This window comes from Moschus berezovskii, chromosome 25 (genome assembly GCF_049115385.1).
Source record: "Moschus berezovskii isolate FMDL1 chromosome 25, NW_MosBer_1.0, whole genome shotgun sequence".
In the NCBI taxonomy this organism is placed as follows: Eukaryota; Metazoa; Chordata; class Mammalia; order Artiodactyla; family Moschidae; genus Moschus; species Moschus berezovskii.
The window spans coordinates 43,667,871-43,739,959 of NC_142484.1; the positions used below are offsets into that span (position 1 = coordinate 43,667,871).

The 72,089-nt window shown below is 40.7% G+C and overlaps 2 protein-coding genes and 1 pseudogene across 2 annotated transcripts; 2 read left to right on the plus strand and 1 right to left on the minus strand.

Annotated features, from left to right (window-relative positions):
• Window positions 1-15,700: 15,700 nt before the first annotated feature.
• Window positions 15,701-16,930, plus strand: LOC129548383 (upstream-binding factor 1-like protein 1). Its single transcript, XM_055414906.2, has one exon. The coding sequence runs from the start codon at window positions 15,707-15,709 to the stop codon at window positions 16,928-16,930; it is 1,224 nt and encodes a 407-aa protein (XP_055270881.2). The 5' UTR covers window positions 15,701-15,706.
• Window positions 16,931-25,799: 8,869 nt separating this feature from the next.
• LOC148773904 (tripartite motif-containing protein 77 pseudogene) lies at window positions 25,800-37,827 on the minus strand (annotated as a pseudogene).
• Window positions 37,828-67,524: 29,697 nt separating this feature from the next.
• LOC148773905 (tripartite motif-containing protein 77-like) lies at window positions 67,525-71,584 on the plus strand. Its single transcript, XM_088832271.1, has 4 exons — window positions 67,525-67,608; window positions 68,081-68,103; window positions 68,948-69,045; window positions 71,091-71,584. The coding sequence occupies exons 1-4, from the start codon at window positions 67,525-67,527 to the stop codon at window positions 71,582-71,584; spliced, it is 699 nt and encodes a 232-aa protein (XP_088688397.1).
• The last annotated feature ends 505 nt before the right edge of the window (window positions 71,585-72,089 follow it).

A 72,089-nucleotide genomic window follows, 5' to 3' on the forward strand; every position in this document is an offset into this window, starting at 1 on the left:
GTGGAGAAGCTCTACACAGTCAGCTAAAACAAGACCGGGAGCTGACTGTGGCTCAGATCATGAACTCCTTATTGCCAAATTCAGACTTAAATTGAAGAAAGTGAGGAAAACCTGTAAACTGTTCAGGTATGACCTAAATCAAATCCCTTGTGATTATACAGTGAGAGTGACAAATAGATTTAAGGGACTAGATCTGATAGAGTGCCTGATGAACTCTGGACGGAGGTTCGTGACATTGTACAGGAGACAGGGATCAAGACCATCCCCAAGCAAAAGAAATGTAAAAAAGCAAAATGGCTATCTGAGGAGGCCTTACAAATATCTGTGAAAAGAAGAGAAGCAAAAAGCAAAGGAGAAAAGGAAAGATATTCCCATTTGAATGCAGAGTTCCAAAGAATAACAAGGAGAGATTTAAAAAAGCCTTCCTCAGTGATGAATGCAAAGAATTAGAGGAAAACAACAGAATGGGAAAAACTAGAGATCTCTTCAAGAAAATTAGAGATACCAAGGGAACATTTCATGCAAAGATGGGATCAAAAAAAGACAGAAATTGTGTGTACCTGAAAGAAACAGAAGATATTAGGAAGAGATGGCAAGAATACACAGAAGGATTGTACAAAAAAGATCTTCACAACCCAGATAGTCACGATGGTGTGATCACTCACCTAGAGCCAGACATCCTGGAATATGAAGTCAAGTGGGCCTTAGGAAGCATCACTACAAACAAAGCTAGTGGAGGTGATGGAATTCCAGTTGTGCTATTTCAAATCCTGAAAGATGATATTGTGAAAGTGCTGCACTCAGTTCAGTTCAGTTCAGTTCAGTCGCTCAGTCGTGTCCGACTCTCCGCGACCCCATGAGTCACAGCACGCCAGGCCTCCCTGTCCATCACCAACTCCCGGAGTACACTCAAACCCATGTCCACAGAGTCGGTGATCCCATCCAGCCATCTCATTCTCGGTCGTCCCCTTCTCCTCCCGCCCCCAACCCTTCCCAGCATCAGAGTCTTTTCCAGTGAGTCAACCAGTCACATGAGGTGGCCAAAGTACTGCAGTTTCAGCTTTAGCATCAGTCCCTCCAAAGAACATCCAGGATTGATCTCCTTTAGAATGGACTGGTTGGATCTCCTTGCAGTATAAGGGACTCTCAAGAGTCTTCTCCAACACCACTGTTCAAAAGCATCGATTCTTCGGCGATCAGCCTTCTTCACAGTCCAACTCTCACATCCAGCTAATTTGGAATACTCAGCAGTGGCCACAGGACTGGAAAAGGTCAGTCTTCATTCCAATCCCAAAGAAAGGCAATGCCAAAGAATGCTCAAACTACCACACAATTGCACTCATCTCACATGCTAGTAAAGTAATCTCAAAATTCCCCAAGCCAGGCTTCCACAATACGTGAACTGTGAACATCCAGATGTTCAAGCTGGTTTTAGAAAAGGCAGAGGAACCAGAGATCCTATTACCAATATCCACTGAATCATTGAAAAAGCAAGAGAGTTCCAGAAAAACATCTATTTCTGCTTTATTGACTATGCCAAAGCACTTGACTGTGTGGATCACAGTAAACTGTGGAAAATTCTGAAAGAGATGGGAATACAAGACCGCCTGACCTGCCTCTTGAGAAACCTGTATGCAGGTCAGGAAGCAACAGTTAGAACTGGACATGGAACAACAGATGGGTTCCACATAGGGAATGTAGTCCATCAAGGCTGTATGTGGTCACCCTGCTTATTTAACTTATATGCAGAGTACATCATGAGAAATGCTGGGCTGGAGGAAGCACAAGCTAGAATCAAGATTGCCAGGAGAAATATCAATAACCTCAGATATGCAGATGACACCACCCTTATGGCAGAAAGTGAAGAGGAACTCAAAAGCCTCTTGATGAAAGTGAAAGAGGAGAGTGAAAAAGTTGGCTTGAAGCTCAACATTCAGAAAACTAAGATCATGACATCTGGTTCCATCACTTCATGGCAAATAGATGGGGAACCAGTGGAAACAGTGAGAGACTTTATTTTTCCGGGCTCCAAAAGAAGTGTAGATGGTGATTGCAGCCATGAAGTTAAAGACTTTTACTCCTTGGAAGGAAGGTTATGACCAACCTAGACAGCATATTAAAAAGCAGAGATATTACTTTGCTGACAAAGGTCTGTCTAGTCAAGGCTATGGTTTTTCCAGTAGTCATGCATGGATGTGAGTTGGACTACATAGAAATCTGAGTGCTGAACAATTGATGCTTTTGAACTGTGGTGTTGGAGAAGACTCTTGAGAGTCCCTTGGACTGCAAGGAGATCCAACCAGTCCATCCTAAAGGAGACCAATCCTGGGTGTTCATTGGAAGGTTTAATATTGAAGCTGAAACTCCAAACTTTGGCCATCTGATGCAAAGAGCTGACTCATTTGAAAAGACCCTGATGCTGGGAAAGATTTAGCACAGGAGAAGAAAGGGATGATAGAGGATGAGATGGTTCGATGGCATCACTGACTCAATGGACTTGAGCTTGGTTGGGCTCTGGGTGTTTATGTTGGACAGGAAGGCCCTGCGTGCTTCAGCTCATGTGGTCCCAAAAAGTCGGACACAACTGAGCAACTAAACTGAACTGAACTGATGATTGTGGAAACTGGCTGAACACGTATGAGAACAGAGAGTGATTACTCAAGGAGGGACACTGCAAGCAAGCTGGACGCTAACTTCTTCAGGACAAAGATGTTATCCACAGGCTGCTGAGGCAATGGGAGTCATGTAGATTCACTTGCTGTTTGGGGTTTTATTCAAGGAGCCTCCAACCTTCCTTCAAAGGCCTCCTATTGATTTCATCAGGTGTACCTGGTAGTCCCCCTAGTTGAATTTACACTGCAAAATCCCTTCACAGCAGCACCTGGTCTAATATTTGCTTGAATAGCTGTAAGAGATGTGTGTCCCAGGAAGTGGTCAGTGTGTTCTGAAATCCCTGCAATTTACCCTAGCCAGTCTGACACACCACACATTCATGGCAAGGTCACATGCTATTTAGCATAAAAAGTATAAAAACATAAATATTCTCTCATTTTTAGGTGTACTACAAATAATTGCCTACCCAAAAAATGACCTGAATATGAACTCTGTTTCTCAATAAATGTGGGATTCAGTAAACACTTTTAATTGCAATAAATAATAATATGGAAGTGCTAACTATGATAATAACTGAAATCTTGGTATCTTAAATCACCTTATGTAAACTTAACTGACATCATGGACTTTCAATCTTTAATTTTATATTATTCAGTGTTTGAAGCCTTTTTTTTTCTGCTGCTGATCCTTGTTCTCAGTGAGATGTTTTTGTCTCAAAATGTTAATAAACAAGTCAGCTTACACACACACAAACATATATTAGCCTAAATCATTATTTAAAAAGTACCTTCTTTTCTTTAAAGGAAGAAAGACAGTCTATTCAAAAAACGGTTCTGGGAGAACAGGACAGCTTCACGTGAAAACCTGAAACAGAACATTCTGTAACATCACTGTTGTTCTTCAGGAACTAAATGTTAGCTCTTTGAACCCATAAACTGGAGCATGGCAGGCTCCGCTCTCCTTCAGAGTTTCCTATCTCCCAGAGTTTGCTCAAATTCATGTCCATTGAGTTGGTGATGCTATCTAACCACCTTTTCTGCTGCTCTCTTGTCCTTTCGCTTTCAATCTTTCCCAGCATCAAATTATTTTCAGATGAGTTGGCTCTTTGCATCAGGTGACCAGTGTATTGGAACTTTATCTTCAGCATCAGTCCTTGAATGAATATTCAGGGTTTACTACCTTTAGATGGACCGGTTTGATACAAACAGACAAACTCAAATGGATTAAAGATCTAAAAGTAAGACTATATATTATAAAACTCTTAGATGAAAACATAGGCAGAACTCTTTGCATAAATCATAGCAATATATTTTTCCAGTCTTCTCCTAAAGGAAATTAAAGCAAAATAAACACATGAAACCTAATTAAACACAAAAGGTTTTCCACAGCAAAGGAAACTATAAACAAAACAAATAGAAAGCCCACAGAATGGAAGAAAATATTTGAAAATGATAGAAGCAACAAGGGATTTGTCTTCAAAAATATATTAAGAGCTCACATGGTTCAAAATTAAAAACAATGATTATAAAATAAGCAGATGACTTAAATAGACATTTCTTCAAAGAGACATACAAATGGCCAAGCATCACATGAAAAGTCTCTAAACATCAAATGATTACAGGAGAAAAACACATCACAACTACAATGAGGTATAACCTCATACCAATCAGAATGGTGATCATCAAACTTACTCCAAGCAGTAAATTCTAGAGAGGATATGGAGGAAAGGGAATCTGCCTACACTGTTGATGGGGATGTACATCGGTAAGGCCACTGTGAAGAACACTTAAAATTCCTTAAGAAACTAAAGGTGGAGCTTCCATATTATCCAGCAATCCCATTCCTGGACGTATATTCAGAAAAATGTGGTTAAGAAGGAAAAATGAGCCCAAACATTCATTGACAAACTGTTTACGATTGTCACAACCTGGAAGGAACCTAAATGTCCATGGACAGATGAATGGATAAAAAAGATGTATTGCATGTATAAAATGGAATATTACTCAACCATTAAGAAGAACCAAAAATGCCACTTGCAGCAACATGCACGGACCTAAAGACTGTCATACTGAGTGAAGTAAGTCAGAAAAAGAAAGATCAGTATCATATGATATTGGAATCTAAAAAAAATGGTACAAATAGAATTATTTGCAAAATAGAGTCACAGATGTAAAAAAGATAACTTACTAAAAATGTCTTAGGAGATAGGAAGGGTGGAGAGATTAATTAGGAGATTGGGATTGACATATACACATTACTATGTACGAAATACACAATGCTATATACATCTCACTATGGTGTACACCTGAAACTAACACAATATTATAAATCAATGATACTTCAAAAATTTTTTTTCTTTTTATTGATTTATTTTTTATTGGAGGCTAATTATTTTACAATATTATATTGGTTGGTTTTGCCATACATTGACATGTATCTGCCCAGGGTGTACATGAGTTACCTCTCCTGAACCCCCCTCCCACCTCCCTCCTCCCTTTATCTTCCCTTTGGGTCATCCCCGCACACCAGCCCTGAGCATCCTGTAACATGCATCGACCCTGAACTGGTGATTCGTTTCACATATGACAACATACATGTTTCAATGCCATTCTCCCAATCATCCCACCCTCACCCTCTCCCACAGAGTCCCAAAGACTGTTCTATACATCTGTGTTTCTTTAGCTGTCTCGTATACAGGGTTATCATTTGCATCTTTCTAAATTCCATATATATGTGTTAGTATACTATATTGGTGTTTTTCTTTCAGTCTTACTTCACTCTGTATAATAGGCTCCAGTTTCATCCACCTCATTAGAACTGATTCAAATGTATTCTTTTTAATGGCTGAGTAATACTCCATTGTGTATATGTACCAAAGCTTTCTTATTCATTCGTCTGCAGATGGACATCTAGGTTGCTTCCATGTCCTGGCTATTATAAACAGTGCTGCAATGAACATTGGAGTACATGTGTCTCTTTCAATTCTGGTTTCCTCGGTGTGTATGCCCAGGAGTGCGATTGCTGGATCATATGGCAGTTCTATATCCAGTTTTATGAGGAATCTCCACACTGTTCTCCATACTGGCTGTACTAGTTTGCATTCCCACCAACAGTGTAAGAGGGTTCCCTTCTCTCCACACCCTCTCCAGCATTTATTGCATGTAGACTTTTGGATAGCAGCCATTCTGACTGGTGTGAAATGGTATCTCATTGTGGTTTTGATTTGCCTCTCTGATTATGAGGGATGTTGAGCATTTTTTCATGTGTTTGTTAGCCATCTTTATGTCTTCTTTGGAGAAATGTCTGTTTAGTTCTTTGGCCCATTTTTTGATTGGGTCATTTATTTTTCTGGAATTGAGCTGTAGGAGCTGCTTGTATATTTTGGAGATTAATCCTTTATCAGTTGTTTCATTTGCTATTATTTTCTCCCATTCTGAAGGCTGTCTTTTCACCTTGCCTATTGTTTCCTTTGCTGTGCAGAATAGTAAATTAATTTTTTTTTTAATTTAAAAAAATTAAAATAAGTAAATAAATTTTCCTGTCTAGTATCTTTCCCTGAGTAGAGCATCATGGCCCTCTTTGATAAATTGGAAAATGTTTTGAGGAATAAAATGTGAATACAGTCAAAATAAAGAAAATCTTAAGAGATGATTGCCCAAACTTCACAGACAATATCACATCTGTTTAACAGATTGTCCGTGATTCTTTTTGTCTACCCTGTAGTGTACGACTATGCCATAATCATTAATTTCACAACCTAGTATTAATATTTCAAATGTGCATACATATTGAATAATAGAATGATAAAGTATGAGATGACATTCAGGGAACGACTAAAAGGCCAGAGTCTAAGAGAATAACCACCAACAGCTATAGTGTGTGCAGTGTGTGCAGTTATAGACAGAGAGAACGCAATAGTCTGTAATCAAAACCAAAACAGAACAAAAAAAAAAAGCAAAAGCAAATCCTCAGAGGGAAGACTTTCATGGAAAACTGAATGAAAAGCATGAAATTTAAGAGAATTTTAGTTCTCAAGAGGTTGAGAACATCCATGAAACAGCAGAGGCAAGAGTAGTAAGTAGTATTATTAGGGAGCTTGACTACTCTAGGTTGAAAAATGGAATGTGAGGAACTCTTTCTGACAAAATATCAAGAAAGTTATGCAGGCAAAAGAGAAAGATTACCAAAAACAATGGGTAGACATCAGTTCAGTTCAGTTCAGTCCCTCAGTCGTGTCCAACTCTTTGCGACCCCATGAATCACAGCACGCCAGGTCTCCCTGTCCATCACCAACTCCCGGAGTTCACTCAAACTCATGTCCACAGAGTCGGTGTTGCCATCCAGCCATCTCATTCTTTGTCGTCCCCTTCTCCTCCTGCCCCCAATCCCTCCCAGCATCAGAGTCTTTTCCAGTGAGTCAATTCTTCGAATAAGGTGGCCAAAGTATTGGAGTTTCAGCTTTAGCATCAGTCCTTTCAATGAACACCCAGGACTGATCTTTAGAATGGACATAGGTCCCTGTAATTGGGACTACAATAAAATTTTATAAAGGGAGATGTGAATTCATAATTCAGGAGTTCAATTATCTTTCCAAACAGAACTTCAAGAATTAGGAATGTGCAGTCAACCTCTGACTTTTTACCTGAGATTGGATTATGACAATTGAATTAAGTAGGTTTCAAAAGGTTTGCGTTCAACTGCTGTCCTCTGACTGCATTTACAGCTCTTGAAAAATTGAATCACGTGCACCTATACCTTTTCACAGGGTTGATAACCCTATCACTTGGAGGAGTTGGGCATGACCTTTGGAGAACATATAAAGCCAGCAGGGAGCCAAGCTTATCTTCTCTAGAGCCCAGAGCTGTTGAGTTTGGAATTGACTGGACTGTAGAGATCTTTGAAAGTTTTTGCCACCAGGAGGTTTCCACCTAAACCCTGAACTGAATTTAACAGAGTTACTTACTTACTGAACAAGAGAGAGATTTCTGTAACCGTACTGAGGTGAGTTCCCATCCAGGTATGATGAATTTGTGCTATGTTCAGTTGAAAATGAAACTTTAATGGTAATCATGGACACAAAAATTAAGTTTTTCTCTTATTAATTTGTAATATTAAGTCATTTAATCATTCTTATTTCATTACATTATATATTCCTAGGTGTTTTTAGGTCTTAAAAGAATGGGAATCCGTGTTTGTGAAAAGAGCAGAGGGGACTTTGGGAGAGAGCCAAGACTCTGGAAAAGCTGTAGAGGGACAAGACAAAAATTGTAATAGCTAATACTTTTAATTTTATGTGCTTGGAAGACATTTTTGTTCTTTTAAATTACTGAAATTAAAGAAAGAGATTTCTTTTTATTTGAATTTAGGTAAGTTGTAATATTTGCAACTCAAAATAGTTGCAGCTAACTTAGGTCTAGAATATGTTCCAGAATCTGAGTTGCTTCTGTGGAGTTGGGAGACTTTTCTCATCCAAGAAAAGATGAGTCCCACAGATTTAGCAGATGTAGCAGGGAGATCACTGGACTTGGAACATCGTCTGCCCAGAGCATGCTGAGGCAAATATTTCTATTTCTTAAAGAGCAGTGACTCCCTTTAATTTCTGGGTAACTGAAAGAACAACTGCACGTCTGCACTGGGTCCTGTCCTGTGGGAATTGTTTGGCATAAAGTGAAACAGGCAGCAAAGAACAGCAGAATCTGGAGAGTTCTCCTGAGAAGCAGCTGTTCTGACGTCCAGTGTTTCCTGTGTCCTGTGCATTAAGGCCGGTCCTTGCAAATTAAATATTAAAAATACTAACAATGGGTCTTTCATTTGTAACAGACTGAAATGCAGCCAACATTTTTTCCCAAGAATTAAAGGTACTGACAGAAAGAAAGAAATCATTAGCTAGGAAGAGTAAGAGAGACACACCATAAAACTTACCCCATCGGTGAACATAATACCCAACTAATGATTTTTCTTTGTTTTGCGAAACCTCACTTTCTTAGTATTAGCACCCAGGAAAGCGGAAATATTTGGATGAGTATTTGAATAAAAAGATTTTCTCGACAGTATTTTATTGGCATACATGAGTGTGTGAGTGTATGTGTATGACTCTGAGGGGTGTGTGTGGAAGAAAATAAGAAATGGCTTAAATACTGCCCATAATATTTGATTGAATCAATAATATTTTGTGATACGCCTCTCAAAAAATTGATTCCTTTTAAATGTTTCCTTCTACAAGAAAAAAGTTAAAGATGAATGATTCTCCTTTGTGGTTACTATAATCCATTTATAGTATTTGTAATCGAATTCTGCTGATGAAATGATGGAAATATAAATTTACACTAAAATCTCTTCTGTATTTCAGAAGGGGATAGGCAGAAGTTTATTTCCCCTTAGCATCAAATGAAGAAACATAGGGGAAAGTAGCTGTATAAGTAGCACACATAATTTCCATAGAGTCATGTGAGAAGGGAGAAGAGGTAGAGTTCAGTGCTGAAGTGTCTATATTTTCCTCAGAGGAGTAACATGTACATCCTTGCTAGAGTCAAGATCTTATCATTTGAGATTATTGATTAATATTCTTTCTGTGTGCATGCCTGCATGCTTCATTCCTCTCTGACTCTTTGTGACCCCATGGACCTTAGCCCGCCAGGCTCCTCTCTCCATGGGATCGTCCAGGCAAGAACACTGGAGTGGGTTGCCATGCCCTCCTGCAGGGGATCTTCCTACCCAAGAATGGAACCTGAGTCTCTGACATCACCTGCATTGGCAGGTGGATTCTTTAGGGTCACTAGCACCACCTGGGAAGGCCAATATTTTATTTACTGGGTTAAAAATTTCATAGTACACGTTTCAGTGCATGAAAGAAGTTAGGATAGCACTAAATGATTGAATTGGGAGTTGGGCTTCCCTAGTAGTTCAGAAGGTAAAGCATCTGCCTGCAATGCAGGAGACCAGGGTTTGACCCCTGGGTCCGGACAATCCCTTGCAGAAGGAAATGACAGCCCACTCCAGTATTTTTGCCTGGAGAATCCCATGCACAGAAAAGCCTGGTGGGCTACAATCCATTTGGCCACAAATAGTCGGACACGATTGAGTGACTAACACACACACACACACACACACACACACGTTTCAAATTATTGTTAGAGGCCAGAGTCTCATAGCCTGGCTGCCTCATGTTTGGGTGCTAAGTGCTGTACTTGAAGCACAGAAGAGAGGGTGGTGAAAATGAAGGGCTAGCCACTGTCCACGGTGGTCACCATGTTTATCAGTTTCCTAGGGCTCCCACAGCACATGAACCCACATGGGGTGGCTTAAAACCACTGTATTCTGACAGATCTAGAGGCTGGAAATCAAGCTGTTGGCAGGGCCATACTTCCTCCAAAGGCTCTAAAGGGATTCGTCTGTCTCTTTCAGTGTCTGGTGGCTCTAGGAATTCTTAAATTACGACAGATTAATTTCTGCCTCTTCATATGATGTTTCTTGCTACTCTAATACACCCCTCTATTTTCTCTCATCAGGACTCCAGTCAGCAGATTTCGGATCCGCTCTCTACCCTGAATGGTCTCATCCTGACATCCTCCAGGTGATTACATCAGCAAAGACTTTATTTCTAAAATAGGTCATATTTAAAGGTACTGGTTGTTGAGATTCCGACATGATTTGGGAGGGGGTAAGGGGGACATTGATTTCACTACCTCATCCAACAGAATGAAAGATTATTGCCCTCAAATCTGAGGTCTCCTGTTTTGCTGGGGGAAGTAAAAATCTCATTTTTTTTTTCTTGCTTTGCTTTGTAGGTAGTTATATGCAGTATGGAGAGAAACTGTTAAGGTAAGATTTCAGGTTTGCCAAATTTGGCCAATGAATTCCTTAGAATATTTTTCTAGTACTACAATTACTGGGTCAGAGGCAAACATATTTTTTAAGAATTTTAATGCATATTATGAAAATATCCTCTGTTAATCTCACACAAACATATCAAAATATGTGAAGGCATATGTTTTTACTGACATTAAACTGGATATAACCCTTCTTAAAGATTTGCCAAATTAATAGTTGAATAATGTTTATTACTTCATAATAATAATTTAATTATTAATTTACTTGCTTTGTACTTAATATATTGGAAGTTATTTATTTTCAATAATACAGAATCTGCTAAAATTTAGTTTCAGTTTAATATTATAAGCAGAAAAATGCAACATCTATTTAACATTTATTGATTCCCTTAATTAATTTTTATAATAGCCTATTAAAACTAGTTAGAACTGTATACCTCTGAACAATATTTATATGAAGGTTATGAATGTGATGGGTTATCTAATAAAAATAGTGGCATTTTCAGGAGCAGTTCATTCTCATTACCAAAATATTATAAAACATATATAGAGAGATAAAACTTTTTTAAAAAAGCAAAGAAGGTTACTGCCACGAACATTTCCAAGAATTTTAACATTTCCCACATATATTTCTGTACATGATTTAAGTTTTGCCTGTGTACACCAACAAGTAAAAACATATATTGAAAATTAAGCCATATCTTTTCACTGTTTTTTAAAGAAAATATTTCATTGATTCCATTTTTCCAGTCATATTCTAGTGTTTGTCACTTAATCACTAGGTGGAAAGTATATGTATAATTAAATTGAAAATAGACGAAACCAGTTTAAAAAAATCATGAAGTCTGATATTGTCAAGCATTCTTTGATCTAATAAATAATCATATCATGCTAGATATACTTTAGACCACCTCAGGTTTAATCCAATTGCTTTCAACAATGCCCATGGATTTTAAAAAATGAATTGCTCAAAAAAAATGAACTGCTCATATTTAATCACCATATAATCAGAATTGAATTAGCCAAGGAAGACAGAATTTGGAGCTTCTGTTTCTCTAGTTCCAAAATTCTCCTCAATAATTATTCATATTTTCATGTATGCTATATGGTGGTAGGAACTGATTAGAACTGAGGGGATTAAAAAGTCCATTCTAAACATCACCTGTTAGTAGATCCTAGATCATGTGAAAAAAAGGTCAGAAAATATCACAAGATGGAGAGATGCATATTCAACTACCTTATTCAAGTAGAGTAAAATATGGAGGGAACTGGAGTGGATTGTGAGACCCTCAATATGAGAGCAGAAGGGATATTTATTATAAAAATCAGTGGTGAGAATGAACCTGGAGGACTTTGGCAGTGGATGTTAATGGAGATGAGGAAGGCATGATGCTAATCAGAGCTGAATGGGTTTATCCGAGGGAACTGTAGTAACCTAATCAAAGGAGGGACTTCAAGGATCCTGATAGTCAGGCATCTCAAAAGCAATGTTTCTTTTCTCCTGTTCAGAGATGCTCTGAGTTGTCTGAACCCTGGGAAACTCTGAAAGTTATAGGTGCTGACCTATCCAGAGAACAGAACTCCTAACCTGATTGGATGTATTCTCCTACTGGAATTGATGAGACCAATTCTGCAATCTTATGGTGAGTAAAGAGTTCTGAGTAGTGGAATTCTTGCTTCTTTATATAGATAGATAAATTTTAACACTCAGCAGACTTCAGCATTTCTGAAGCAGATGAAATACTCCCAGCTAATAAAAAAAAAAATTGTAATTGCTTTCAGTTCACTCTGGAGCTAGAGAATTAAATCTTCCAATGTTTGAAATTTGTAAATGAAAATGAATGATTCTGCTAACTCATGGTTTCCATGGTGTAAAACTAAGATGTGAATTTTGGGATGGGAAATCCTATACAGATAGTTTTTACATTTGGCATGATGCCTAAAACTTGATTGAGAAACTGTTGTAGAATGTGAAGAGTAATATTTCTTCAGGAAATGGTGGGGCTCGTTCTTTGAAATGTCCAATGAAAACCCAGATACTGGTGATGACTCTCAAAACAAGATTGGTGACACCAAATACGAAAAAGCAGAGAAAATTCTTCACTCAGTCTGATATAGAAACATAAATCTTGATTAATTTCAGTTCTTTATTTTGAAGCACAGTATAATAGACAGCACTATTATTTTTAAGTATTTATTTTTAAAATTCATTTATTTATTTGTATGTTCTGGTTCTTAGTTGGAGATTTGTAGGATACTTAGGTGAGGCATGCAAACACTTAGTCACCAACCATGAACCACTAGTCTTGGCAGGTGAGCACTTTGCTGTGGCCTGTGGGATCTAGCTCCCTGAGGGGGATGGAACCCTGACGTCTGCACTGGGAGCACGGAGTCTGAGCCACTGGACCACCAGGGAAGGGCCAGCACTCTTTTGCATTTTAGCTTGGAATCTACATAATTCCAAATGTGAAAAAACTTTACGAGTATCAGTTCAGTTCAGTTGCTCAGTCCTGTCTGACTCTCTGTGACCCCATGGACTGCAGCACACCAGGCTTCCCTGAGGATCACCAACTCCCGGAGCCTACTCAAACTCATGTTCTTCACATCAGTGACGCCATCCAACCATCTCATCCTCTGTCGTCCCCTTCTCCTCCCTGCCCCAATCTTTCCCAGCATCAGCATCTTTTCCAATGAGTCGGTTCTTCGCATCAGGTGGCCAAGTATTGGAGTTTCAGCTTCAGCATCAGTCCTTCCAGTGAATATTCAGGACTGATTTCCTTTAGGATTGACTGGTTGGATCTCCTTGAAGTCCAAAGGACTCTCAAGAGTCTTCTCTAGCACCACAGTTTGAAAGTATCAATTTTTCAACACTCAGCCTTCTTTAGGGTCCAACTCTCACATCCATACATGACCACTGGAAAAACCATGGCTTTGACTATATGGAGTTCTGTCAGCAAAATGATGTGTCTGCTTTTTTAGTATGCTGTCTAGATTTGTCATAGGTTTTCTTCTGAGGAGCAAGCTTCTTTTAATTTTGTGGCTGCTGTCACCATCCACAGTGATTTTGGAGCCCAAGAAAATAAGCTGTATTGAGGCATTACTTTGCCAACCACGGTCCGTCTAGTCAAGGCTATGGTTTTTCCCGTGGTCATGTATGGATGTGAGAGTTGGACTGTGAAGAAAGCTGATTGCCGAAGAACTGATGCTTTTGAACTGTGGTGTTGGAGAAGACTCTTGAGAGTCCCTTATACTGCAAGGAGATCCAACCAGTCCATTCTAAAGGAGATCAATCCTGGGTGTTCATTGGAAGGACTGATGCTAAAGCTGAAACTGCAATACTTTGGCCATCTCATGCAACGAGTTGACTCACTGGAAAAGACTCTGATGCTGGGAAAGGTTGGGGGCGGGAGGAGAAGGGGACGACCGAGAATGAACTGCCTGGATGGCATCACCGACTCTGTGGACATGAGTTTGAGTGAACTCCAGGAGTTGGTGATGGACAGGGAGGCCTGGCGTGCTGTGATTCATGGGGTCGCAAAGAGTAGAACATGACTGAGTGACTGAACTGAACTGAATACAATAACTATTGATGTTATCTGAAAAGAAATATTTAGCCCTTCAAGTCTTTGACTCTTACATAAACACGTTTACACTTGTCTTCATCTTCGATGGCACTTCTGTTGTTCGATGAATCATATCAATTATTATCTCAATTGCACATTCAGTCCATGGCCACCTGGATGCTTCTTTCTGTACTTATAGCTGATTCACAAAAGAAGGTAGCTATTCCCTGGAATCCAATGGAGTGTTACTATTTGAGAGATTATATTCACGTTAAATCTGAGCAGAGTACATAGAGTTCCCATATATATCCTGCCTCCTCAAAACAAAGGCACGCACACAGTTTCCCCAATATCACAGAATGTATCAGAGTGGTGTATTTATTACAGTTGAGGAACCTACACTGATACTTCATTGTCACCCAAAGTTCCTGATTATTTTACATTCGTGTTCATTCTTGGTGTTGTTTATTCTATTAGTTTTACACTGACATATAGTGACAGGTACTGCCCTGGTGTAATATACGAAAGTGCAATATGCCCTAAAAATCTTTTGTGATCACCTGTTCATCAGTCCTCCAACCTTAACTGCTGGAAACCAAGGATCATTTCACTCTCTCTATATTCTCTTTTTCTAGAATGTCTTAGAGTTGGACTCATGAAGTGTGTATCCTTTTCAGATTAACTTCTCTCACTTAGTGATATGCATTCAACTGTACTCTATGTCTCTTGCTAGCTTTCTCCCTCGTTTCTTTTTAGCAGTGAGTGCTATTCCATGGCCTGGATGTACCAGAGTTTCTTTATCCATTCATCTACCTAAAGACATCTTTGTTGCTTTCAAGTTTTGTAGTTATGAGCAAAGCTTCTAGAAGTATCCAGCTGCAGTTTTTCTAAATGGATTCAACTGATTTTGGCAAATGTGAAAGAACATGGTTATGGAATTTCATGGTAGGAGGATATTTAGTTTTGTACCAAACCACCATGTTGTCGTTCAGAAAGTGTTAGTCATTTAGTCATGTTCCACCCTTTGTGACCCCATAGACTATAACCCACCAGGTCCCTCTGTCCATGAAATTCTCCAGGCAGGATCACTGGAGAGGGTTGCCATTCCCTTGCCTGTCTTTCAGAAGGCCTATACTATTTTGAATTCCCTTCATCAATGAATCAAAGTTCTGATTCTCCCCATCCTCTCAGGATGTGGTGAGGGTCATCTTTGGGATTTTGACCGTTCTTATCCATGTGCTGTGGTACACCATTGCTGTTTTCAAGTCCTTTGCTTTTCACGCACTTACTTTTATTAAGTCCCTTCATTTTCTCTTATTCTTTGTCCCTTGAGTGAGTAGCCAGTCTTTTATTTTGCTCATTTGTATGTAAATCACTCTCTGGTGAAATTGATTGGAAGGCAGAGTAAACGGGGTCTGAAGATACTTAACTCTACAAATGAAGCTTCATAATGTTCAACATGAATCTCAATTCAGACTAAGCCAGTTTTCATTTACGTTCTTAATGGCAAATAAAATGATAGAAGAGACATATCCCAAGTGGGATGTGCTTCTCTCATATGTCACATAGGAGGGTAACTTTCTTTTTCTTTCTTCACAGAACCATCACACTCACCTGCTGAATCTTGAGTGTGCAGATGCTGGAGACTCTGCTGAGATGTCTGAACTGCTGGGACCAGATAAGTGTCCTGAAGACCTAGAAATGGTGCTGCCTAAAAGTCAAGATGACTGGTCCAAAGAAGACATTGTGCAGTTACTGGAAAGTATGGAGAAAAGCATTCCATCCAATGACAGGCACACATTCAAAACGACCCAGTCAGTGATGGACTGGGAAAAAGTAGCTTTTAAAGATTTTTCTGGGGAAAAATGCAAACTCAAATGGTTAGAGATTTCTTATAACTTGAGAAAGTTTCGTACTTTGAAAGAATTAATCCTAGAAGCTAAGGAAAATGTTAACAATCCTTCCAAAAACAGAAACCACAGGAAACATCCTGATTTACCCAAGAAGCCCCTGACAGCTTACCTCCGCTTTTTTAAAGAGATGAGACTTCAGTACCTCCAAAAACACCCCAAGATGAGCAACCAGGAGCTGACTAAGGTTCTGTCTGAGGAATACAGGAAGCTTCCAGAACAGCTCAAGCTAAAATACTATCAAGATTTCCAGAAAGAGAAACAGGAGTTTCAGGAGAAAATGGCTCTGTTCAGAGAACAGCACCCTGAACTAGTCCAGAACTCCAAGAAACCTGATGTCCCCAAAAGAAGTCAAAGCAAAGTGCCAAAGAAGTTTCAGGAAAATGTTCAAAAAATGAAGTCTCCCCCAGAAAACAATTTACCCATGAAGTGGAAATTCCATGGAGAGCCCAAGAAGCCCCCGATGAATGGCTATCACAAGTTCCACCAGGATCTCTGGTCAAGCAGGGAGCTGAAAGTGGTGCCCCCGAGGGAGCGCATGGTGGAGATCAGTAGACGCTGGCAGCGGGTCCCCCAGGACCAGAAGGAGCTTTATAAGAAGCAGGCGGAGGGACTGCAGACACAGTACAAGGTGGACCTTGATCTCTGGCTCAGGACTCTGTCTCCTGAAGAATATGCTGCTTACAGAGAGGCGACCTGTGCTAAGCGTAAGAACATGAGCGTGATGGGGGGCCCGAACTCCAAGATTAGAAGGATGGGTCTACAGTCCCCATCATCAGGCAATCTGCAAGGAAGGCTTAGAGGGGACCACCAGCTTCAGGCTGCAGAGTCAGAATCATCAGACATGACTGGAGAACATTCTCCTGCTTCAGGGAGATCAGAAGAAAATGAGGAAGAGGAGGAAGGCAACTCCTCAGCCCCCAGCAGTGAGGATGAAGATGGAGATTCTGATCTGGAGGACCGCAGCTCCAGCTCATCGTCCTCAGGGGACTCCTCTGACTCGGATTCCGACTGAGTTTAGTTCACAACCTGAAGGGACAGAACTTTCAGCAAAAGTCCATGGGCTCTTCTCTCTATGCCTTTTCATTGCCTTCCTTCTTTCCCTCCCTCTTCATACAAAGTGGGACCTGCTGGAAAGAAGGCATCTTGTGCTGTAATTTCTGGCCTCTCCATCTACCCCAAGTTCACTCCGAGAGAAAGTCAATGCAATGATGCCTCGTGGAATAAACCCTGAGCTGACTGGGCTGCGAGGTACCCTGGACTAGACTGAGCTCCCTGAACTGGAAAGGTTTGCTCTCCTCACCCTCTGCCTGCCAGACACGTGGGGGGCTCCACGGGTCTGTGAGCCCCTTCTCTGTGACCTTGTCCTTCAGGACTCAGGCAGTGAGTTAGGAAGGGAAGATCTGATTGACCCGAAGTAGGAGATTTGCCTTAAAGAAAACTGTCAGGCCCTGCTGTCTCTGGCCCTTCTCTCTGAAGTGAAGAGCTGGCCCTTCCTTATCTTGGAAGCGAGGATGGGCATGAGGGCAGAAGCATTTCTCTCTATTTATTTATCCTTTGAGCCGTCAGTGAGATTTTTCTTACTGATTTCAAAAATTAGAAATTAAAATTTAAAATTGCTCCATTTGAGTTAGCTTTTCCTTAAAACCAGCATCATTTGACTCAATGGCACTAATTATCCAGGCCAAATCTAAATTTCTTCTGGTTTCTGCCCCAACCCATTCTTCACGCTGAAGATTATATCATGTTTTTACCATAGACTTGGTTATTTTGCATTATGTTATGTGATTGTATTAAACAGGTGTTTTGTATAAGCATTTTAGTCCATAGGTTACTAAACTGTTTCTGGGATTTTTATGTAGTAGAATGACATTGCTTTTAATATTTTGGTTTATTTATATAATTGAAAATATGTGTAAACCATCATCATCTCATTAAACTTTTCTAAATATTCTTGGCTGAAAATTAAATATATACATCTTTGGCTCTCATGCACTATTAGTATCACAGAAGTAGTTGTGTTCTTATATATGAAAAGGGATGAGTTTTGAGAGTTCATCTTACTCCTTGATGCTTTAGGGAAATATTTTATTCTTTATAAATGTACAGGCAGGGAACCTACTGTACAGCATATGGAACTCTGCCCAGTGTCATGTGGTCACGTGGATGGAAGGGAGGTTTGAGAAGAATGGACACACGAGTCTGCGGGGCTGAGTCCCTTTGCTGCTCACCTGAAACTATCACAATATTGCTATGATTACTTATTTATTTATTTGGCTGCACTAGGTCTTCATTGCCGACCAAAGGCTTTCTCTAGCCAAGGAAGTGGGGCTCCTCTTCCTTGCAGTGTGCGGGCTTCTCACTGGGGTGGTGTTTCTTGTTGCAGACAAGGGCTCCAGCTCATTGGCTCAGCAGCTGTGGCACATGGGCTTAGTTGCCCTATGGCCTGTGGGATCTTCCCAGACCTGGGATCGAACCCGTGTTCCCTGCACTGGCAGGGGGACTCAACCACTATATCACCAGAAAAGGCTTACCACATTGCTATTCAGCTATATGCCAATACAAAATGAAAAGTTTTAAAAACAGATGCAGAAAAATACAAATTCTAGATTAACATAAGTTCAAAGTCTGAATTTTCTAATAGAAAAAGATGGCGTTTGTTAAAATTATAAATCTGAATTTGTTGCCTCATCTATCCATTCATGAACTGGGAATAAAACTGCAATCATAAAAGATCTAATTTAAGATTAGATTTAGTGCTTCTAAAATGACTGACCCACAGTTCATTCACACCACAAAATGTTAAGTGGATTTCTTTCCTCATGGCAAATCTAAACATATCTTTTGATTGAAAAACTCACAGAGAAGAGAGGGAGGCACTGCTCACTGATGGCCAGACAGCTTCTCCGTTTCTGGTCTCCCCTTTCCTTGTCTGCAGCTTCTCTCTCAATGAAGGGCAGGAGTTCTTTAACTCTCAGTCCTGGAGCCCTTCCTAGTTATTTTTCCCCCTCTCTCGAGGAGCGTAGCTCCCTGGTTCCCCTGGGGGTGCAGGCCCTGGAGGTGAGGGGCACAGACTCTGAGTGTAAAGAACAGCTCTGGGACCCCTGCAGCCCCCGCCGCCCCCTCCTGCACATCCTCCAAAGGGGACTCTGGGCTGAGCAGAGCCTCATCCCTGCTTTCCCAGATGTGCCAGGTACACGAGCCAGTCTGGGGCCTCAGGGAAAAGCTCCATCTCTGGACAAAACCACATTGGGCTGTCAGAGTTTCAGTGCCTACAGAGGCAGAGACAAGAACACAGAACCCAGTGTTGCCCCCTCAAAGGTCTGCAGGGTCCCTTCCTGCCCTGAAGGAAGGTCCCAGTGGGCAGCTACCCTTTGAGTCCAGGGCCAAGTCTACTGGGGCCCCGCACCACTGTGGGCAGATAGGCCTTGGGCGGGAAGGAGATCGCCTCCCTCCTGGGTCCAGTCCCTTCAGAAGCTGCCAGGACTCCTTGGTACCACAGGGTTTTCTGCACCCTGGGGAATTTTGTGAGCTCCTGGAGAACCACGATTTTTAAGACCTAAACTTCCTCCATTGAAATGCAAGGAGATCAAACCAGTCCATCCTAAAGGAAATCAGTCCTGAATATTCACTGGAAAGGCTAATGCTGAAGCTGAAGCTCCAGTACATTGGCTACCTGATTCAAACAGACAACTCACTGGAAAAGTCCCTGGTGCTGGGAAAGATTGAAGGCAGGAGAAGAAGGCAGTGACAGAGGACGAGACGGTGGATGGCATCACCAACAAACAAATTTAACTACCAAGAAGTTTTTAGGGGAAATTTTTTTAACTGTAAGGTTCAGTTCAGTTCAGTTCAGTCGTTCAGGCGTGTCCCTATCATAATTTATATTTGCATTTAACTTGTAATTCAAATGTCCTGAATTAATTCATAGTTCTCTGTGACTCTGGGGCTTCCCTGGTGGCTCAGAGGTAAAGAATCCGTCTGCAGTGCAGGAATCACAGGAGGCACACATTTGATTACTGGGTCTGTAAGATCCCCTGCAGGAGGGCAAAGCAACCCACTGCAGCATTCTCACATGGAGATTCCCATGGACAGAGGAGCCTGCTGGGCTACAGTCCATGGGATTGCAAAGAGTCGGACAGGACTGACTTGACTGAGTATCACGTGATTCACTGAGCAATTGACATATTTGAGAATGATTCCAGGTCTTAAAGAGCCCTTCTTTCAGAGTCTTCTCTCATTATTCAAAAACTCAACAATAGGCTTGAATCCCATTATCATTTCACCAGCTTTCAGGTAGATTTGTTCATATTATCATGGTAGAAATATGACTCTAAATATTTAAATTGAAGATTGGTAAAGAGGTTAAGACTGACAATACAGAACCATTATTGAAAGACCCCAATGTGTGGTTGCACCAATGGACCAAAGTCATCTTGAAAGTGTTTGAGCCTGCCCATCCATCCAGTGATGGCTCCTGGACCAAGTTTTGGGTTCATAAGCTGGCACATGGGCAGCAGCACTGACTTATCCCTGCAAAAAGACTCCTGTGAGTTTCTCTTTTGTGTGCCACGGCCTCTGTCAATGTATTTACAAATGACAGACAGTCACTTGAAAAGTTTTCATCAAAACTTTATCTCATATTGCATTATACATGCACAAACATCAGATAAATTTGCATCATTCTTAGAGAACCTTTCTAATTTTTCTCTTGTCTGATTCCACTGTCCTGACTCTCAGAGGTGCTTGCCTCTCTCACTTACCCCTGAAATAGAGCAGGACCCTATGCTCCTTCCTTTCTCCACCCCCAACGTCCTCAGCCTGTCTCTTTTCTGTAGAAAAACTTTAGTCATAGAATAAATGTAATCTAAGAAGTGAGAAAACCCAGATACAAAGGAAAAGCAGTCAAACAAGATAAAATAATAATAGTTTAGTCATTTAGCAAAGCCAAGAACTTTTAATTCCTCTCCAAAGACTATGCATAATATTCTGAGCCATATGCTTTGACCTGTTTTGTAGAAACTGAAAGCCCCACCTGATGGAAGAAGTTAGCTGCATGAGAACCAGACTGTCCATGGTGTAAGTGGCACAATTCCAAGAACTTGCCTCAGAGAAACTGGAAAAATATAGATGACTCTAGACTTGAAAGTTAACTGTACTTAAAACAATCAAATGATGCTAGTCAGACAACCTCTTGACCAATTTCAAGGACTGTCGGAACTGACTGTGCCGTTTCTGCGTGGAGCCTTTTCCTTTCTCCTACACAACCTAAACTCCCCATTTAAAAATCCTCACCCTCAAATTATTAGTGGGGAGTGGGAAATTGGACATGTGGACCCTCTCTGACAATTGCTGGTCTCCAAAGTAAAGCGGACTTTCCTTTAGACCAACCTTATCTTTGGAGTAACTTTCAAGCAGTGGGCAGCCAGACCTGCTTTCAGTTGATGCTACCTGGAGGAAATGAGCCTGGACACCAGAAGAAATCTGTGACTTTGAATCTTAGAAACATAGGCAGCAGTTTACCCTTGACTCCTTCAAGACATACTCCTGAATCACAGGAAGAGAGGAAAAAGCAAGACTAACTTCCAATAAAGGGACATGGAATCATATTCACTAGAATGAGCATTGGGGTACATGTGTCTTTCCAGGTTAGCCTTTTTGTTTTCCTCAATAAATACTCAGAAAAGGATTTGCTGGATCATGTGGTATTTATGATTCCTATTAGAGCACGTGGTTCAGTTCAGTTCAGTTCAGTCGCTCAGTCGTGTCTGACTCTTTGTGACCCCATGAATCACAGCACTCCAGGCCTCCCTGTCCATCACCAACTCCCGGAGTTCACTCAAACTCATGTTCATTGAGTCGGTGATGCCATCCAGCCACCTCATTCTCTGTCGTCCCCTTCTCCTCCCACCCCCAACCCCTCCCAGAATCAGAGTCTTTCCAGTGAGTCAACTCTTCGCATGAGGTGACCAAAGTATTGGAATTTCAGCTTCAGCATCAGTCCTTCCAATGAACACCCAGGATTGATCTCCTTTAGAATGGACTGGTTGGATCTCCTTGCAGTCCAAGGGACTCTCAAGAGTCTTCTCCAGCACCACAGTTCAAAAGCATCAATTCTTCGGCGATTAGCTTTCTTCACAGTCCAACTTTCACATCCATACATGACCACGGGAAAAACCATAGCCTTGACTAGACGGACCTTGGTTGGCAAAGTAATGTCTCTGCTTTTTAATATGCTATCTAGGTTGGTCATAATTTTCCTTCCAAGGAGTAAGCATCTTTTAATTTTATGGCTGCAATCAGCATCCGCAGTGATTTTGGAGCCTCAAAAAATAAAGTCTGACACTGTTTCCACTGTTTCCCCATCTATTTCCCATGAAGTGATGGGATCAGATGCCATGATCTTAGTTTTCTGAATGTTGAGCTTTAAGCCAACTTTTTCACTCTCCTCTTTCACTTTCATCAAGAGGCCTTTGAGTTCCTCTTCACTTTCTGCCATAAGGGTGGTGTCATCTGCATATCTGAGGTGATTGATATTTCTCCTGGCAATCTTGATTTCAGCTTGTGCTTCTTCCAGCCCAGTGTTCCTCATGATATATTCTGCATAGAAGTTAAATAAGCAGGGTGACAATGTGTAATCTTGACCTACTCCTTTTCCTATTTGGAACCAGTCTGTTGTTCCATGTCCAGTTCTAACTGTTGCTTCCTGATCTGCATACAGGTTTCTCAAGAGGCAGGTCAGATGGTCTGGTATTCCCATCTCTTTCAGAATTTTCCACCATTTATTGTGATCCACACAGTCAAAGGCTTTGGCATAGTCAATAAAGCAGAAATAGATGATCTTTTTCCATGATCCAGAGGATGTTGTCAATTTGATCTCTGGTTCCTCTGCCTTTTCTAAAACCAGCTTGAACATCTGGAAGTTCACGGTTCACGTATTGCCTGGATTGGAGAATTTTGAGCATGACTTTACTAGCATGTGAGATGAGTGCAATTGTGTGGTAGTTTGAGCGTTCTTTGGCATTGCCTTTCTTTGGGATTGGAATGAAAACTGACCTTTTCCAGTCCTGTGGCCACTGCTGAGTTTTCCAAATTTGCTGGCATATTGAGTGCAGCACTTTCACAGCATCACCTTTCAGGATTTGAAATAGCTCAACTGGAATTCCATCAGCTCCACTGGCTTTGTTCGTAGTGATGCTTTCTAAAACCCACTTGACTTCACATTCCAAGATGTCTGGCTCTAGGTGAGTGATCACACCATCGTGATTATCTTGGTCGTGAAGATCTTTTTTAAACAGTTCTTCTGTGTATTCTTGCCACCTCTTCTTAATATCTTCTGCTTCTGTTAGGTCCATACCATTTCTGTCCTTTATCGAGCCCATCTTTGCATGAAATGTTCCCTTGGTATCTCTAATTTTTTTGAAGAGATCTCTTGTCTTTCCTATTCTGTTGTTTTCTCTATTCCTTTGCATTGATTGCTGAGGAAGGCTTTCTTATCTCTCCTGCTATTCTTTGGAACTCTGCTTTCAGATGCCTATTAGATCAAATGGTAGGCATGTACTCTTATTTTGAAACTTAAGATGGATTAACTAAAAGCATTTTAAATATAATTTTCTTTTACTTCCTGGCTTAAAGCTCAACATTCAGAAAACCGAGATCATTACATCCGGTCCCATCACTTCATGACAGTGGTTGACTTTATTTTTCTGGGCTCCAAAATCACTGCAGATGGCAATTGCAGCAATGAAATTAAAAGACGCTTACTTCTTAGAAGGAAAGTTATGACCAACCTAGACAGTATATAAAAAAGCAGAGACGTTATTTTCCCAGCAAAGGTTCGTCTAGTCAAGGCTATGTTTTTTCCAGTGATCATGTATGGATGTGAGAGTTGGACTGTACAGAAAGCTGAGCACTGAAGAACTGATGCTTTTGAACTGTGGCGTTGGAGAAGACTCTCGAGAGTCCCTTAGACTGCAAGGAAATCCAACCAGTCCATCCTAAAGGAGATCAGTCCTAGGTGTTCATTGGAAGGACTGATGTTGAGGCTGAAACTCCAATACTTTGGCCACCTGATGCAAAGAGCTGACTCATTGGAAAAGACCCTGAGGTTGGGAGGGATTGGGGGCAGGAGGAGATGGGGACGACAGAGGATGAGATGGTTGGATGGCATCGTTTACTCGATGGACATGGGTTGGGTGAACTCTGGGAGTTCGTGATGGACAGGGGGGCCTGGTGTGCTGTGGTTCATGGAGTCACAGAGTCGGACATGACTGAGTGACTGAACTGAAGTATTCTTTATTACACTCAATGAAAAGTTCTGCTGTTTATTTTGGTAAATGAAATTTCCAGATTTCTATGACTTGAGGTCTTTCCTCAATTAAAATTTCTGAACTTTCCAAGGTGTCAAATCTTGTTTTCTTTATTTCATTCTGTTCAGATATGTATGCATTTATATTCAGTGTGTTTGTGGAAGAGAATTTTTTGAGTTTATGAATTTTATAGGTAGCCCATTCCACAGTTTTGTTAAATAATATTATTCTTTTTCCTTCTGATGTTGGTTATACTTTATAAGCTTTTTAACAGTGGTGGAGCATATTTTTAGTTATGACTTTGTAGAGCTATTTATTGAAAGAGTTATATTTCAAGCAGGTTGGTTTTTGTTACTTGGAATTTATAACATATTAAAAAGCAGAGATATTACTTTGCCAACAAATGTCCATCTAGTCAAGGCTATGGCTTTTTCAGTGGTCATGTATGGATGTGAGAGTTGGACTGTGAAGAAAGCTGAGTGCTGAAGAATTGATGCTTTTGAACTGTGAAGTTGGAGAAGGCTCTTGAGAGTCCCTTGGACTGCAAGGAGATCCAACCAGTCCATTCTAAAGGAGATCAGTGCTGGGTGTTCATTGGAAGGACTGATGTTGAGGCTGAAACCGCAATACTTTGGCCACCTGATGCGAAGAGCTGACTCATTGGAAAAGACCCTGATGTTGGGAGGGATTAGGGGCAGGAGAAGGGGAACGACAGAGGATGAGATGGCTGGATGACATCACTGACTCGATGGACATGAGTTTGTGTAAACTCCGGGAGTTGGTGATGGACAGGGAGGCCTGGTGTGCTGTGATTCATTGGGTCACAAAGAGTCAGACATGACTAAGCAACTGAATTGAACTGAACTGACTGATTGAAGACATAAATCTCCTAAGCTAGAATGGTCAGCCAATATTAGGTTGTGAGTTTTATAGAAAAAATGTACAAGATGTGCTGAGTCTACCCAATAGGATTCCCTCATTTAGTCCAATAGCTTTACAAATTACATCATGAAAAAGAGGTTTTAAAACAGGCTTGTTAAGGTATATCACAGAAGAGAAAAGAGAATTCCAAATCTTGCCTTAACCCACTAACCTGGGTAAACAGAGCCATGAGTCCTTCGGCATTCAACTACTGTAGAAATTAACAGACAAGACATAGAGTAAACAATGCACAGTATTAATAGAGATAGTTTTATTTAAAATTTTATACAAATTTATACAATTGACATGTGCTTAGTCATGTCCAACTCTTTGTGACCCCATGGGCTGTAGCTGTCAGACTCCTCTGTCCATGGGATTTTATCCAGACAAGAATACTGGATTGGGTTGCCATGTCCTACTCCAGGAGATCTTCCCGACGAGGGAGTAAACCCAAGTCTGATGCTTGGCAGGAGGATTCTTTACAGCTGAGCCATCCAGGAAGCCCATGTACTTAACATATCAACCCTTAAATAAATCAATCAATATGCTTCATAAAGGAAGGTAAAGTTATAGAAAATCAAGCAGATATTAAATTAGTGATGTCAATTATTTACATTTCTGAAACTTGTTTTCAGATTTCTAAATTGTCCTTGATCAGGAGTGTCCAGAGCATAGAAAAGGTTTGAGAGAAAAGGAAAAGGAACAGGAGAGGAAATTGCAAATGAGAGAACTATTGGCCACATTCACGAAACTCACGACACCATGGTCATAATCCAGAAAGACCCCCACACAGCCCAGAGGCCTTTTGACATATTGAGGTGACAGTGGCGAGGAGGTAAACAAACTACAGTGATTGTTCTCTCCGATACAAAGAAGTAGAAAAATTCCCTCTGAGTCAAGGACCATGTCACTGTCTCTTGTCCAAGAATCATTACAAAATCCAATGGCCCAGTTGCAACAGCCCGCCACATCCACCTCCCAGTAGCATTGACCAGAAGTGAATGACTCAGCTCCCCAGGCAAGAAAATGTTTAGATCTCGGTGAAGTGTCGTTGACAAAGGGACCATCAGGACCAGCCAGCAGATGTCTCAGATCTTCAAACACAGGGATACAAGGAGTGACTCTTTCATTATCCAGTGCAATGTACACTGCAGGAAGAGGAAAATAATTATACTAGCAACTAGTGCTATAAATTCACGATGGACATCAGCTCTGTAGAGTGTCTAGGTTTCCTAATGTGTGGCTAGAATTGGAATCAGGACAGCAAGGCGAGCTTGAGAAATCTTTTGCTGTCCAAGATCTACAGGTCTGTCTCCGTAAGAAGATCCTCCAAGACCCACCTCCCAGAATATTGGAAATAAAAGCAAAAATAAACGAATGGGACCTAATTAAAATCAAAAGCTTCTGCACAGCAAAGGAAACTATAAGCAACGTGAAAAGACAGCCTTCAGAATGGGAGAAAATAATAGCAAGTGAAACAACTGACAAAGAATTAATCTCCAAAATATACAAGCAGCTCCTGCAGCTCAATTCCAGAAAAATAAATGACCCAGTCAAAAAATGGGCCAAAGAACTAAACAGACATTTCTCCAAAGAAGACATAAAGATGGCTAACAAACACATGAAAAAATGCTCACCATCCCTCATAATCAGAGAAATGCAAATCAAAACCACAATGAGATACCATTTCACACCAGTCAGAATGGCTGCTATCCAAAAGTCTACATGCAATAAATGCTGGAGAGGGTGTGGAGAGAAGGGAACCCTCTTACACTGTTGGTGGGAATGCAAACTAGTACAGCCAGTATGGAGAACAGTGTGGAGATTCCTCAAAAAAACTGGAAATAGAACTGCCATATGATCCAGCAATTGCACTCCTGGGCATACACACCGAGGAAACCAGAATTGAAAGAGACACATGTACTCCAATGTTCATCGCAGCACTGTTTATAATAGCCAGGACATGGAAGCAACCTAGATGTCCATCTGCAGATGAATGGATAAGAAAGCTTTGGTACATATACACAATGGAGTATTACTCGGCCATTAAAAAGAATGCATTTGAACCAGTTCTAATGAAGTGGATGAAAATAGAGCTTATTATAGAGAGTGAAGTAAGCCAGAAAGAAAAACACCAATACAGTATACTAACGCATATATATATGGAATTTAGAAAGATGCAAATGATAACCCTGTATACGAGACAGCAAAAGAGACACAGATGTATAGAACAGTCTTTGGGACTCTGGGAGAGGGTGAGGGTGGGATGGTTTGGGAGAATGGCATTGAAACATGTATATTATCATATGTGAAACGAATTGCCAGTTCAGGGTCGATGCATGTTACAGGATGCTCGGGGCTGGTATGTGGGGATGACCCAGAGGGAGGATAAGGGGAAGAGGGAGGTGGGAGGGGGTTCGGGAGGGGGAACTCATGTACACTCGGGGCAGATTCATGTCAATGTATGGCAAAACCAACCAATATAATATTGTAAAATAATTAGCTTCCAATAAAAATAAAAAAAAATAATAAAAAAATAATTCAATAGTAATAAAAAAATAAATTAAAAATAAAACACTACTATGGTATCCATCTCATGCCTAGACTATACAAAAAACTGTGAACTGTTTCTCTCCAGATAAAAATCATTCACTAAGTTCCATCCTAATTCACCCAGTTGCCTGCTACCAATTTGTGAGAGTATCTGACAGAACCTCAAAGTGCAACATTTCTCAAACTAATATTTTCTTAACCCAAAGTAGCATTTCCCTCTTTGTTTATATGCTCCATGATGGTTCGCCTTCAGAGCAGAAACTGGGTCTCAGGTTTCATATTTTATCCTCCTTACATTGCACATCAATATGTGCTATTTTCTGACATTTCTCTACTATCAAGAATATCTATTGAGTTCTATCATTTCCCACTATCTGGGCTCAATCTATTCCTGACCTTAGCTTTAAGAATTTCTCAACTTTCAGATCTAACTTCCAGTGTCTCTGTGCTCTCTCACTTTCCTTCATATCAAGGTGACACAACGGAGAAGCAGTGGTGAGTGTGGTGTGGGAAAGGAATGAGTCTAGTGGAAGACATGTGATTTAGTTATCTCTTCCTGAAAACTTGTTCCACAAATAGGCACCTGCCTCCAATTCTACTCTCATCCAAGCTTCTGCCCATCCGTGATCCTCTATATAAGCCTTTTCTGATCATATGTAAAATTCATTTTGTCCAAACTACTTATTATTTACCTTTATTGCTAAAATTTCCTCAAAAGCACTTAATCACAATGGATCACGCCACAAATGTTGTATTTAGAATTGTTCATTGACTCTTCCGCTACTCCATTTGATCCTCCTTACATTTGATCCTTGAGTACAAGGAAATCTGCCTCTTTTCTCTATTTCTACATTGGCTTATAACAGTTATCATGACACAGCAGGCACTTCATTGTAAACTATAACCTTGAGTATAACACCTCTGAATAATTGAGTCAGTTGTACTATATCTCCTTGTCATTCACACGACCCCACTTAAATTACCTTTGTACTGGTGGGAGGTAGCTTTTAATATTGCTTGTTTATTGTTTCACATCATTTAATCTTTACTTCCTTGAGCATCTAACTGTAATGTTATTTCACCCCTTCTATTTGTGGTGCTCAATTCATAGTTTTGAATCAACAAATGATAGATCCAAATTTCTCAACCATGAATATAGCTCACATTTGAAACTGACCTATCCACCATTTCCAGCCATATCTCTCAGCACTGCCTCTCTAATGAAACATGTGTCAGCCAACATGGACTATGTAGAATCTCAATATTCAGATAATTTCTAATTTCTAGTCTTCAACTCTTACATATGTATCTGCCTGACATTCCCTTTAATTTGAACTTCAATTTGTTCTTCACAATCCAAATAGTTAGAGAATGTCTTCCTGAATTTTCAAAAATTTTCCTTCTAAGAAACTCTAGGTTCATCTCATTGACAAATTATGATTGTGATTTTTCTATAACCATTGGAATGTTATTGTGTTAGCCAGGAAATTAAAACTTTTTGTTCGATATTTTGATTTTAAAAAGAGATCCAATAAAGTGACATGCCTAATTCTACATGATGAGATGAAAGCCTTTGATACTGGCCTGTCATGTATATTGAAACATAAACATCATGATTTTTAACTAAAGTCTTATCAAATAATCACCACATGTCCCAAGCTTGTGCTGAATGAATTAGAATTTCTTGCTTACCTCCCATGTTCTTATTTTGTTCATTCCTCTGTTCAAATTTCTTTTATTTTCTTGAATCTTTCCCCACACAGACCTCATTATCTTCAGAAGCCTTTGCTGCAAAAGAACCAACAGTGTGAGTATCAGAGAGGTTGATATTGAAAATTTTCAGATCCTCGGGGATTAAGGATAGCAGGAAATATCAGATGATCACCCAAGAAGGGAAATGGTCCACTTATTGTCCCTTTTAAGACAAAGTGTCTACTGTGTAGAATGTTTGTAACCATAGAATAGATATAACATTGGAAAGGGTGCTTCTCCATAGAGAAAAACTTGCCCTCACACTTGATTTCCCCCCACTAATTTTCATTATGTAAATTCCATCTCAGATTTTAGTTGTCCTGCTGCTAGTTCTCATCTCCTATCACACGATTCTTTTAGCTAAGACAGTGTTTCTGATTAGACCCTATTAGATTAGGCTATTGTCACCATGACTGCAGTGCACAATAATCTCTGATATTAACAGGATTTTCTCACCATGGTCTTACACAGACGTGGCACACACAATTAACCTCATCCTCACCATCAACTGGGGTTGTAAAATTTAAAATGTAAAACCTTAACTGTTTAAGTTGAGGGTAGCCTTTCATAAGTAGTTTATCCTATGAGAGGGAAAGTGAAGTTGCGTAGGCATGCCGGACTCTTTGGGACCTCATGGAGTGTAGCCTACAGGCTCCTCCATCAATGGAATTTTCCAGGCAAGAGTACTGGAGTGGGTTGTCATTTTCTTCACCAGGGGATCTTCCCAACCACCTTGCAGATGAGTTACTGTCTGAGCCACCAGGGAAGCCCATTTATCCTAGGACCCAGCCCACAATGCTAGTTAGTATCTGCTTTATATTTGATATGAATGAAGAATAATTATCTTCAGTTTCTTTGGCATTCACTCTCAAACAGAAAGTCCCCCATATTCAAACGTCACTCTTAGTCACTGCTTACCCGGTATTCCTCAGCCATACACTCAACAGAGCAATGCGTGTGAGCCCCATGCTCCACAGACATACGACAGACTAAGCAAAGCATGTCCTTTGTAACTTTACAGAACAAGTTCTTTGTTTTCCCGTGAAGCTCACACATCTTTTCTGCAGACCTAGGTACACCATAGGGTCCTGTCCGTCTGGCAAGGAATACTCGAGTCTGAAAAATGATATTGGTTTTCAGGCTCAGTTGATGGGGTGTTTCCCTGCACACAGGGCAGCAAGGAAGCCGTTGTCCTTCCTCCCAGTAGAGACAGAGACACAGCATGCAGAAGCTGTGCCCACAGCCCAGCGTGACCGGGTCTATGACATACTTCACACACAGGGAACAGGTGACTTCATTCTGGAAGCTTTTGGAACTCATGTTTCTGAAGAGAGAAAAGAAGAAAGAACACTGTGTTGCCGTGAGACCATAAACAGTATCAACGGGCCTGAGACTTACTTCCCACTCACAGAGACAGGTTAGTGTATAGAGCAGGACAGCTGATGTACTGCATGTGTGGACAGAGGATGCTGGGTAACCACGTGTCCTGATGAGAGTCAGACAGGGTACTGTCAGACACAGCTTTTCCATCAGGGATTCAGCTCTCATCCAATCCGACACAATCCTCTGCCATGGAGTCTTGTTCATATTCCTCCCAAAACAACCCTCCTGATCTTTCTGCCTGCGATAGAATTTAAAGTGTATATGGCCTTTTGAAGTTATGGCAAATGAGGTTTGAAGAAAATATCATTAGGAGGATTTTGCCAACATTTTAGTGCTCGTTAAAAGAAACATAAGGAAGAGTCAACTGTTTTGGGGTTAGTCTGGACAGAATTTGAAGTTGATACACAAGGCTGTCTTTTTTGTGGCCTCAGAGTTCATTTGCCTGGAGACTGAAGCGTACAACCTGAAGGGAGCAGAGAAATGGGAGACCTGGGCTTTTGACAATGTCATGGAGGCAGCAAATAACCAACTCTGGCAAAGATAATAACTATTAGAGGATAGTCAGGGAGGAATCATCAGTGAATGTGAAAACATTTGGGAAATAGTATAAGCTCAAAGAATATTTCTGCCTGCAATGCAGGAGACCTGGGCTCAATCCCTGGGTTGGGAAGATCCCCTGGAGGAGGACATGGCAACCCACTCCAGTATTCTTGCCTGGAGGATCCCCAAGGACAGAGGAGCCTGGCGGGCTGAAGTCCATGCAGTCACAAAAAGTCAGACATGACTGAGTGACAGCACAGCACAAAGATCATTTGCTGATAAGCTCCTCATTTTATTATCATCATGTCATATTAAAATGCTTATTTAAATTAGGTTATCATACATTGTGGCTAAATATTTGATTGAACTATATGATTACTGTTATCTTCCCAGTCTATGAGAACTTGAATGTAGGAGGATACTTATTTACTAGGCTGAGAATTTATTTTTGGTCCAAAGTAGACAGAAAGTAAAAATTACTGAAGTGAATAATTATAAAACAACTTAGAATACCTTTTGAAAATGAGTAGCAAGGAAATGATGGTGCACAGATACATGTATGCAAATAAAAATTGTTGACAGGGAACAATGGACTTTAGTTGAGGACCACAAAATTTTTCCAATAAAGAACATAAAGCCATTAACTCAAATATGCCTTATATTAGGAGATAGCTTGAAGAATAGGGAGAAAGTATAGATAAGCTCTGAGTAGAAGTGGTCTGGAAACTGGCCAAGGTTCACTACGAGTAAAATAATTTCTATATTGATAATAATAATGATACTGACAGAATTAAAATTATAATAAAAGAGGTAAATTTTAATATTTTAATTGTGCTTACTAATTCTGCACATTGGATCAACTTCTCTGAAATGGATTACCTATTTTAAGTTTCTCAACAATATTATTAACCAATTTTCTATCTTTGCCTACATTTTATAAGGAGGTTATTTGACATGGAGTGAGTCAAACAAGTTCAGTTCAGTTCAGTTCAGTCGCTCAGTCGTGTCCGACTCTCCGCGACCCCATGAATCACAGCACGCCAGGCCTCCCTGTCCATCACCAACTCCCGGAGTACACTCAAATTCATGTCCACAGAGTCGGTGATGCCATCCAGCCATCTCATTCTCCGTCGTCCCCTTCTCCTCCCGCCCCCAACCTTTCCCAGCATCACAGTCTTTTCCAGTGAGTCAACTCGTCGCATGAGGTTACTTGTCTACAAATCGCACATTGAATAAATGATTGATCCAGTACTCACATATAGATGGTACCAATAGGGAACATAACTTAGCTCTAGCTTCCAAGATTACCTACAAACCTTCATTTCTAAGTGAACATATCAGACATTCATTGTACCTTGATCATAACTCAGCTTTGGGCTCCGTTAATGAAATGTCCTATTCCATTTAGTAAGTAACTCAGTTAAATTCAGATCAAAGAATAAGAGCTTACCTCCTGATAGTGGTAACTTTCAAAAGTCTTCACCACCTAACCACCTCCAAACACAACAGCCCTGGGCTCTGGAGAAGAGTCAGCTTGGCTCTTTGCTGGATGCTTTATATGTTCCCTGAAGACCATGCCCACTTCTTCCTAGTGACAGGGTTATCACTAGGTTATGTGGAATGGTACACATGATTAGCTTTTGGAAGAGTTGAAAACACACCCTAATGCCATTGACTGAAGTGAAGCCTCTGAAATCTACTTAATCATTTGCCACAATCCAATCTATAGTAAAATAGCACTCTAAATTCACATTTTTAATCCCTTGAAGTGTTGTTTTTAAAATAAATGAATTTCCAAAATATGAATTTTGTAAATGCATTTACCAGATTATGCTCCTGCTCAGTCACTTCAATCGTGTTCAACTCTGAGACCCCATGGACTGTAGCCCACCAGACTCCTCTGTCCCTAGGATTCTCCAGGCAAGAATACTCGAGTGGGTTGTCCTCCTCTAGAGGATCTTCCCAACCCAGGTATGGAACCCATGTCTCCTGAGGCTCCTGCATTGCAGGCAGATTCTTTACCACTGAGCTATTGGGGAAGACTTAACAAAATATATTTCAATCCTAATCAGTAACCCATTATCACCCACTTGATCGATTGATTACTTGTCTGAATCTGCCTGTATTATTTCCTTGACTTTTTTTTTTTTCAGAAATATGAATCATTCTCATTTCATTTTTCAACTCAGCTCAGTCAAGCGCCCCAATACCACTTACAGCACTGGCAGAAATAGCCCTCTACTATTTGATGGATCTTGTTAACTTCATCTGAACTAGCATTCTCTGAAATTTTATACTGTCCATTGGGTTCTCCACGAATTTCTTCCCTCTGTGTTTTGATTTTGGTAGCACACTAGTGCTTTTTCTCTTTCCATCTATATCTGCACACACAGTAGCTATTGGTGGTTCTTCTCTATGTGTCTATCCCTTGTCCTAGGACCCCAGGTACTCATGCCCTCTCATTCTGTTATTTGATATATAAGCATAATTGAAATGCTGATGCTATGCTGTAGACTAAATGATCATGTCATACTTGTATACCACATGATTGACTGAAATGAATCATAGTTTTTATGAAAAAAATATGAGATTATATGCTAAGTTTCATCAAAGATCTCTAAAGGTTTTCTTTATCTTGGCTTGGTTTGCATTCTCTTCCTGCTCCATAAGACATTTTCCTGTTCAGTCAATGATTGGGTGTGGACCTTCACTCAGGAAGGATACTTGACATGAAAATTTAAAACACTCTCTTAACTACATGAGATGATCAGTCATCACAAATCTGCTCTTCTCATAAAGTCATGTGTGAAAAAGTGAAGCCTATTCTTACAGTGTTAGTATTTTAAAATCTATCTGTTGATATATGGCTGTTCTGGGTCTTTGATGCTATGAATGGGCTTTCTCTACTTACAGTGAGAGGGTCTACTCTGTGCTGTCGTGTAGGGACTTCTCATTCAAGTGGCTTCTCTCGTTGCCACTTCTCTTGCTACAGAGTACAGGATCTAGGCTCACGGCTTCAGCAGTTGCAGCACACAGGCTCCGTTGTTGCGGTGCATGGGTTTGGTTGCTCTGTGGCACATAGGATCTTCCTGGACCAGGGATCGAATCCATATCTCCTCCATTGACAGGTGGATTCTTAACAACTGGACCACCAAGAAAGTCCTCAAATTAATCTTTAACACTGTTTTCTCTTGGAATTTGCAGATTAATAATAATATGTTTATCCCAGATATTGCTTTATTTTGTGTTCCTCTGGCCATGCAACAATACATTTACAATTTCAAATTTGATGTATGTTTTTTGGGGGGAAAGATCATAGTGTATTATCACCCTGTAGCAGATATAAGATATCCTCAGGTCTTTAGTGGAAAATGAAATTCTGTTCATTGCCCAACTTCCCAATCCTCTCTACCCACACAAAATTATAACTCATTGTGAGAAATACCCTGACTAGAGGCAGTGTTGACTTTGTAACAAGTTTCATTTTGACCTCCCTGAAGGCTTCAAGATCTTAGCTCCAGTTACTTTACTTTCCTCAATTCTTTAGCTCCTCTCATTTCTGTTCACAAACCGGAATGCACCACAATTCAAGGGAGAATTTAATCCACAAGAGAGTTGCAAATATGCTCTTTCTGGACTTTGCTACCAACACTATTACTTATGTAAATTGAAAGGTGAGCTTGGACTACATCAGCTGACAGAAATATGAAAACTTGATCACACCATGTGGTTTGAATAAACTGTCTACATAGAATACGCAGAATTATGTATTGGGCTGTACTGTATGTTCACCTACTTGGTAAGAAGAGGAACCTTATTTTTAGAGTCTAACAATAAAATCTAGAAACATGCTGTTATAAATAGATTAGGTGGAAGAAATCTAGGAAATGAATGAAAACAACATTAGAGTCCTCTCTCCCATCCTCTTCCCTATAAAACATCAAAGTAACAAAATCAAAGACTGGGATATATGATTATTTTGTATCCTTTAGATTGAGATAATGAGCACACCCATCACCTGCAAACATCGTCCTGCCCATTTATAGTCTTTCTCACCAAACTTCCCCCACAGGAGACTCCAGGTCCCCCCAGTTCTGTCCCCAGGCATCACTGATCTGTATTCTGTTGTTATTGATTAGATGTGCTTTCTAGAACATTATATAAATAGAATCATACACTACATCCTCTTCTTTTTTAATCTCACTTTCTTTTGCTCAGAATGATTATTTTGAGATTCATCTTTTTGTAGTGTGTTTTAATACAAATGTCACTTCATGTAAATTTCGCAAATTAGTGCTGCAGTTTATGGATATACCACAATTCATGTATCCATTCACCTGTTTACTGCCATCTTACGATGGTTTACTGGCATTTCCTATAAAGCTGCTATGGGTCTTGTGCTGAAATCCTGGAGAAGAGAAGCTGTCTTTCTGTTGGGAGTGGTGGGCACGTGGTCTCACCCTGTAGCAGTTGGTGCCATCTTTCTCTCATGAAGCACAGCCACCTAAGTGAGGTGTGTGTGTGTTAAGTCATTTCAGTCGTGTCTGACATTTTGTGAGCCCATGGGCCTCACTAAGGATAGCTGAGAGGTCAGGAGAGATGATTCCTGCTGACATCATTGAGCTCCAAGAATAGCCTTGCTGGAAGCTGTCTGCCTGTGGACTTAGTTACCACCTGCACCTAAAACCTCAGAACGTGCAGATATTGGACAGGATTACCAGGTGACTCAGTGGTAAAGGATCAACCTGCCAATGAAGAAGATGTAGGAGACACAGGTGTGATCCCTGGGCCAGGAAGACCCCCTGGAGTAGGAAATGCAACCCATTCCAGTGTTCTTGCCTGAAGAATCCCATGGTCAGAGGCGCCTGGTGGCCACAGTCCATGGGGTCACAGAGAGTCAGACACAATTCAGCACGCACCTAGTCACACAGATGTTCGTTATGGAGTCACTTGTGGAAGTGTGGAAATGTGAGAGAAGAAAAGGTTACCTAAGTGTCTGCCTTTCCGTGTGTGTTTCCAAGAAGATAAATCTTCACAAAGCTTTCCAGAGAAGGCCCAGCTCAGGAATTCACAATAGAAACTCTTCTCAAAATGCAGTCCACCAGATGGGTGGTCTGAGGCCAGTCTTTGCTCGTGGGTCTCCTCCCTGTGTGGCCCAGAACTCACCCCTCAGAGTCAGTTCAGTTGATTGGTCGTGTCCAACTTTTTGCGACCCCATGGACTGCAGCACGCCAGGCCTCCCTGTCCATCACCAACTCCTGAAATTCACTCAAACTCATGTCCATTGAGTCAGTGATGCCATCCAACCATTTCATCCTCTGTCATCCCCCTCTCCTCCTGCCTTCAATCTTATCCAGCATCAGGGTTTTTTCAAATGAGTCAGTTCTTTGCATCAGGTGACCAAGCTATTGGAGTTTCAGCTTCAGCATCAGTCCTTCCAATGAATATTCAGGAATGATTTACTTTAGGATGGACTGGTTTGATCACCTCCCAGTCCAAGGGACACTCAAGAGTCTTCTTCAGCACCACAGTTCAAAGCATCAATTCTTTGGCACTCAGATTTCTTTATAGTTCAACTCTCACATCCATACATGACTGCTGGAAAAACCATAGCCTTGACTAGACAAACCTTTGTTGGCAAAGTAATGTCTCTGCTTTTTAATATGCCATCTAGGTTGTTCGTAACTTTTCTTCCAAGGAGCAAGTGTCTTTTAATTTCATGGCTGCAGTCACCATCTGCAGTGATTTTCAGCCCCCCAAAATAAACTGTCACTGTTTCCATTGTTTCTGCATCTATCTGCCATGAAGTGATAGGACCAGATGCCATGATCTTAGTTTCCCAAATGTTGAGCTTTAAGCCAACTTTTTCACTCTCCTCTTTCACTTTCATCAAAAGGCTCTTTAGCTCTTCTTCACTTTCTGCCATAAGGGTGGTGTCATCTGCATATCTGAGGTTATTGATATTTCTCCCAGCAATCTTGATTCCAGCTTGCGCTTCATCCAGTCCAGCATTTCTCATGATGTATACTGCATATAAGTTAAATAAGCAGGGTGACAATATACAGCCTTGACTTACTACTTTCCTGATTTGGAAACAGTCTGTTGTTCCATGTCCAGTTCTAATTGTTGCTTGACCTGTATACAGATTTCTCAGGAGGCAGGTCAGGTGGTCTGGTATTCCCATCTCTTGAAGAATTGTCTACAGTTTGTTGTGATCCCCACAGACAAATAAAGCATAGTCAATAAAGAAAAAGTAGATGTTTTTCGGGAACTCTGTTGCTTTTTCGATGATCCAGCACATATTGGCACTTTGATCACCCCTCATATACTCACAAGTGCTCATCATGGCCTTCTCACATCCGAGCTCTGACATGACGGACTCCAGGTCCTCCAGCTGACTCAGGGGAATGTGGACACGATGCTCCAGGCCTGAGAAGGTGTGCTGAGTGTGCATGGACCCAGGACTGGGTCCTCATGGGTGGCCTGGGGGGCGGTGGAAAGCCTTCCCTCTTCACCTCAGGGCCCTGCTTCTGGAGAACCCTCAGTGGACACCCTCACTAGGAGCTCGAGTTGGCCCTTACTGGAGTGTGGCATCCTGGCCCCTCACTCAGGGAGATGGGCAGGGTATCCCCATCAATTGGCTCCTCGCTTCTCTAAGGTGGGACCCTGTAACGACAGTGACCAGCAGCCGGCCTGGAGGTTTCAGAGCCTGGTGTGGCCATTATCTTATCCCTGCCTCTTCTGCCCAGTGGACCTTCTGCGCCCAGCACAGGGCCACACCTGAGTCTGTGCAGACGTGCACCCAGTAGGAAGAGATCTGTCTAGAGGGCTTGGAATAAACCTTGCACGAAAAAGTGCTGCCCTGGTTTTCTGCATCTCATCCCACCAGCTCCGACCTGGGTGTGCACGTGACTGGCCCGCCAGGATTCTTAACCCCCATCAGTCTGCTCTTGTGGAGGCTGATCCACCCCACATAAGTCCTGCACTTTCACACGTACAGGGAGGGGACGTAGGGCTACCCGGCTGGGATCAGATGGTTGGCCTGTCCTGAGCTGGCCTGCCCTGAACCTCTCAGGGTTACTTTTGGGTCCCTCTGGGGAAATGGCCAAAGGCTCCAGGGTGAGATCTGACCCGGTGTCTGCAAGGTCAGAAAGCACTCACTCTCACTGGGAACTTTCCCGAGACCAGAGCCTTGGGGTGTCGGGACACAACCCAACAAATCCCTTCCTCCTCTTCCTCCCAGTGAGCTGTGTAGGGAGCTTCTCTAGAAGTAGGGGCCTGGTTACCCAGATTCCAAGTTTGGGGGCTCTTTTGCCCGGGAAGTGAGGTCACGTTCTGGGATCTGCTTGCCCTGGCTTCACCCTTACCCAAAGCTCCCCAAGGGTATCTGTGAGCTACTGACCGCTCTGCACACCCCATGCCATGTCCATCACAGTGACACCAACACAGCCCACCCCCACAGTCCCTGGGAAGCCTGGGTGTAGCCAGGGCCCCAGCCCTGAGGAAGCAGCTGGATTCAGACCTGCTCCTCCTCCTCCTCATGGACTGGAGACAAGCCATATGCCTCTCAGCATTTCCCCAGAACCCTACCTTGACAGTGGGCATCACTTTGTCATTTGCTTCCTAGGGAAGCCATCAGGTGTATATACCTTTAAACACCTAGAGTGCCTGTAAAACCCATGACTTGGTATCACATGGAAATCATGAACACACTTAGCAAAGGAAGGATGACAAAAAAGGTTGACTTAGCACAGAATGCAGCTGAAACTGTTCTGGGTACCCTCTGGGGTCTGGGGACAGTCATTCCCATTTCTGCTTGTTTCCTAAATTCCTACCCCCCACCCCTCCACCATGAGAGAGTTGAAATTCAATAAAATTCAGATATCTTCCCCTTTTGCATACAAACAAAAACAAAAAAGATGCTATGAACATATATATAATATATTATATATATATAATATATATGAGTATTTTTATACATATATGCTTTCATTTTTTTTGGTAAGTATTTAGGACTCAGATGAATAGATCATATATCTAACCCTCTAATAAATGACAACACAGCTGTACTATTTCATATTTCCAGTAGCAGAATATGAGTATTCAAGTTCTTTCATGTTTTTGCCAATACTTAGTGGGTACAGTCTTTAAAGTTTTAAAAGTGGTATATTATTTTTGATTTAATTTGCATTTGAAAAGACCCTGAGGCTAGGAGAGATTGAGGGCAGGAGGAGAAGGGGACAACAGAGGATGAGATGGTTGGATGGCATCACCGACTCTATGGAGATGGGTTGGGGTAGACTCTGGCAGTTGGTGATGGATAGGGAGGCCTAGTGTACTGTGGTTCACTGGGTTGCAAAGAGTCAGACACGACTGAGTGACTGAACTGAATGGAATGATTACAGATGTTGAATATCATTCAGTATAAATATTCAACACCTGTGTATCTTCTGTGGCAAATCATCTGTTTGAATTTCATATTCATAATTCATTGGTAATGCTGAAGAAGCTGAAGTTGAACGGTTCTATGAAGACCTACAAGACCTTCTAGAACTAACACCCAAAAAAGATGTCCTTTTCATTATAGGGGACTGGAATGCCAAGGTAGGTAGTCAGGAAACACCTGGAGTAACAGGCAAATTTGGCCTTGCAGTACAGAATTTAGCATGGCAAAAGCTAATAGAGTTTTGCCAAGAGAACACACTGGTCATAGCAAACACCCACTTCCAACAACACAAGGGAAGACTCTACACATGGACATCACCAGATGGTCAACACCAAAATCAGATTGATTATATTCTTTGCATCCAAAGATGGAGAAGCTCTATACAGTAAGCAAAAACAAAATTGGGATCTGACTGTGGCTCGGATCATGAACTCTTTATTGCCAAATTCAGACTGAAATTGAAGACAGTGAGGAAAACCTGGTAAACCATTCAGGTATGATCTAAATCAAATCCCTTAAGACTATACAGTGAGAGTGACAAATAGATTTAAGGGACTAGATCTGATAGACAGAGTATCTGATGAACTATGGACAGAGGTTTGTGACATTGTACAGGAGACAGGGAGAAAGACCATCCCCAAGCAAAAGAAATGTAAAAAAGCAAAATGGCTATCTGAGGAGGTCTTACAAATAGCTGTAAAAAGAAGAGAAGCAAAAAGCAACTGAGAAAAGGAAAGATGTACCCATCTGAATGCAGAGTTCCAAAGAATAGCAAGGAGAGATTTAAAAAAGCCTTCCTCAGTGATGAATGCAAAGAAATAGAGGAAAACAACAGAATGGGAAAGAATAGAGATCTCTTCAAGAAAATTAGAGATACCAAGGAAATATTTCATGCAAAGATGGGCTCGATAAAGGACAGAAATTGTATGGACCTAACAGAAGCAGAAGATATTAAGAAGAGGTGGCAAGAATACACAGAAGAAGTGTAAAAGAAAGATCTTCATGACCCAGATAATCACGATGGTGTGATCATTCATCCACAGCCAGAGTGTGAAGTCAAGTGGGCCTTAGAAAGCATCACTAGGAACAAAACTAGTGGAGGTGATGGAATTCCAGTTGATATTTCAGATCCTAAAAGATGATGCTGTGAAGCTGCACTCAATATGCCAGCAAATTTGGAAAACTCAGCAGTGGCCATAGGACTGGAAAGGTCAGGCTTCATTCCAATCCCAAAGAAAGGCAATGCCAAAGAATGCTCAAACTACCACACAATTCCACTCATCTCACACGCTAGTAAAGTCATGCTCAAAATTCCCCAAGCCAGGCTTCAGCAATACGTGAACTGTGAACTTCCAGATGTTCAAGCTGGTTTTAGAAAAAGCAGAGGAACCAGAGATCAAATTGCCAACATTCGCTGGATCACTGAAAAAGCAAGAGAGTTCCAGAAAAACATCTATTTCTGCTTTATTGACTATGTCAAAGCCTTTGACTGTGTAGATCACAATAAACTGTGGAAAATTCTTCAAGAGATGGGAATACCAGACCACCTGACCTGTCTCTTAAGAAACCTGTATGCAGGTCAGTAAGCAGAAGTTGGAACTGGACATGGAACAACAGACTGGTTCCAAATAGGAAAAGGAGTACATCAAGGCTGTATATTGTCACCCTGCTTATTTAACTTATATGCAGAATACATCATGAGAAATGCTGGGCTGGAAGAAGCACGAGCTGGAATCAAGATTGCTGGGAGAAATATCAATAACCTCAGATATGCAGACGACACCACCCTTATGGCAGAAAGTGAAGAGGAACTAAAAATCCTCTTGATGAAAGTGAAAGAGGAGAGGGAAAAAGTAGGCTTAATGCTCAACATTCAGAAAACTAAAATCATGGCATCTGCTCCCATCACATCATGGGAAATAAATGGGGAAACAGTGGAAACAGTGTCAGTCTTTAATTTTTGGGGCTCCAAAATCACTGCATATGGTGATTGCAGCCATGAAATTAAATGATGTTTACTCCTTGGAAGGAAAGTTATGACCAACCTAGATAGTATATTTAAAAGCAGAGACATTACTTGCCAACAAAGGTCTGTCTGGTTAAGACTATGTTTTTTTCAGTGGTCATGTATGGATGTGAGAGTTGGATAGTGAAGAAAGCTGAGCACCAAAGAATTGATGCTTTTGAACCGTGGTGTTGGAGAAGACTCTTGAGAGTCCCTTGGACTGCAAGGAGGTCCAACCAGTCCATTATAAAGGAGATCAGTTCTCGGTGTTCACTGGAAGGATGATGCTAAAGCTGAAACTCCAATACTTTGGCCACCTCATGCAAATCGTTGCCTCATTGGGAAAGACCCTAATGCTGGGAAAGATTGTGGGCAGGAAGAGAAAGGGATGACAGAGGATGAGATGGCTGGATAGTATCACCAACTCGATGGACATGAGTCTGAGTGAACTCTGGGAGTTGGTGATGGACAGGGAGGCCTGGCGTGCTGCGATTCATGACGTCACAAAGAGTTGGACACAACTGAGCGACTGAACTGAACTGATTCATAAATTGACAAAAGACAGCTAGCTATATATTTTAAGATTCAAATTTATAGGCATGTAGGCTAATTTTGTTCAAGTAGTAGTAACAGAGGCAAGAACCTCTGAGAGTCAGGTCAGTGGAAGCAGACAAATAGAGAAAATTTAAAGAGATTCTCTATGAATGAAGCTAATTCATCTGATAGATGTCCATGATTCATACAATATGAGAAAATGTTTTTATGAACTGTTTTCTGGTTAGTGTGTATTTGTAAACACTGTGACAGAGCCTGTGGTTCCCAAAAGAGGAACTCTTGCAGGAATCCTCATCTCACAAAGACTCAGTCTTTCTGTCCACATGCAGGCATGTGAACCCGGAACTCATTTCAGGAGCCTGCACTGGGTGATGAACAGGCTCAACCACTTTGTATGGACTTACAGCAATTGACAGGTCACACATTTTCCTGTGTCATGAAAAGTAATTAGTTGTGTAGCTGTGGTCTTCCTCCCTTTATAATCTCAGAACAGTTATATTTTTGCATTGTGGTTAGGTATTGTTTATTCTGCAGATTTTCTGATAGTTCCTGAGAATTATATTAATATTTTCCCTATCAGAACTCCCATGAAGTCTTAGCCTCTTTTATTCCAGAAAGATTTTAGGTAGAACCTCTTCTGTGACAGACAATTTTATTTTTAAAATGGATTTTACTGGATTCTCCCCTTTGGTTCCACAGTATAAATTTCCTAACAGTATAAAATCACCAACTGCAAATGCAAGCTGTCTGACAATTTGAGAAGCTGGATCTGTAGACATGACCATCAAGACTCAGCTTTGTCAATCTTGAGAAAGAAGAATGGAACTGGAGGAATCAACCTGCCCTACTTCAGACTATATGACAAAGCTACAGTCATCAATACAGTATGGTACTGGCACAAAGATGGAACTATAGATCAATGGAACAAAATAGAAAGTCCAATCCACACACCTATGGACACCTTATCTTTGACAAATTAGTGCTGGGAAAACTGTTCAAACATTTGAAAAGATGAAACTAGAACACTTTCTAACACCATACACAAAAATAAACTCAAAATGGATTAAAGATCTAAATGTAAGACCAGAAACTATAAAACTCCTAGAGGAAGCATAGGCAAAACACTCTCCGCCATAAATCACAGCAGGATCTTCTGTGACCCACCTCTCACAGTAATGGAAATAAAAGCAAAAATAAACAAATGGGACCTAATTAAATTTGAAAGCTTTTGCACAATGCAGGAAACTAAGCAAGGTGAAAAGACAGCCTCCAGAATGGGAAAAAATAATAACAAATGAAGCAACTGACAAATAATTAATCTCAAAAATATACAAGCAACCCCTGCAGCTCAATTTCAGAAAAATAAGCCACCCAATCACAAAATTGGCCAAAGAACTAAACAGACATTTCTCCAAAGAAGACATACAGATGGCTGGCAAACACATGAAAATATACTCAACATCACTCAATATCAGAGAAATGCAAATCAAAACCACAATGAGGTACCATCTCAGGCCAGTCAGAATGGCTGCTATTAAAATGTCTACAAACAATAAATGCTGGAAAGGTTGCTGAGAAAAAGGAACACTCTTACACTATTGGTGAGAATGCAAACTAGTACAGCCACTGTGGAGAACAGTGTGGAGATTCCTTAAAAAACTGGAAATAGAACTGCCAGATGACCCAGCAATCCCACTGCTGGGCATACACACCGAGGAAACCAGAATTGAAAGAGACACGTGTACCCCAATGTGAATCACAGCACTGTTTACAATAGCCAGGACATGGAAGCAACCTGGATGTCCATCAACAGATGAATGGATAAGAAAGCTGTGGTACATATATGCAATGGAATATTACTCAGTTATTAAAAAGAATGCATTTGAATCAGTTCCAATGAGATGGATGAAACTGGAGCTTATTATAAGAGTGAAATAAGTCAGAAAGAAAACCACCACTACAGTATATTAATGCATATATGTGGAATTTAGAAAAATGGTAATGATGACCCTATATGTGAGACAAGAAAAGAGACACAGATGTAGAGAACAGACTTTTGGACTCTGTGGGAGAAGGCGAGGGTGGGATGATTTGAGAGAAATAGCACTGACACATGTATATTATCATATGTGAAACAGATCACCAGTCCAGGTTCATTGCATGAGACAGGGTGCTGAGGGCTGGTGCACTGAGATGACCCTGAGGATTGGGAAGGAGAGGGAGGAAGAAGGGAGGGTCTGGATGGGTAACACATGCACACCCAAGACTGATTTTATGTGAATGTATGGTAAAACCCAGCACAATATTGTAAAGTAATTAGCCTCCAATTAAAATAAATTAAAAAAAAATTTTTAAAAAGATGCAGCTTTGTATTCTAGAAGATCTGTAAGTGGAACCAAGATCTTCATTTCTATGCAAACATTCCTGCACTGAGCTCCAGGCATGTGTCAGGATTGCTGGAGAAGAAAGACTGCGTACTGAATGTACCCAAAGACATAGTTCTTAGTGTGAAGAAGGATATTACTCACAATCTTTTGACCACCTTCCAAAGATTTCCCCTTATATAGATGACTTCTAGGCAGGGTTGGTGTTTCTTGATGTTGAAGGTGTCTTGAGGTAGAGGTAGCAGCTTTGAATGCTGCTAAAGTTTCCCACATACTCAGATGAATCTTTCAATTTCTCTGTCAGGTTTTCTTGTAAACTAAACACTAATTGTTGAGGAATAAGTCAGAAACCAGATGGTTGCTTATGAAACCCGTATCTGAGGTCGTCCTTCTTAGCTGAAAGAAATAAGTAATATTTTATGATTGTTTTAAGATATCTTCAAAAAGATATGGGAATGTTATAGTAAACACAGATTCTGTAGCTCTTCATTGGCTTAATTGTTGCCAGGGGAGAAGCTTTCCTTCCTGTTGGGGTCTGCTCTCTATGGAGGACGTGAGAGCGCCCTCTCCTGGTTTCCTGCCTCTATGTCATCTATAATAGGTTTTCACATCACACTGTACACTGAGTTTTTAAGAAACATTCTCAAATTTCCTGAACTCTCATGGCAATAGCTTTCAACCCCAACGAAAAGTGACAGTGTTAGTCTCTCAGTCATATCCGACTCTTTCCAACCCCATGGACTTCAGCACGCCAGGCTACCCCGTCCCTTACCATTTCCCGGAGTTTGCCCAAGTTCATGTCCATTGAATAGTGATGCCATTCAAACATTCCATCCTCTGGCAAACTCTTCTCCTCCTGCCATCAGTCTTTCCCAGCATCAGGGTCTTTTCCAATGAGTCGGCTCTTCACATCAGGTGGTCAAATTATTGGAGCTTCAGCACCAGTCCTTCCAGTGAATACATAGAGTTGATTTCCTTTTAGGAGTGACTGGTTTGATCTCCTTGTCCAAGGGACTCTCAAGAGTATTCTCCAGCACCACGGTTCAAAAGCATCAATTTAAAAGTCTAGATATAGAGACTTTTAAAAAATTATTTCTTCATTTAAAAAATCTCAAAGACTTAAAACATCAAAAGCGTTTATTTTGCTCACAAATGTGCCATGTAGGCAAGGCATGGGAAGTAATAGCTGGTCTTGGCTCCACTCAGCTGAGGCAGCTTAAAAGGCTGAGATGTATAGGCATCTGAAAGCTTCCTCACTCATACATCTCTCAGCTGGTCTCACTAGCAACTGAGATCTTCACCAGGGCTGTCAACAGAAATACGGACACACAACCCTTTGTTTAACTTGGGCTTCTTTACAACACAGTGGTTGTGTTCCAGTGGTGAGTATCCCAAGAGAGAGGCAAGCAGAAGCTGTGTAATTTTTAGATCTAGCCTTGGAGGCTTCATAGTATCATATCTGCTGTACTCTTTAGCTCAAAACGTATACAACCCCTTCCAAGTTGAAAAGGATAGAAAATGCACTCCTTGGCTTGATTGTTGGTGTGACAAAGATTTTAAGAGCTTTAAAGACCAAAAATATTATTGTGAATATTTTCAGAAAGTGCAGTCTACCAAAATGTTCCTTTTTCCTCATCCCCATAATAAGTAATAAAAATGACGTCTACTAAATAGTAATCAAACATTCTTTTTAATGAATTGACAGTAGAAAGTACAAAACTCAACTTGTTTGTCCAGCTCAGATAATATGAAATCAATTATCTTATAACTGCTAAGTTATTTATCTGATATTTTAAGCTCCATGAGAGCAGGAGATGACTGTTTCGCTTAATCATTTTATCCCCAACACCTGGTGGGATTCTGGCCTTTATCAAATAAACGTTTAAGTTTTCTAAGTAAAGGAATATGTAAGTGAATAAACTTCATATTAAAAGTCACTATTTCCTTTGTAACTCACTCCTACAGTCTTTTCAACATGTTTATATTTTAGAATCTTAATGCCAACTTTTATATCAATATGTTTTTTAGGGTGATCCACTCAAATATAGTGATAATGCAAAGTTCTTGAGGATTATAATCTTGCCAAGGTGGGTGTACGGTCAGGCCACCCAAGACGGCTGTTCTTTTGTGCTTTGTCCATCCCCTGCCAGGCCGGTGCCTGCTTCATGGACACCTTCCTCACAGGACTGACCTTCTATGTACTTGCTTCAGGACCCAGCTAATGACTGTTCTAACATTTGGTGGTGGTTCAGTCACTAAGCCGTGTCCGACTCTTGCGACCCCATGGAGTGTAGCTCACCAGGCTCCTCTGTCCATGGGATTTCCCAGGCAAGAATATTGGAGTGTGTTGCCATTTTTTTCTCCAGGGCATCTTCCTGACCCAGGGGTCAAACCCCCATCTCCTGCATTGCAGGTGGTCTCCTGCATCGCAGGCTGATTCTTTACTGGGAGGCACCAGGGAAGCCCATTCTAACCTTTAGATCAGAACATTTCCACCTGGAGGGCTTATCAAAGAGGTGGTGGTGGGCTTGGCCCTCTGTTGGTTTCCCTGGTAACTGATGAGCTAACCTGATGTCAATTTCCCCTATAACTGGCCACCGCCACCTCCCTTCATGCAGAATGAAGACTGTTGCCTCCTCCTTCTGGCTGCCCAGGGCATGCTGTGGATGTTGCTCCAGGACCTTGCTTCTGTCAATGACTGCCGGCTGTTTCCTCAGTCTTGAATCTGGGCAAGTACAGACCTGCTGAGTGCAGCCTGACCGGGGTTGAGGGGGTGGGTGTCAATAGCCAATAGTATTTTCCCTATTTCTTAAGAAGAGAAACCAGCCATCTGAAATCAGAGCAAGCTTTTTAATATTTTTTATTTGGCTGTGCCAGGTCTTAGCTGTGGCACACTGGATATTTGATCTTCACTGTTACTGAGCGATCTTCTGTTACCACATGTGGGATCTAGTTCCCTGACCAGGGATGGAACCTGGGCCCCCTGCACTGGGAGCTGGAATCTTAGCCACAGCACCACCAGGGAAGTCCCAGAGCAAGTTTTTAAAAATCAGATAGATTACAGAAGTTTGAACGGCTCTTTAAAAAAATTTACCTACCTTCTTCCAGTGACTAAAATACACCCTGAAGTCAGTTCAGTCACTGTGAAAACAATATGCAAATCCTTTAGAAACATTGCATGTATTTGTAATTGACTCAAATATATGTACAGATAGAAGACTGAAGGAAACCTCAGTTTACTAGTCGTGCACTGCTTTTATAGTCTCTGCACGAATGCCTAATCGCTGTTGAGTGGGCCTCTGCCCTTCTCTCTGTCCCTCAACTCAGTGAAAGCGTGGAAATTGACCAAACCTGATTTCTAACACAGGAAAAAATTTTCTGTTTTGTTGCTCATAAAATAGCTCATGCTTTGATCACCTCACATGTTTCATTGTATAAACTGGGGGACTTACAGGTCTGGACTACATTCATTAGCTGTGAATGGTTTACTTTGAAGTGCTACATGGAGTTTCATTGCTAATCAATGAATGCTTAATCTAGTTTCCTAAACCAAGGAGGTTTGTCAGTTTCAGTTCCCTTCAATAATATTTCTTGCTAACAAGGATGAAATTACATTGTAGGAGAATGTGGATGACCATGTGATAAGCTTTAGAATGCTTTCCATTTTGAATATGGAAGAGAATATTAGGTGAATTTCCTATAGCTCTTGCTGCTGCTGCTAAGCTCTTTAGTCCTGTCCGATTCTTTGTGACCCCATGGACTGTAGCCCACTAGACTCCTCTGTCCATGGGATTCTCCAGGCAAGAATGCTAGAGTGGGTGCCATGCCCTCCTCCAGGGAATTTTCCCAACCCAGGGATAGAACCTGTGTCTCTTGCGGCTCCCGAATTGCAGGCAGATTCTTCACCTCTGCGCCCCCTGTGAATCCCACTAAGCTCCCTCAAGGCCTATTATCTCTGGAGTAACTCAAATGCATACATATGGGTCAGTTGGAAAGTGACAGTGATAAAATATAACTTTGTAAGAGAGTCCCTTGTACTGCAAGGAGATCCAACCAGTCCATTCTAAAGGAGATCAATCCTGGGTGTTCATTGGAAGGACTGATGCTAAAGCTGAAACTCCAATACTTTGGCCACCTCATGCGACGAGTTGACTCACTAGAAGAGACTCTGATGCTGGGAAAGGTTGGGGGTGGGAGGAGAAGGGGACAACAGAGAATGAGATGGCTGGATGGCATCACCGACTCTGTGGACATGAGTTTGAGTGAACTCTGGGCGTTGGTGATGGACAGGGAGGCCTGGCGTGCTGTGATTCATGGGGTCGCGGAGAGTTGGACACGACTGAGCAACTGAACTGAACTGAAATCTACTTGTTAAATTTCTGATAAATTCTTACAAGTACAGCACTTAACAAAAGGGTAATAGGAAGCATGAGAGCAAGGACACTCTGCTCTGACTTTGTCTTTAATAAGGTTTGCATTGGACCTCCTGGCCTTATGCCTGATTCTGGAGGCAATGCTTTCAGCTTTTTATTTTAAAGATTTATTCGTTTATTGGCTGTGGTGGGTCTTTGTTGCTATACACAGGCATTCATTCTCTGGTTGTGGTGAGCAGGGGCTACTCTCTCCTTGCTGTGTGCAGGCATCTCAATGACAGTGGCTTCTCTTGTCGTGGACCATGGACTCTAGATTCATAGGCTTCAGTAGTTGGAGCGCATGGCCTCAGTACTTGTGGCACACAGGCTTAGTTGCTCTCGAACCATGTGGGCTTTTCCTGGAACAGGGATCGAACTACTGTTCCCTGTATAGCAAGGCAGATTTCTAACCACTGGATCACCAGGGAAGCCCTCAGATTTTCAACATTGAGTGTGATGTCAGCTGTTGATTTGCCATATATGGCTTTATTATGGTGAGGTAGTTTGCCTCTATGGCCACTTTCTGGAGAGTTTTTATCATAAATGGATTTTGAATGTTATCAAAAGCTTTTTCTGTATCTATTGATATGATCATCTGGTTTTGTTCATCAGTTTGTTAATGTGGTGTATCACACTGATTGATTTGTGGATACTGAAAACTTCTTGCATACATGGGATAAACCCCACTTGATCATGGAGTATAATCATTTTAATGTATTGCTGGATTTGGTTTGCTAGTGTTTTGTTGAGCACTTTTGTGTAAAATTAACAGTCCTGCACCGTTGGTGGGAATGCAAATCTGTACAACCACTTTGGAGAACATAGTGTAGGTTCCTTAACAAAACTGAAAATAGAGCCACCATTTGATGCTGCAGTCCCACTCCTTGGGCACCTATCTGGAGAAAAACATAATCCAAAAATGTACACCATCCCAGTTTTCATAGTAGCGATGTTCACAATAGTCAAAATATGGAGGCAACCTAAATATCCATCAACAGAGGAATGGATAAAGATGTGATTACATATGCACAATGGAATTTTACTCAGTCATGAAAAAATGAATTAATGTCATTTGCAATGACGTGGATAGACCTAGAAATTGTCACACAGAGTGAAGTAAGTCAGACAAAGATAAGTATCATATGATATTGCTTATATATCAAATCTTAAAAAAAAACTGGTACAAATGAACGTATCTACAAAACAGAAATAGAGTCACAGATTTAAACAACAACAACAACAAACAACTATGGTTACCTAGAGCAAAGGGGAAGGGGGGTAAGTTGGGAGATTGCGGTTAACACGTACACAATGCTGCTGCTGCTGCTAAGTCACTTCAGTTGTGTCTGACTCTGTGCAACCCCATAGACAGCCGCCCACCAGGCTCCACCGCCCCTGGGATTCTCCAGGTAAGAACACCGGAGTGGGTTGCCATTGCCTTCTCCAAACATATGCACACCAGTGTATATAAAAGAGATAACTAATAAGGACGTACTGTATAGCACAGAACTGCTGATTGCCACCATGAAATTAAAAGACGCTTACTCCTTGGAAGGAAAGTTATGACCAACTAGATAGTATATTAAAAAGCAGAGACATTACTTTGCCAACAAAGGTCTGTCTAGTCAAGGCTATGGTTTTTCCCATGGTCATGTATGGATGTGAGAGTTGGACTGTGAAGAAAGCTGATCGCAGAAGAATTGATGCTTTTGAACTGTGGTGCTGGAGAAGACTCTTGAGAGTCCCTTGGACTGCAAGGAGATCCAACCAGTCCATTCTAAAGGAGATCAGTCCTGGGTGTTCATTGGAAGGACTGATGCTAAAGCTGAAGCTCCAATACTTTGGCCACCTCATGCGACGAGTTGACTCACTGGAAAAGACTCTGATGCTGGGAAAGGTTGGGGGAGGGAGGAGAAGGGGACAACAGAGAATGAGATGGCTGGATGGCATCACCGACTCTGTGGACATGAGTTTGAGTGAACTCCAGGAGTTGGTGATAGACAGGGAGGCCTGGCGTGCTGTGATTCATGGGGTCGCAGAGAGTCGGACACGACTGAGCGACTGAACTGAACTGAACTCTCTAGTGACGTGCATGAGGAAAGAATCTAAAAATGAGTGGGTATATATCTATGTATAACTGATTCACTTTGCTGTGCAGCAGAAATTAACACATAAATCAACTATACTTCAACAAGAACTGAATAAAAATAAATACCCAGAAAAAGTGTGTAGTGTTTACATTTTATGCCAAAAGAAAATGTAAGCACTCCATATTGTTTCTATATATCTACATATAGAGAAAGAATGTTATAGCTCCTCCATATCACTGCCTGTAAATTATAGTGAGAACTAATAAGAAAGCATTTTATCTTTATTGTGTTATGATTTACATTTTGTAAAAATTCATCCATTGAAAGTAAACAATTTTTAGTAAGTATCCTAAATTGTATAAGCATTGCAAAAATCCAGTTTTAGAACACTCTCTTTAGTCCTCAAAAATTTCCTGCATCCTGTTTTCAGTCAATTCTCTCATTTACCTCCAGCCCTAATTACCTCCAGCTGGCCTGATTCCTGTATTTACACATTTGATCTTTTTATACATTTCATACAATTGGAATCAACATGTAATCTTTAGTATCTGGCTTCTTTGCTTAGCCTATTTCTGAGATTCATTCATGCTATACCATTTATCAGTACTTCATTCCTTTTTATCATTAAATAATATTCATTAATTCATTCACCATTTAGATATTGGAATGCTTCAAGTTTTGGACTATTTTGAATAATGCTAAGATAACATTCATGTACAATCCTTGTGTGAATATATTTTTTTCATTTATCATAGGTAGATTCTTAGGAGTAGAACTCCTAAACTATGCAATGTTTATGTTTAACTTTTCAATATTATGTCAAACTGTTCTCAAAAGTGACTGTAGCAGTTTGCATTCTCACCAGCAATGAATGAGGGTTTCATTTTCTCCATATCCTTGTCAACACTTATTATCTGTCTCTTTGATTATAGTTATTTTGGTGAGTGGAAAATAATTTGCAGTTTACTAATTATCAGTGATGTGGAGCAACTTTTCATGTGCTTGTGGCCTTTTGTACATGAATAGAATAATAAAGCAGGGTAATTTGCAAAGAGAGGAATGGCGTGACATCATTGTTACTATTTTTTAAAGTAGTCAGCAATGATCTCTCCATCAAAAAGAAAGCATTTGGAGAGAAAACTGAATGTAATGGGGAAAAGAATTCCAGGTAGAGGAAACAAGAAGTGCAAATGCCCTGGAGTGAGAGCAGTTTTCATCCACTCTAAGTAAACCAGGAGGACACCGGAGATGAAGCAAAGCGGCAGAGTGGTGATGGGAGGCAGGTAACAGAGATGGGCTGGCAGGAGTGCAGGTCTTATAGGGGGTTAAAATTAGGGATTTAAAACAAGACTCAGTTTACCACTCAGTCAGTCTATCCCATCAGGAAGCATGCATAAGCCTCTTTTCCTTCTCCATCAGAGGGCAGACAGACTGAAAACCACATCACAGAAAACTAACCAATCTAATCACATGGACCACAACCTTGTCTAACTCAATGAAACTATGAGCCATGCCGAGTAGGGCCACCAAAGACAGATGGGGCATGGTGAAGAGTTCTGACAAAATGTGGTCCATTGGAGAAGGGAATGGCACACCACTTCAATATTCTTACTTTGAGAACCCCATAAACAGTATGAAAAGACAAAAAGATAGGACACTGAAAGATGAACTTCCCAAGTCGGTAGGTGCCCAATATGCTACTGGAGATCAGTAGAGAAACAACTCCAGAAAGAAGGAAGAGATGGAGGCAAAGCAAAAACACCACCCAGTTGTGGATGTGACTGCTGATGGAAGCAAGGTCCGATGCTGTAAAGAGAAGAGCAATATTGCATAGGAACCAGGTATGATAGGTCCATGAATCAAGGCAAATTGAGAGTGGTCAAAAGAGATGGCAAGAGTGAATGATGACACTTTAGGAATCAGTGAACTAAAATGGACTGGAATTGGATGAATTTAACTCAGATGACCATTATATCTACTACTGTAGGCAAGAATCCCTTAGAAGAAATGGAGTAGCCATCTGGTCAACAAAAGAGTCCAAAATGCAGTACTTGGATGCAATCTCAAAAACAACAGAATGATCTCTGTTCGTTTCCAAAGCAAACCATTCAATATTACGGTAATCAAAGTCTATACCCCGATCAGTAATGCTAAAGAAGCTGAAGTTGAACTGTTCTATGAAGACCTACAAGAGCTTCTAGAACTAACACCCAAAAAAGATGTCCTTTTCATTATAGGGGACTGGAATACAAAAGTAGAAAGTCAAGTAACACCTGGAGTAACAGGCAAATTTGGCCTTGGATTACAGAATGAAGCAGGGCAAAGACTTCTAGAGTTTTGCCAAGAGAACGCACTGGTCATAGCAACACCCTCTTCCAACAACACAAGAGAAGACTCTACACATGGGCATCACCAGATGGTCAACACTGAAATCAGATTGATTGTATTCTTTGCAGCCAAGGATGGAGAAGCTCTATACAGTTAGCAAAAACAAGACTGGGAGCTGACTGTGGCTCAGATCATGAGCTCCTTATTGCCAAAATCAGACTTAAACTGAAGAAAGTAGGGAAAACCACTAGACCGTTCAGATATGACCTAAATCAAATCCCTTATGATTATACAGTGAAAGTGAGAAATAGATTTAAGGGACTAGATCTGATAGACAGAGTGCCTGATGAAATATGGAAGGAGATTTGTAACATTCTACAGGAAAAAAGGATTAAGACCATCCCCAAGAAAAAGAAATGCAGGAAAGCAAAATGGCTGTCTGAGGAGGCCTTACAAATAGCTGTGAAAAGAAGAGAAGCAAAAAGGAAAGGAGAAAAGGAATGATATACCCATTTGAATTCAGAGTTCCAAAGAATAGGAAGGAGAGATAAGAAAGCCTTCCTCAGTGATCATGCAAAGAAATAGAGGAAAACAGTAGAATGGGAAAGACTAGAGATCACCTCAAGAAAATTAGAGATACCAAGGGAATATTTCATGTAAAGATGGACTTGATAAAGGACAGAAATGGTATGGACCAAACAGAAGAAGAAGATGTTAAGAAGAGGTGGCAAGAATACACAGAAGATTTGTACAAAAAAGATCTTCATGACCCAGATAATCATGATGGTATGATCACTCATCTGGAGCCAGACATCCTGGAATCTAAAGTCAAGTGGGCCTTAGGAAGCATCACTATGAACAAAGCTAGTGGAGGTGATGGAATTCAGTTGTGCTATTTCAAATCCTAAAAGATGATGCTATGGAGAACAGTGTGGAGATTCCTTAAAAAACTTGAAATAGAACTGCCATACAACACAGCAATCCCACTGCTGGGCATACTCACGGAGGAAACCAGAATTGAAAGAGACACGTGTACTCCAATGTTCATCGCAGCACTGTTTATAATACAGGACATGGAAGCAACCTAGATGTCCATCAGCAGACGAATGGATAAGAAAGCTTTGGTACATATACACAATAGAGTATTACTCAGCCATTAAAAAGAATACATTTGAATCAGTTCTCATGAGGTGGATGAAACTGGAGCCTATTATACAGAGTGAAGTAAGCCAGAAAGAAAAACAACAATACAGCATGCTAACGCATATATATGGAATTTAGAAAGATGGTAACGATAACCCTGTATGTGACCCAACAAAAGAGACACAGATGTAAAGAACAGTCTTTGGGAAAAGTCGAGGGTGGGATGATTTGGGAGAATGGCATTGAAACATGTATATTATCATATGTGAAATGAATCGCCAGTCCAGGATCGATGCATGATACTGGATGCTCGGGGCTAGTGCACTGGGATGACCCAGAGGGATGATATGGGGAGGGAGGTGGGAGGGGGCTTCAAGATGGGGAACACATGTACACCTGGGGCGGATTCATGTCAATGTATGGCAAAACCAATACAATATTGTAAAGTAATTAGCCTCCAATTAAAATTTAAAATAAATGAATGAATTAATTAATTAAAAATAAATAAAAGATGATGCTGTGAAAGTGCTGCACTCAATATGCCAGCAAATTTGGAAAACTCAGCAGTGGCCAATGAAACCTGGAAAAGGTCAGTTTTCATTCCAATCCCTAAGAAAGGCAATGCCAAACAAGGCTCAAATTACTGCACAATTTCATTCACCTCACATTCTAGTAAAGTAATGCTCAAAATTCTCCAAGCCAGGCTTCAACAACATGTGAACCATGAACTTCCAGATGTTAGAAAAGGCAGAGGAACCAGAGATCAAATTTCCAACATCTGCTGGATCATGGAAAAAGCAAGAGAGACATCTATTTCTGCTTTATTGACTTTGCCAAAACCTTTGCCTGTGTGGATCACAATAAACTGTGGAAAATTCTGAAAGAGATGGGAATACCAGACCACTGACCTGCCTCTCGAGAAACCCATATGCAGATCAGGAAGCAACAGTTAGAACTGGACATGGAACAACAGACGGGTTCCAATAGGGAAAGTAGTCCATCAAGGCTGTATATGGTCACCCTGCTTATTTAACTTCTATGCAGAGTACATCATGAGGAATGCTGGGCTGGAAGAAGCACAAGCTGGAATCAAGATTGCTGGGAGAAATATCAATAACCTCAGATATGCAGATGATACCACCCTTATGGCAGAAAGTGAAGAAGAACTAAAGAGCCTCCCGATGAAAGTGAAAGAGGAGAGTGAAAAAGTTGGCTTAAAGCTCAATATTCAGAAAACTAAGATCATAGCATCTGGTCCCATCACTTCATGGCAAATAGATGGGGAAACATTGGAAACAATGTCAGACTTTATTTTGGGGGGCTCCAAAATCACTGAAGATGTTGACTGCAGCCATGAAATTAAAAGACACTTACTCCTTGGAAGGAAAGTTATGACCAACCTAGATAGCATATTAAAAACTAGAGACATTACTTTGCCAACCAAAGTCCGTCTAGTCAAGGCTATGGTTTTTCCCGTGGTCATGTATGGATGTGAGAGTTGAACTGTGAAGAAAGCTGAGCACAGAAGAATTGATGCTTTTGAACTGTGATGTTGGAGAAGACTCTTGAGAGTCCCTTGGACTGCAAGGAGGTCCAACCAGTCCATCCTAAAGGAGATCAGTCCTGGGTGTTCATTAGAAGGACTAATGCTAAAGCTGGAACTCCACCTCATGTGTCGAGTTGACTCACTGGAAAAGACTCTGATGCTGGGAGGGATTGGGGGCAGGAGGAGAAGGGAATGACAGAGAATGAGATGACTGGATGGCATCACCGACTGGATGCACATGAGTTTGAGTGAACTCCGGGAGTTGGTGATGGACAGGAAGGCCTGGTGTGCTGCGATTCATAGGGTCACATTGAGTCGGACATGACTGAGTGACTGAACTGAACTGAGCCTGGATGAAAACTGGGAATGTAACCATTAGATAACCAGGGGCTACAGGCTAGAGACAAAGTGGCCCAGATTCTTGCCCCCATTTGAAAGGAAAATGTGTTTACGAGTTTCTTATTAGAGACATAGCACAAAGATTGAGAGGACACACAGACAATTTGTTTATTTAAGACTGAAGCAAGGCAGAAATGTACACCTGGAGCAGAAGGGTGTGAGTGTCCTCCCTAATGAGGAGGAGCACAGTAAAGAGGTGATTAAATCTTTACATAAGGCAGTTCTTCTGGGTATTTGCTTACCTTTGGCCAATTGTTACACTTCTTTCCCCACACCTGACCTGTTCTAGAACAGTTCCCAACATAGGTACACATTTTTTCCAGGATAGATTCAGTACAGAGGCTTGTGGGAGCTTGGCATCAACTATTATGGGGTGGTTCCCACTCCTTTTTGACTCCTGTGAATGTTTCTGCGCTTGTACAGTCTGGGAGCTTTCATTGACCTCAGGAACGGTCATCTCATGCTCTTTACTCCAAATGAGCTCATCTCCTGTGATTAACTTTGTCCTTGGAGCATCTGGGGAAAACAAAATTCAGTTTTACTCTTCCTGAAAACTTCCAGCTGCTCTGCTAAGGGTCCATCTACCTCCTACCTCAATTACAATTTATAAAAAGAGGAATTCATCACATGCAGAATATAGCATTCACTTGTGGTCACTGGAGGTTTCTGAAGTTGGGGAAGGTCAGACTGTCCACTGAAGCAGATGAACAAACTTCTCATATTTTTAAAGATTTGGAGTTAACCAAAAAGAGTCATTCATACATATTTTTTCTCTTCATCTCTGATTTTGAGCTATTTAACTAGGATATACCTGTTTCTTCATCTTGGATGGAAATAGGAATCTAGATGAACTTTTAATCTCCTAATTTTGTCACCTTTGGACAAAACTGAGGAACACAGGGTGATATCCTCTAAAAGGGAAATAAATACCCCATAAACATATACTGACTTCAATCCTGACTTATTTTTTGCTTTTCCTGGGAGTTCCATTTAAATGTTATTCTTTCCAGGAAACTGGGCTTCTTAAGAGCAAGCATAGACTTCCCTTCAGCTATTTGACTTCTACATTAAATAATTCACAGAATCAATGGACTCTCTGCTTCTGGTTTTCTCTGTCAATTTTCTCTCTCTCTCTCTCACACTCACCCACATACACAAATGCCTAGATAGAAAGTATACAAGATAATAATAAATCCCAGTTGTTGAGTTTTTTTTATTTTGATGTTTAATGGAGAAGAGTACAGAGGAAGAAACTATGGTGCTGTTTCCATTTATTTCCTTGATTTCTCCCACCTAATTTATTTATAACAACATATTTCTAGATCTTATTGTTAGACTCTATAAGTAAGTTTCCAATTCTTACCAAGTAGGTGAACATACAGGAAAGCCTCATACAAAATCCTTTGATAGACAGTTTATTCAAACTGCATGGTGTGTTCAAACTTTCCTGTTTTCACTGTTCTTATGACATTGTCCAAGCTTTTCCTTCAGCTCATATAAGTAATTATGTTGGTAACAAAGTCCAGGGTGAGCATTTTTGCCACTCTCCTCTTATAAATTAAATTCTTCCCCAAATTATGGTAGATTCTGATTTGTGAACCAAAATGAGAGGAGCTAAAGAAGTGAGAGAAGTAGAGTAACTAGAGCTAAGATGACTGAAGCCCTTGAAAAGTGAAAGTGAAAATGAAGTCGCTCAGTCGTGTCCGACTCTTTGCGACCCTGTGGACTGTAGCCTACCAGGCTTCTCCGTCCATGGGATTCTCCAGGCAAGAATACTGGAGTGGGTTACCATTTCCTTCTCCAGGGTATCTTCCCAACCCAGGGATCGAACCCGGGTCTACTGCATTGGAGGCAGACGCTTTAACCTCTGAGCCACCAGGGAAGCCCGAAGCCCTTGGAGAGGTCAAATGAAATTTTTACAACGTAGACACTCCCTGTAATCAGGGTGTTTCTCAAACTGAGGTGTGTGGTTTTGTGTGTGTGTATGTGGAGGGAAGGGGTTGGGAAGTTGGACAATGGGCAGAATTTCATATCCCACTAAGGATCTGAGGATATCTTATGCAATGGAATTGAAAGATTGATAATACACTATGATCTTTTCCACAAAAATCTCACATCTAGGTAGAAATTATAACTTTATTGCTATTTGTGCAAAGGTAAACAAAATAAAGAAGCAATGTCAGGGGTAAACTTATTATTTTCAATCTTTAATTTCCAAAAAAATATATTATTAAAGATTAAAATTTGGGGACTTCCCTAGTGGCCCAGTGGTGAAGAATCCCCCTGCCAATTCAGGGGACATGGAATTGAACCCTGATCCAGCAAGATCCCACATGCTTCGGAGCAACTAAGCCCATGTACCACAGCTAGTGAGCCTGTGTGCTGCAACTACTGAAGCCTGTGTACCTAGAGCCCATCCTCTGCAACAAGAGAGGCCAGCACAATGAGAAGCCTGAGCACTGCAATGATGAATAGCCCCCATTCCACAACAAAGGGTAGCCCTCTCACCTCGGCTAGAAAAAGACCCAGCACAGACATAAACTGATAAAGATTAAAATTGTAACATTGTAAGAATATGTTCCACATTTTTAGCCACAGCTTTATATAAGAGCAGATTTGTGATGACTGATCATTTCATGTAGTAGAAAGACAGTGTTTTGAATTTTCCTATCAGATATCCTCCCTGAGTAAAACACCACCGTCAATCATTGATTAAGCAGGAAAATGTCTTATGGAGCATGAATAGGATGCAAACCAAGACAAGACAAGGAAAACTTTTGGAGATAGTTGCCTGAAACTTAGCAGACAAACCCATATTTCTTTCAGAAAAAAAAAATATCTTATTATTTTAGTCAATCGTGTGATATATAACTATAACATGATCATTAAGCCTACAACATAGCATCAATATTTCAATTATTCATATATTGAATAAAGAATGAGAAGGCATGAGATAATAACCAGGGTACTAGGGCAAGAGATGGAGTCTTAGAAAAGAACCACCAGTTGCTATTGTGTGCACAGTTATAGATGGAAAGAAAGAAAGAAAAAAAAGCATTAGCGTGCTACCCAAAACAACAAAAACAAAGTCTCAGAGGGAAGAAATTCAAGGAGAACTCGAAGAGCAGCATAAAATTTCAGAGAATTTCAGTTCAGATGATGTAAACAAGATTCATCAAGTAGTAGGGGGCTATTTCTGCCGGTGCTGTAAGTGATATTACTAGGGAGCTTGACTGAAATGAGTTGAAAAACAGAATTAGAATAATTCCTACTTCTGAAGAAGTTAGACAGCATCACTGACTCACTGGGTATGAAGATGAGCAAACTCTGCAAGACAGCGGACGACAGAGGAGCCTAGCATGCTATAGTCCATAAGGTCCCAAAGAGTAGGACATAACTTAGTGACTGAGCAACAACATAGTTCATTGACTACATGTATAAAATTAATATTTTGGAAGTTCATTTATTTTAAAAACAGCAATTCCAGGGATTAAAAATATGAACTTAAGGGATAGCTGAAGTAAAAGTGAAGTAAAGTAACTCAGTTGTGTCTGACTCTTTGCGACCCCATGGACTGTAGCCTATCAGGCTCCTCTGTCCATGGAATTCTCCAGGCAAGAGTCCTGGAATGGGTTGCCATTTCCTTCTCCAGAGGATCGTCCCCATCCAGTGATCGAACCTGGGTCTCCTACATTGTAGGCAGATGCTTTACCATCTGAGCCACCAGGGAAGTCTTAAGGGATAGCTATGTCACTAGAAATTGGATTGTGGCACTTGGATTAAGTAGGTTTCAAAGGTTTCACTTCAATCATTGGCATTAAGGTATGTTTCAACTCTGTAAAAATCTAATTATGCTTTGTATTTTCTGCAAAAATATAACCAGGTATTTAACCTATATCTTTTCACAGATTTGATAACCCTATCACTGGGAGGAAATGGGCATGGTCATTGGAGAATATATAAAGCATCCAGCAAAGAGCCAAGCTCATTCTTCTCCAGAGCCCTGGGCTGTTGTATTTGGAGTTGGCTGGGCTGTGGAGACTTTTGGAAGTTACTGCCACAAGGCAGTAAGCACTTAATCCTTGAACTGAATTTAACAGAGTTACTTACTGGACAATAGTAGAACATTGCATTAACGGTACCCAAAGGTGAGTTATGATAAACGTGCAATGAATTTCTGCTATGTACATTTAAAAATGAATCTAAAGCTAAGTTATGACTTTTTTCCCTGTTGGTAGTATCTATATGTGAGTACTAGATCAATCATTTATTCAATGTGTGACTTGTAGACAAGTAACATTTCACCCACACTATGTCTAGTGCCCTCTTTTTAAGATGTATGTTAAGATAGAAAATTAGTTAATAATATTGTTGTGAAAGTTAAAATAGGTAATCCATAGAAGAAGAGTGGATCCAGTGCCACGAATTGATAAACATATGAGCCTCTCCTATTATCATTTTAATATTATCATTATCATTAGTGTTATCAATATAGAAATCAATATATTCATAATGAGTCCTTGGCCCGTTTCTAGCAAGTTCTACACGGAACTCATCTATACTTTCTCCCTGTTCTTCAAACTATCTCCTAATTTAAGGCATATTTGATTTAATAGCTTTATGGTCTATGCTAGTAGAAGTTTTAGTGGTCCTCAGTCAAAAGTACATAAAATCCATCTCAATAATTTTTACTTGTATAAATGTATCTACACACCATCACCTCATTGCAACTCACTTTTCAAAAGATATTTTAGGTTATTTTATAATTGTTCAGTTCAGCAATTGTTTATTTCTCATCTATTTTGAATCAAAAATAAATTATCAGCCTTGTAAATAAGTAGCCTCTCCGATTCAAGTTCTCATACACAGGGAAGATAACAGTAGTCATATATTTAAACTAAACATTTAGTCACAGTGTATGATAACTGAAAGTATACCTAATTTAAATAAGCAATTTAATATGACATGATGAGGAAATAAAGAAAAAAAGTAAAAGTGTTAGTCACTCAAGGTGTCCAACTCTTTGGGACCCCATGGACTGTACCCCATCAGGCTCTTCTGTCCATAGAATTCTCTAAACAAGAATAGTGAAGTGGGTTGCCATTACCTTTTCCAGGGGATCTTCCTGACCCAGGAATCAAACCTAGGTCTCCCTAGGTTCAAGAATCTGCAGGCAGATTCTTTACCATTTGAGCCACCAGGGAAGCCTATAAAATGAGAAACTTATTAGCAAGTAATTTTTGAACTTATACTATTTTTCTTCAAATGGTTTCACATTCGTTGATTCTTCCCTGACAATATTCATAATTCTGATGGTTGTGAGATGTTTTGCTATCTCCTTGATTCTTCTTATATTTATTGATTATCTTTGCCAGAGTTGGCTAATTTAATCGCCTCCATGACATTGTCAAAAACACAGGTCTCCCATTTCTCTGTTCCCTTCAGGATATATGCTTTGATCTCCAGGCAAATTCATTTTGTGGTCACAAAAAACAGCCCCATTCATCATCTTCAAAAATTGTCCAGACTAACCCCAAACTGTTGATTCTTTGTTGTTTGTTTTAATGAACAAAAAGAAAAAGAAAATTGACAAAACACTTATAATAATATTTTCTTCAAAGTTCATGTGCCAAACAAGATTAAATGGATACATATCCATTAACTGCTATCACTGGCAGAAGGATAAGGAGCCTTATTTTAAGTGGAATATGAACAAGACTCTGGACAGAGGTTTGTGTTGGAATTGGATGAGAGCTGAATCTCTGATGAAAACACTGTATCTGACAGTATCCTGACTGTCATGAGGGCACTCGATTACCCAGCATCCTCTTTCCATTGCATGCAATACATCACCTGTCCTGCTCCATACACTAACGTGTTGCTGTGAGTGGGAAGTAAGTCTCATGCCCCTTGATAATGTTTGTAGTTTTTAAAAGGCATTTCTTTTAAAGCTCATGGCAACATAATGTTCCTTCCTTTTTCTTTTCCCTGTTCAGAAACATGAGTTCCAAAAGCCTCCAGAATGAAGTCACCTGTTCCCTGTGTGTGAAGTATTTTATAGACCTGGTCACGCTGGGCTGTGGGCACAGCTTTTGCATGCCGTGTCTCTGTTTCTACTGGGAGGAAGGCCAACAGCCTCCTCACTGCCCTGTGTGCAAGGAAACACCCCATCAACTGAACCTGAAAACCAACACCAATTTGAGGAAACTGGTACTTCTTGCCAGACAGAAAGGACCCTGTGACTTACCAAATCCTGCAGAAGAGATATGTGAGATACACAAATATACCAAGAATTTCTTCTGTAAAGTCACCAAGGATGTGCATTGTTTACTCTGCTGTATGTCTGAGCAGCAGGGCACTCCCAGGCATGGTTCCCTTCAGTGGACGGCTGAGGAATACCGGGTAAGCAATGGCTCAGAGGGAAGTCTGAATCTGGGGGACTTTCTGTCTGAAAGTGAATGCCAAAGAAAATGAAGATAACTATTCTTCATTCATGTCAAAAATAAAGCAGACACTAACTAGCATTGTGGGCCGGTTCTAGGATAAACTATTTAAGAAAGGACGTCCTCAATTTTAAGCACTTAAGGTTTTACATTTTAAATTCTTACAACTCAAGCTGATGGTGAGGATGAGGTTAATCCTGTTTGGATTTGTGCTAAGTCTATGTGAGACCAAGGTGGGCAAACTTGCTAATTTCAGTGGGCATTGTGCCCTGTAAGTGCACAGTGATTACTGTGCATGATTGCAATAGTCTAATCTAATAGAGTCTAATCAGAAACACTACCTTTAGCTAAAAGAATAGAGTAGTAGGAGATGAGAACTATCAGCAGGACAACTAAAATCTGAGATGGAATTTGCATGATAAAAATTGGTGAGGTGAAATAAAGTTCAAGAGCCAGTTTTCTCTACAGAGAAGCACCCTTTTCAATGTTTTCTCTCTTCTCTAGTTATAAACATCCTACACAGAAGCCTTGTTTTTTAGTCACTCATTCATGTCTGACTCTTTTGGGCCTCTCTTAACTGACTCTGCCAGGCACCTCTGTCTATGGTATTTCCAAGACAAGAATATGGGAATGAGTTATTTCCTTCTCCAGGGGATCTTCTCTATACAGGGCTCAAACCTGCATCCTCTGCATTGTCAGATGGATCCTTTACCACTGAGCCACCAGGGAAGCCCACACAGCAGATACTTGGGCTTAAAAGTGAAACAAAATGGACACTTTCCCTTCTCCAGCGATCATCTGATATTCTCTGCTATCCTCCTTACCGTAGGATCTGAAAAATTTCACCACCAACTTCTCTGACAATCAAACTGTTGGTTCTTTTGCAGCAAAAGCTTCTGAACATAATGAGGTCTGTGTGGAAAAAGATACAAGAAAATAAACGAAATCTGAACAGAGAAACCAACAAAATCAGAACATGGGATGTAAGCAAGAAAGTCTGTTTCATTCAGCACAATCTTGGGACACATGATGTTTATTCTAAAACCTTCGTTTGAACTAAATATTATAATGTTTATGTTTCAATATGGGTGACAGACCAATTACAAAAGGCTTTCATGTAATCATGCGGAATGAAGTCTGTCCCTTTGTAGGATTTCTTTCTAAAATCAAAATATCAAGCTGAAAGATTTCACTTCCTAGCTAACACCATAAAATACCAACTGTCATAGAAAAATCACAGTCATAATTTTTCAATGAGATAAACCAAGGGCTTCTCACAGGGAAAATTTTTGAAACTTTGGGAAGACAGTTCTTACTATTTGGATAGAAAAGGACAAATTGAAGTTGGAAATATATGCGGGTGCCAGGCAGTTAAGTATGTGAGTTGAAGACTAGAAACTAGAGGAAACATGTGAATATTGAGATTCTACATAGTTCATGTAGGTTGACACATGTATTTCATTAGAGACGCAGAGCTGAGAGATATGGCTGGAGATGGAGGATAGATGAGTTTCAAATGTGACCTAAATTCATGGCAGAGAAATTTGGATCTATCATTTGTTAATTCAAAACAATTGAATTGAGCACCCTACATAAAAGTGGTGAAATAGCAGTATATCTAGATTCTTGAGTAAGTAAACATTTAATGATGTGAAACATATAAACAAGCAATATTAAAAGATACTTCTCACCACTGTAAAGAAAATTTAAGTGGGGCTGTGTGAATGACAAGGAGATATAACAAAATTGTCTCAATTATTCAAAGATGATATTCCTAAGGTTATAGTTTACAATGTTAGTCCTTTGAAACATTGAGTGGCAGATATGTCATGATAACTGTTCTAAGCCAATGTAGAAATATATGAAAGCAACAGATTTCCTTGTACTCACAGATCAAATGGAGTAATGAAGAGAGTCAATTAACAATTCTATACATAACATTTGTGGCACGATCCATTGTGGTAAGTGCTTTTGAGAATAACAGCAATAAAGTTAAGTAATAAAAGTGACTTTGACAAAAGTGAATTTTACATATGATCAGAAAAGGTTTACTAAGCAGGATCATGTATGAGCAGAGATTTGCTTGAGGGTAGAAGTCAGGGCAGGGGGCTTTCTGTGGAAAGAGGGTTTTTTAGGGAGAGATAACTAAATCAACTGGAGAAGGCAATGGCAAGCCACTCCAGTACTATTGCCTAGAAAATCCCATGGATGGAGGAGCCTGGTAGGCTGCAGTCCATGGGGTCGCTAAGGGTTGGACATGACTGAGCGACTTCACTTTCACTTTTCACTTTCACACATGGGAGAAGGAAATGGCAACCCACTCTGGTTTTCTTGCCTGGAGAATCCCAGGGATGGGGGAGCCTGGTGGGCTTCCATCTATGCGGTCACACAGAGTCGGACATGACTGAAGTGACTTAGCAGCAGCAGCAGTGACTAAATCAACACATCTCAAACTAAACTTATTCTTTTCCCACAGCACACTTGCCATTGTTTACTCTGTTGTGTCAACCTTGATATAAAGGAAAACAAGAGAGCATAGAGAAATTGGAAGCCAGATCTGAAAGTTGAGAAATTCTTAAAGGAAAGTTTGGGAAAATTATCCACAGAAAATGGAAAATGATAGAATTCAAGAGATATTCTTGATGGTAGAGAAATATCAAAAAAACAGGAAGCACTTGGTGTGTAATGTTAAGAGGATAGAATTTAAAAACTGAGACCTAGTTTCTGCTCTGAAGGTGGAACATCATTGAGGATAGAAACAAAGGAGGAAGTGCCATTTTGTGTTAAGAAAATATTAGAGTTTGAGAATGTGAAACTTTGAGTTTCTGGCAGATATTCTAACACAAATATGTAGTATGCAACTGGGTGAACGAGGATGGACCTTGTGTGAAAGACTTGGTCTGGACAAGAACATCTCACAGTTTTCTATATATTCTAGGCATGAGATGGATATCACAGTAGTGTTAAGGATGAAAAGAAAAGCATTTTTACATGGGAAGATAACTGGAGGAATCTCTGTATTAATGGGTCAATCAGGGAAAGAAGAACTGGTTAAAGTAGACTAATAGAGGGAAACAAGAAAAGGGGGTTTGTTTGAAGCCCAAGGTGTATAGGTGTAATAAAGGAAGGATTGGGGTAGCAGGAAGAAGTTGTTAGAAACATGCAGAGTAAAAACTATGTGGACTCAGCAAAGGAGGTTCCTGATAAGAGGAGTGTGGTTTCGTTAAAGAAGTCCTGGAAACTGAAGAGAGTTTGCTGCTTTGATGAAAGATTGAGTTCCACAAATGAGTACTGTGAACATATACTCATGATAAAAAAAATCTGCTCACTGAAATTAAAGACAATACAAGAGAGAACCCAGTGAAGACTTTGGTCAATGGTGTATGTCTTGTTTCTCTTAAATGTGAATCATTTTTAAAGTTTAAAGGAAAGAAGGAAAATAGAAAGTGGAAACAAAAGGGAGAAGATGGGAATTAAGACCAGAAGGTCTGTTGACCGGTCTGTTGACCGGTGTCTTAGGATAGCGTGGAAGCCAGTTAAGACGTGGAGTGTACAGCAATCAGACAGGGCAGTCAATCTACACTCATGAGCACAAGGTTCTGCTATGCATGCAGTTGTGGACCTGACAGTAAATAGTTTAGAAAGATGTTATCTAGTTCTGTGAATATTTGCTATTGTTTCTTTATAGCAAAGAGTCAGTCTACAGGCAAATATGTGAGGATAAGATAGACTCAGTAGTTTGAGTCATTAGTGTACCCCATATATTATATAAAACAATTATTAAATCACAAATTCACGTTTTTAAGAAGTGTGAATATTTGTGGCAGTGTGTAGAGTCAAAATGTTGATTTCAGGTTCAATGCAATAAAAAGCAACTGTGTGTTAAGTAGTTTCAGTCGTGTTCGACTTTGTGCCATCCTATGGACTGTGTGGCCTGCCAGGCTCCTCTGTCCATTGGGCTTCTCTAGGCAAGAATACTGGAGTGAGTTGCCATGCCCTCCTCCAGGGGACCATCCCCACCCAGGGATCGAACCCGTGTCTCTTACGTCTCCTGCATGGCAGGCAGTTTCTTTACCAGTAGAGCCACCTGGAAAGTACCCCCCCCCCACCAAAAAGTAACTAGAGCAAACAACAAAAAAAAGTGGATTCCCAGATTTTTGTTTTTAATGAGCATACAAAAATTTCTAAATGTTAGAAGATAAATAGTGGGTAATAGTCATGAATGTGACCTGATTAATTCATTGTCACCCCAGAGCTATGTGAGTACATGGAAGAAGATGAAACAGACTGAATATTGGAAGGTATTTCACTTAGTCTACCATGAAGAGAAGCATCATTTAGAGAAAACAGAAGAGGAAAGCAGAGAGATTCTTCAACAACTCAAAGAAAGTCAATACAATATGGACCTGAAGCAGAAGCTTTTAAGGCAGATATATGAGGAGCTCATGGAATTGTGCCATAAGCCAGACATGGAGCTGATCCAGGTAAGTACGGAGGGCTGGAGAGTCATGGTGTTCCCTGGATAATACCCACCTCTTCTTTGCCTTCCATCTAGTATTTGAAATCATGTTTCCTGTTGCTGTGATCAGAGTTTTATCTGTCTAAGTAATGCTAATGACCAAGAGCCCTTCTTGCCAAACACAAGAACTGCAAAGCCTCATGGAGAAGTAGGCAAAGAAATCCTCGAGAATAACTCTTAAATTCTCCTAATATACATTTGATTACTGAACAACTGCCACAGAGAAGCTGTTCAAAGATGTATGGATTGGTACCTGGACCTGGCAATAATGAGAAATTTGGGAATCCCTATAACTCGTTTCCCCTCCTGTTTCACTGTACATGATGCAATGTGCTGAAATTTGGGTTAACCCATCCTTGGAAATGAGAAACTAAATCTTCACTGTGAATCTTGTGAAGTGTATTAACACATTATCTTTTCTGTTTCTTTCTGTACAGCATTATGAAAACATGTCCAAAAGGTAAGTTGCTCTCATTTTCAAATTTTGATAATTGCAACTGTGATCAGTCAGTTGATGTTAAAATGGGAGCGTGAGTTATCAGGAAACTATAACCGCTTTCCAGATGTATTTAGATTCCCCTTTCTCCAAAGGTAGAGTTTTGTGTGTTGCTTTACCCGCAGTGGTGCCAGGCAGGGGACTTACTTGCAGGATTTTGTGCAAAGATCTCATGACAACAACTACCATTGCTGATTTTAATTTTTAGAAAAAGAAAAACACAGAGGGAATATACCCAAAGTCATGACAGAATAATGTGCAAGAAATAAGGATTTTATAGAAACCTAACGTGGAATCAGGGAGAGAATGGGCCAATAGAGGATCATCTGTGTGCAGGGTTTCCATGTGCAGCACATGGGTAGGCGAAAATGAAAGACTCTGTGATGCCCTTAGGAAAACTGGGTCCCAGGAATTGGGATTGTTACCCAAGCTAAACTCCCACTAGCTGTGGTGGTACAGACACTGAGCATCTCTGTGGTGACTCAAGTGGATTAAAAGTCAGAGTGCCCCTCTTGAACGTCCTTCAAGTCATTTTGTGTAGCCCTGAGATTGGCTGCAAGGAATCAGATATGGTCATGACTGATTTGAATTGGATGCTACGATTGGAGTGTTAGCAAATGGGGTAGAATTTTATTTGATTTTCATAAAATAAATTGCCACTGGCCACATTCTCTAGATTAGGGAATTACTTTTATGGCCCTGGAATCTAATTATGAAGATTTAATGGAAATCCATAGAAGTGTGTAGCCATAATTACTGTGATGAAAATTTGAGCTCCAAAAGAGTAATGAAGTGTCCTTTCCTGCAGGGGTGAGTCAGTGCAGCTACACATGCCCCGGCCTGTAGTCCCACAGCTTAGTGCGTGGCCCATCCCTGGACTTGTAGACTGGCTCAACCAATTCCAAGGTAACAGGCAGCCTTCTGGTGGGGGTGGTATACACTGGCCTCTGTTACTGTCCTATGGCTTACCTTTCCCCATTGTCCAATCTGTGGACTATGCTGGAAATTTTAATATGCACACTTACACTTATAGGTGAATATTGTATATGGAATAAAACTAAATGGCATCTGGAAAAAAGACATTTATAATGAGTGGTAGTAAGCTATCTTCCCTGGTGGTTCAGGCGGAAAGAGTCTACCTGCAATGAAGAAAACCTAGTTTTGACCCCTGGGTTGGGAAGATGCCCTGGAGGAGGGCATGGTAACCCACTCCAGTGTTCTTGCCTGGAGAATCCCCATGGACAGAGGAACTGGCATGCTACAGTCCATGGGGGCAAAGAGTCAGACACGATTGAGTGACTAATCACAACACGGTAACTATATGGGGGGGAAACAATAGGAAAAGATATTGACACTGGCGGCAGGCTGATGTATACAGTGTTGACTGTTCACGTGAACCATGTCGCTCTGCAAGTTCATTCAGCACATTCCAAGTTTTAGGTAAAGGAGGTTATCAATGGTTGTGAGATGCTTAGAGAGTTTTAAGTTGGTTTATAAAACTCTTCGTAATAAATACAAAGCATACTTCACTCACATTATACAAAAAATCCTCTCTATGGTCAAGTTTACTATAAACATAAAAGGAAATTTTATAGACAGTTTATGCACAACATTGGCAAAGTAAGCTGACCACTTCTTTTGTCAAAAGATTTTTCCCTTTTCTTTTCAAGGTGTGCTGGCAGAAAATTCTCACAAAGAAACCACTTCAAAAAATACAAGTTTTTGTTTCATTTTAATTTTTGATGCTGTAATAGAAATTTCTTGTTGTCAGGAAAAGTGATCAGAGTTGTATTACTATTATTTTTGTTAGTGTGTATTTTCTGTGGAGATCAGTTCAGTTCAGTTCAGTCGCTCAGTCGTGTCCGACTCTCCGCGACCCCATGAATCACAGCACGCCAGGCCTCCCTGTCCATCACCAACTCCCAGAGTACACTCAAACTCATGTCCACAGAGTCGGTGATGCCATCCAGCCATCTCATTCTCCGTCGTCCCCTTCTCCTCCCGCCCCCAACCTTTCCCAGCATCAGAGTCCTTTCCAGTGAGTCAACTCGTCGCATGAGGTGGCCAAAGTATTGCAGTTTCAGCTTTAGCATCAGTCCCTCCAATGAACATCCAGGATTGATCTCCTTTAGAATGGACTGGTTGGATCTCCTTGCAGTCCAAGGGACTCTCAAGAGTCTTCTCCAACACCACAGTTCAAAAGCATCGATTCTTCGGCGATCAGCTTTCTTCACAGTCCAGCTCTCACATCCATACATGACCACGGGAAAAACCATTGCCTTGACTAGACGGACCTTGGTTGGCAAAGTAATGTCTCTGCTTTTTAATATACTATCAAGGTTGGTCATAACTTTCCTTCCAAGGAGCAAGCGTCTTTTAATTTCATGGCTGCAATCAGCATCTGCAGTGATTTTGGAGCCCAAAAAAATAAACTCTGACACTGTTTCCACTGTTTTTCCATCTATTTCCCATGAAGTGATGGGACCAGATGCCATGATCTTTGTTTTCTGAATGTTGAGCTTCAAGCCAACCTTTTCACTCTCCTCTTTCACTTTCATCAAGAGGCTTTTGAGTTCCTCTTCACTTTCTGCCATAAGGGTAGTGTCATCTGCATATCTGAGGTTATTGATATTTGCAAGCTACTTTTGTTTCTGACAGTGAATTTTTAATGAATTGCCAATTTCAAATGTTCCAGGGAAACTAATGACCAAAGCATAGCAATAGGTCTCATAGACATAAACTATGACTTCTCCCCATTTGGTCTGGCTCAATTCTTCTTCTCATGAAGACAGACCTATAGATCTTGGATTGCAAAAGATTCCTCAGGTTCTCTTGCTGTTCTGCCTCCAATTTCTAGTCATATGTTAGGAAACTCAGACACTCTACAGAGCTCATGTCCATCAGGAATTTATAACACTAGTTGCTAATGTAACTTTTCCTTCTTCCTGTAGTGTACATTGCATTGGATAATGAAAGAGTCACTCGTCATGTCCCTGTGTTTGAAGATCTGAGATGTGTTCAGGCTGTTCCTGATGGTCCTGGGGTCGACTACACTCCACCAAGATCTAAATATTTTCTTGCTTGGGGAGCTGAGTCATTCACTTCCGGTCAGCACTACTGGGAGGTGGATGTGGCGGGCTGTTGCAACTGGGCCGTTGGATTTTGTAATGATTCTTGGACGAGAGACAGTGACATGGTCCTTGACTCAGAGGGAATTTTTCTACTTCTTTGTATCAGAGAGAACAATCAGTGCAGTTTCTTTACTGCCTCCCCACTATCACCTCAATATGTCAGAAAGACTCTAGGCCATGTAGGGGTGTTTCTGGATTATGATGGTGGTGTCGTGAGCTTTGTGAATGTGGCCAGAAGTTCCCTCATTTGTAGTTTCCTCTCCTGCTCCTTCTCTTCTCCTCTCAAACCTTTTCTGTGCTCTGGATACCCATGATCAAGGGCACTTTAGAAATTTGAAAACAGGTGTCAGAAATGTCAATAACTGGCATCACTAATTTGAGTCTGTATGATTTTCTGTAATTTCATCTTCCTTTATGAAATGTATTGATTTATTTTTAAAGGGTTGATATGTTGACTGTATAAATTTGTATAAATTGTTAAATAAAAATGATATATCTTGGAATATTGTATGCTCGTTATTCTACAACTTGTCTGCTCCTTTGATTTTCTAAGGTAACTGGATGTCAAAAAACACCTTGCTCTGTTTACCCAGCTCAGTGGGATAAGGCAGAACTGGAGTTCTCTTCTCCCTGCTGTACATATTACTTCATCAAGTCTCAGTTTTAAAATCTCTTTTTCATGATGTTATTTGTAAAGCTTCTGAACTAGATGATAGCATCTTGTTGGGTTGACTCAGAGCATCTTACATATTTCTTTGTAAAATTCACAACCTAATGCTGGTCATCCCATTTAGTTTCCCCTCTATTAGAAGGTTTGTA

Bases quoted from the DNA above. Each gene is read 5' to 3' on its own strand.
- LOC129548383 (XM_055414906.2), top strand. From the start codon at position 15,707: ATGGTGCTGCCTAAAAGTCAAGATGACTGGTCCAAAGAAGACATTGTG.
- LOC148773905 (XM_088832271.1), top strand. From the start codon at position 67,525: ATGGACCTGAAGCAGAAGCTTTTAAGGCAGATATATGAGGAGCTCATG. The intron at 67,609-68,080 runs GTAAGTACGGAG...CTTTCTGTACAG, and splicing joins CAGACATGGAGCTGATCCAG to CATTATGAAAACATGTCCAA. The intron at 68,104-68,947 runs GTAAGTTGCTCT...CCTTTCCTGCAG, and splicing joins TATGAAAACATGTCCAAAAG to GGGTGAGTCAGTGCAGCTAC.